The following is a 63044-nucleotide window of genomic DNA, read 5'->3' as shown; positions in this document are numbered from 1 at the left end:
TGTAGCCTCCAGTAAGGCACCATGGATGCTTGGTTAAGCCTTACTCTCGACCCCAGTATTTCCTACTGACTGACTACATGAAGGGCTCAGGGCAAGTGGTGACTTGTCACGCTCACAAACAAAGATACCTGGGACTCCCCTTCATTATTCAAGGAACCACTGTGCTTAATGGAGAATTACTTAAATCTTTATACATGATGGGAGCAATAAAGAGACCAGAAGAGGTTTATACTCTAAAGCCAAGTTTCACACAAATAGGAACAAAATCTGTAAACTATTTTAAACAGAGAAACTAAACTGATGATGTGAGATAACAGGAAAAAAAAATCCCTTTCTCAAGAGATTTTCATGCTGATATGATATGCAAAGCCTCTGGCAGACTTTGCCATTGCCTTTTTATTTATGCTGGATTTTGAAAGTGGATTACTTGAATCATCAGACAATACCAGATAATCTGCATCCCTGGACATCCAATGGAAAATAGTAGAAACCTTTCAAGATGAACCCAAGTTATGTACAAGAGTGTTATGAACATTTGGTGGGTCTGGAATTCTGGAGCTCCACATTCTTTTTTTTTTTTTAACAATGAAAACCCCACATGCAAGTGGCTTTCAAACCATCTAAGTATTCACAGCTTGTGTTCCAGACACAAGTTGCACCATTTTCTCGATAGTGCTATCCAAATGAATGAAAACTCCAGGACAATAAGTTCCTCATTTTCTATAAATTAGCTTCAGTGATACCAGTTTAGATTCTAGGGTTAGAATTCTTGTGACAAAATACCTTAATTTAAGTGCAAGCTTTGTGATCTAAGTAACCTGTGCTAGCCTTTATTTGAAGAGTCTAAAGTAACAATCTGAGATATGCCAGGGGAATCATGCCTACTTCCCTCCACTGAGTACAAAGGGAAAAGAGTTTAGCAATCTCATATGTAGCTAATTTTACTGTTGAGCATGAATGTTAGGTGAATTAGATTTGACTCTGTTGCTTTCCATAAGAACTGAGAAGAGCTTCTCATTGGCTTAGACATTTTTAAGAGCTCCATAAAGACAATGTAAATACAGGGACATCAGCATTATATTCTGACTTTTTACCACACTGTAAACAGGCTCTTAATCCAGAAAAGCGCATACAAAAGTAAAATTAATGTAGCTGCCCAATTTGAGATGCTTTAAGGGTCTTGATTTAAAAAGCAACACCCAGCATGTCAAAACCTGACCCCTGTGCTGTGCGTCAAGGTGGGAACCAAGCTTGAAACATTAGTCACTCCAGAGCCTGTGCAGAGAAAGAAGCTGAATACAGAACTCTACATGTGAACAGTGCTGAGTAATGTCTATTTTGGGGAAAGTCACAGAGACTTCTGTACTAGGCAGCTCCATGATCCAGTGCCTTAAATGGCTGCCTGTGTAGCCAGTCAAAGTGCTGACATCAAGAGGTCTTTGCTGGTGGATGTGTGGATGTCCATAAAAATTAGCATCTACCTGTGAGCAGGAATTTTAAGAACCTGCATTTGCATTCAGTTTAACAGCTACTTCCTTTGCCAGTCCAGCCCTAAGGACTTGCAACCTTTCCAGAAATGTGTGAAAACCTCTGCAAGTGCAGGAGAACCAGAGTCCAGAGGGCTTATGCATCCAACAGTATGCATCTGTAGTGTCTGCTTTTCAAGCCTCAGTGGTGTTGCCTTTGAAGTCAATGAGAATTTTGCTACAGACCTCAGCTGGAATGAGATCAACGAGAATAAGCCTTTAGGTAAATATGCCCAGACACATTCATCAAAGGTATGTTTGTTTCCTTAATGACTTTTTGGACCCAGCAGAAGAGAGGATTTCAGATTGTTTCAATAGAGTGAGGGCAGCTTTAGGAATGCACTTGAAAGACTTGAAACACAGACTTTAAAGATATTTTGTAATTGTCTAAGTAGCCTGTATGTGTGTCTTGAATTGTTTGCTTTGAATGCAAAGGTCACCCCAGAGACATGTGTAAATGTGTCTTGGATTTCTCTTTTGTACTTTTTTAGACTCCATTTCTGTGGTGTTCCAATTACCTTTCACTGCACTGTTGATGCTGACAAACTGATCCAGCTTTGTTTTGGCTGCAGGTATAAAACAATCTTAGTGATTTTTCTGACAGATTTTCTTCCATCTTTTTGCCAATCAAATATAAAATCTCTTGTTTTTTTATGTGCTATCAATCTAATTTGTACATGACAGTGTTGTCATGCTGAATGAGTGAACCAGGGATCAAATTTTTTTTAACTAATATCTTCTTAAGCTTCAATTAGACATTTTCACTTTTGAAAATTCCACTAAATTTTAATAACAAAAAGAGCCTCTGAGATGCTTTAATGATCTGCAATTTTATGGAGAATTTATACTTGACCTCAACAAAGCATTCATCACAAGGGCATATTACATGATACGGATTTTGCAACACAAGCACAGACCCATGCACGGATGTAGACTAGTACTGCAAATTTTTGATCCTTTATACCTGTCTTGGTGTCTGGAGAAATGTAATGACCTTGAGGGAGGAAGAAACAAAAATTAAACCATGCTGAAAAACTTTTATCATTTTATTATTGGTGCCTTTACATTAATACTGCTGTTTTGTGCTGAGAAACCCAATCTGTTACACGTAAGGTAACTGTAATATACAACATAGAAATGCAGTCTAAGTTAATTACAACAAGGAGCTACAAAAAAATCTCGTAGGAAAGAAGTCACCTAACATTGCAACTGTGCTTGCAACAAATCACTCCCTTACTGCAGGACTATACACATTGTGAACCATGGTTATTTACATGTCCCTTACGACCGTTAACAACAGAAGGGCTAAAATCAGTCTAAAAAGTTCCAGAACGTCACTATATACTGTACAATCCTCAAAAATAATTTATTACACTGTTTCTAAAAAAAGGTACTAGTTTTGTTTTGCTTCCTTTTGTTTTCTGATGTTTTCTGGATTGCACAACATGTGCAAAATTTTGCCTAACAGTCTAAAAACTCAAGAACTGAACTGCAAGTCACAATCACAGAGATGAAGTGGTGGAGTCCAGAACTTCCCTTCCGTTGCAGACGGTTGGTACGTACATACTTGCAGATGCTGGAAGAGAAAGAGAGGGGAACATCAGTTGACTTCAGGGTGGCAAAAGAAGTTACAACACACAGGATTAGAATTAGTTTTGCTCTGGACCATCTCATGCGATTTAACCAAGATGTCCAATGAAAAGTCACTGTACATGACTGTCAGTGGTAGAGTTGATGGAGATACTCTTACACCTTTACAAGACAATTCAGATTTGAGGCTGAAGCATTGGCTGGAGGAAACAGATGATCTTTGTTGATCATTGAGGGTGCTTGGGCTGACTAAGCTTCTCTAAGTGTCTGAATAAAATACATGAGTTTTTAGGGGGTGATTTTGCACCACTGGGTCTCACTTTATAGCACTTTTCATGGTAGTGTGAATTAATACAGCTAGAGTGGTACTAATATATCCCCTCAGAATAAAAAATGAACCTTTGCATTTTTCATGCGTTATTGGCAAGAAATGCTAAAATCTGGTCCTTTGAGCTTTCACATAATTGGAACAGATATTCCTGAAATAAAATATATGCATTTTTAAATACGGAAGAGAATCCACCTCTGCATATTAGAACTGCATGTTGATCTACTTTTTAATTAAAGAAAAATAATTTTAAGTACAGGTTGGATGGATGGAGTGAAGAAATTTTGAATCACTGAGTTTGAAAGCAAGTTTACTTCTCACCTAATCCCAGAATGTTTTCTGGCCATAATATCCTTCATTTCTAAGATGGATCAGGATTCAATATGCATCCAGAGGATGGGGACAGATTCCGATACCCTTGTCTACATTGCTTTTATACCTCGGGTTTTCATTGCTTCAGTGATAGAACAATAATATCTGAGTACCACAATCCTTTTCTAAATGTATTTGTATCTTAACTGTAGGATATATTATCAGTCTTGTGGATTTTTGTTTATAAACAAGGTGGTTTATCCACCTTTGTTAAAATTATCCATTGGTCATCAGGAATAAGTTTTCAGATGCTCTGTGACATCTCTGCTTATGGCACCATAAAGCTGTTTTTTGAAAGATACATTAGGTTAATGATAACAGTGACCCAGAGAAATGTGATGCCTTCATCAAAGAAAACACACGGCAAGCAATGGCTTAGTAAACTCAATCATCCGTTGTAAAAAGCAATTTATGCAGCTGACAAGGGCAAGCTCAATCTTCCAAAACTGGTTCTGGCTACACTCAGTTGCAGATTGATTCTTTAAAGATGCTCAGCATCATTTTTAGAACAAATCGTTCTTCCTTCAAATAAGCTGCTATTTCTAATTCTTTCATTGACTGAATAAATAGAAATGGAAAAGAGAACTGCTTTAACAAGAAAAATTCAGAGGAATCAACTGGACTAACTTACAATTAAGAGGGCAGGACACATTTCTGATAAACATGAGAGCCAAGAATGAGCCCCTGCTCTGAATTAGGTAGGTGGAGTTTGACCCCTCATAACCTGGATATGTGTTGTGAGTCACATATATGAAAACAGCTTTAAGTGAAAAGGCACAGGGCATCATGCCTATGATTTTGTAAAAATGAACTATCAGGTTTTGTATTCAGCTTTAAAGTGGGTATAACTGGAAATTTTTATTATTGTTATTATTTTAATTTCTACTGATAGTTGGCAAATAGAAAAATCAATACTGCTTGGGATACTTGATTCAAAACTCTATTCTACTGTCATATGACTAAAGATAAAAGTGTTTTGTTTCTGTGAGCACCAGTCACACACCCAGAACTTTTTCAACATAACACGTTGAAAGGCATGATTAGCTCAAATACTATGGTAATTGAGCTAGTAGGATGTCAAAGTTGGACTAGATGATCTCTAAAGGTCCCTTCCAACCCCTACCATTCTATGATTCTATGATTCTATGATTCTATGAAAGTTGGACATAGAAATATGGTGGCAGTAGGTGAGAAATGATTGGCCTTGCCTTTTGAGCTCCCAGGCTGCATTTATTTTTCTTGTAGTGCTGGGAGGCAGTTATTAAGTCTGCCAAGTGGAGTAAAGCATTCACTCTGAGTATCCAGATCTCTCTGAGGCTGAACAAAAGATCTTGCTTTCTTCTTACAGACCTCAGCAATGTTAATTGCTGGCCCTGCAGACTTCTGAGTTTCTCATCATGTCTTATAGCAGCAGCCAAGGGGTTTCCTGAAAAATGTTGCTGGATCTGCTAGAGATGATTCACTTCCATTTCACCTTGTGTTGAGGCCAAGTGAAAATGCGTGACATGACCAGAAGTCACGGTTTGGCTGCAATTCATGCTTTCTACCTCCTCTTTCCTGGCAGTCTCTCAAATTGTTTTGATAATCCAAGGCAAAGAAACACAAGCAAAATGTAAGACCCCAGCATTGCCACTGATATCTTGCAGCATGCCTACATAGTCAGGAATAGTCAGATTCAAACCTGCTTTCTGTCTACCACTTACTTTACATGTGCACACAGATGGACAACTGTGAGGCAACCATGTATAAAAGCCATATAACAGGGTTAGTTTGGAGCAAGGGCTGGGAAAATAAATTGTAAGAGAGAAAGTTTACCAACCTGACTATAAATGGTAGCTTCAATTCCTTTTCTACCCCTGTGGAGAACACCTGGAATAGCTCAAGTCTGTGTGCAACACTCTCCCTGGACATAACTTGGATGAGTGATGCCTTCTGGGTGTAAAAGCTCAGCCTGAATCATGTGGATGCTTAAATCAATCCTGAGCTCTCTGTGAAGTTTTATGGGTGAGGTCCTGCTACCTTACGGCAGCACCTCTGCCTAGCCCGTAAAACAGATCACAGGAAAACTGAGGACCATCCTGAAAGGGGAAACACTGCAGGGAAAACAGAACTTATGCAGCACTCTGCCAAATGTGAATTTTCAGATTCAAACAAACGTCTACGTATATATACATTTCAAATCATGTCATATACCAAGGTAAGCATTTATCTTTCATCTCTTAAACTTAAATTTGTATTCTTCTGTAGTCCAGACTTCAGCTGTCAAAATGATCAAAGCTTGATGCATCTAAACCAAGCTTTCCCACTTATCAGTCAAATATTCTTCTCTACTTGCTTTCTGCAGAGCATATGGCAGAGAAGAGGAGCTGTATTGAACTGACTACATGAAATACTTGGTTTAGCTCTCATGACTACCTTACCACATTGCAGCTTACATGGCTGAGCTTTGACTCAAGCCCTTCCTCCACCGCTCAGTTTAGGGATGTAATTGTGATACACATTTGGAGCTAACAGCATTACCCAAGAGCATCATGAGTGTCACTTTCCTTTTCTCGTAGTCTTTGACCAGCTTTCACTGTTCAAGGAACTGTGCTAAAAACTGTCTGTGAGTCACTTGCTGTTCATGACCCACTATGCTCATGGCATTAATGATTGATGGAGTGAATAGGTATTGGCAGCCCTGAGACAATGAAGGTGAGAATCCAAGGAGATAGAAAATAGTGCATTTGAGCAGCTAGGGTGCTCCTGTCCTCTGAAGCTCTGATAATGAACAGGAACTGGCTTCTGAGATGCTGTTACTAGAATGTCCTGGATCTAATTTTGTTCAGTCTCATATTAAGCAGTTTCAGACTGATGAAAACACCATCAAGACCAAAATAAGAAAAAACTGACAGCCCTGGGATGGATAAGAGTATTTTAGACACAGATCAGTTTGGATGAGAGCATTTTTGGAGGTTTATAAATGACTTAACAGTTAAGAAAAAAATATTTTAAATAATTTACAAATAATTATAAGTACAAGAAAATTTTCCTTCCTAAAAATACTGGTGCTGTGATAGTGAGTTCTCAGTCTTTCTGTCCCAAATAATTGTCCTTGATGAAAACTATAAGGCTTTTCCATTGTATATAGTGGACATTTTAATCTTACTTCCAGGTCTATGTTTTGCTGAGGTCCAAAAAAAACCAATAAAGATGAGCAGCCCTTGTCCAGCTAGCTGTAAGCAGTAAAAGTAAATGACTACAGGCACCTTTCTAAGCAACAAAGTAGCAAGAGATTATAAATCTGGATTTTTATTCTTTCCCTAATGTCTTAAAGCTATTTACAAACCTGAAAAAAATAGGATTTTAATGTAAAGATGTGCAGTCAGGATGGCTTTCAGTTATATTTTCATAAAATGAAAATACCAAATTCCAAAAAGCAATCCTGTACAAAAGTCTCCACGAATCAAAATGGCTTCTGACTAAGCTTATTCTGTCATATGAGAGATTTAAAAAAAACTCTGAAAGATAGCTTGCACAAAATTCATAAGGGATGAAAATAAACTCATGGGATTTACTATTTTGTCAAGGGATGAAACTTTCAGAAGTTATTGGGAACTGACTGATCTTTTGGGAGTGCTCAGCACTTTGGGCACTTAGGAACATCTCATGTATCTTGGTTTGAGGTTCCCAAAACTGCAAGGAGATTTTGGGTTCTGGTATCAAGGCTGGATGCAGTCCTGACTCTTTTGAAATGAGGGAAGTGTAGAGCCATGTGGCTGCTTTCTTGTTAAAGGATCCTTGGCATTCATGCACAGTATGGTTTGGGAGGGAAATGCCAGAGATGGCTGGGACCCCTTTGCCTCCTAATCCCTGTCAATGTGATACACCACAGTGTCTCAAGTCTCTCACATGTATTTATTTATTTTTTTTTTAAATAAAAAAAAAAATCTCTGAGCAACTCACCCAGAAGAGGAGTGACAGCCTCAAAACAAAATCACACACATGACTCTGCTTAGGATGACGAGACAGAAGATGAAGGAAAGGAAGGAGGCAGAGCTGAGGAGCTGTCCTTGCAACCACGTGCTGATTGCTTCTCCTGACTGCAGCTCTTACAAAGGGTACTGCTAACACTCTGCATACACATCCAGTTTATGGCATCCCATGTATGCATTTGCTGCAGACTTGGAGCCTTTCTTTACAGTGCAGGTGATAAGAGCCATTGAGAGCATGCTGCATCGTGGCCCAGGTCCTGTTGGCATGTCATTTTGACAGGAATACTCCAGGGCAATCTGTTCCTATCACTGCTGCGGAGGGGACAGCAAGTGACAGACTCTACTCACATTGTGCAGTGGGCTGGAGTCAGAGCCTGCAGAAAGCTTTCTGCTGAGTTCAGTTAGCTTCACAGCAGGCTCTGAGCTGGTTTCCATGTGAGGGGGATGACTGTTTCCAGACACAAGTGAAGTGATGCTTCCACAGGGTACACAGCCCAGCCTATGGAGGTCTTTTTGTTGCTGTTAAAAGACACTGTTTCGTCTTTACTCAAAAATACTGCAACCCCACATCCTTATAAAAAAGTGTCAGTTTTGTTACTTACACTGGGAGTAAGTGGTCCCGGTCCCACTGACGCTGAACCTGTTGAGGTGTAGTCTGTGAGTAACCACATTCTTCTGGGGCTGGAAGAGGATGATGTGCACCTTGGGTGCGAACAAGCAGCCCAGCACAACGAAGCCACTCAGACTCACAGAGATGCACATGGTGGTGGTTTGCACCTAGAGAGAGTGGGAGCAAAGCACTATGTTTCAGTATGGAAAGCTCTGAAATGCGGTGTTAGAAACATTATCATACAACAGCAGGAATCCCAGTCCTGGGGGTATGCCCTGGTACAGACTGCTTGAATATTTGTCACATTGTGATCTTCCAAAATCCTCGCATCATAAGAGTGAGGCATATGGTGATGATGGTGCTCTGTGTCTCCACATATCAGGGGAAGCTTGACTGACTCTTTTCTCCCACAGTTTAGCACAGCAAGGATGGTTCTGCTCTCCTTCTCTCATCCTCCATGCCCCTGGTTTCTACATTGATCAGGAAGCCCTCTGTAATGCCTCTCATGCAGCAGCTGGGCAAAGCTGGATGCAGTGGAAACCAACGTTCATGTACCACGCTTCATGTGGGTTCAGGCAAAACATCTAGTAACAAACCAGTTTAGCCTCCAGCCTCATTCCTAATTGGAGAACTTGAAAAATCCCTTTCAGGAACATAGGTGTGATTGGGAGTAAACATAAGAGCTGATAATGTTTACTAGACTGGGCCTGAAAGGTGCCCTGATTTTGAGACAGAAGTTTTTGGTTTGAGAAATGAACTGTTTGTAAGGCTTCAGGATTTTAGAGTAGTTGCCTTGGGTCACTTGTTAGTGCAACTTTACTGTCAGTATCTTTCTTCATTTTTGTTCAGTGGTATAACTAGATACCAGTTTACTGCCTCATTTTCAGTTTATATTCTTTTCTTCCAAGCAGATTCCTTAATTAAGATGTTGAATTAAACTGCTTTAAACACTACTGCTTAATTTGAATGATTATATATCCATGGTTCATTTTTCCTTAGTTACACTCCTGCATCCCTTGGAGATTAGCCTCCTTCCATGGAAATGCTTCTCATATCTCCCTGTCAGAAATAATTGCTACAAAATGAAAAATAGAGTTCTGAGTGGACTTTGTTGCTTTATATATATATACTGAGAACTAAGTGCTTTGTCAGCACTGAGTATAATTAATGTGATATAATGATCAATCTTTACCCAAGGGAAATGGGACAAGCACCATGGAAAAGTGTTCAGCTTTAATGGGGTGAATGAACATGGAAGACCTTACAGGAGCAACCTGAGAAATAAACACTTTAGAGTTACTGACTACACTTTATCCTCCTACACTTTCTACTTCTCTGCACTTCATTGACATGGCTCTGCAGTCATTTTGGGGTAGGTATTAAACCAGACACCGTACAGGCAAAACAAAACTGAGAGTTTTCTTACAAAACAAGAATAAACTAAGGTAGTAGTTTCAAGGTAAATTCCCTCCCCAGCCTGCTCTGAGAGGGTTTGTGTCTCCCAGAGCAGCTCAGCTTTGCTCACTATACATTCAATCAATGAAATGATTTGGGCTAAAATGAGCTCCATCCCACTGGGTTCCTTTTAACCCAGGTCACTTCAGTGGTTTGATATGTAGTCTGGTCTCATGAACATCAGTTTAGTGACAGAATGCAGACAATCCTTCTAGATCAGGCAGGAATGACTAGCAATAGGTTGAGCTACTGCCAGAATTATCCTCCGAAAAATGCAGGGAGAAACTGTTTAGACAGTAGGAACTTTTGCACTTCATTTAATTATGACCAATTGAGCACCCCAACTTTTCACTTTCTGTGTTGCTGATGCATTTCTTAAGCTTTTATCTAAGGTGATTAGCTTGAAAAATCCCTTAAATGTGTTAGATATTGGGGTTGCTATGTTTAGTAACATCAGGTCTTCCTGTATCTTTGATTCTGAAATAATTGTGGATCTTTGCATGAGATTCAATAGCATCAGAGAAATCTGTCTTTTCTAGGAGTTCTCCTTTACATTTTTGACAGTGCAGCTAACAGAGTCAGCCACTACAGAGCAGTTTGCAGAGGAGTTTGCATGTCTGCTTTGAGACCTTTTTGACCTTCTGGGAACAACTTCTGAGATCTTTGGAGGACTCTTGGGAACACCTCAAATAGAAGAGTGCTGGGAGAGGACTGTTGCAGGAGGCTGTGAGTTCTAGTAACCTTCATCAGATTCTTAGGAGCTCTATCAGCTGCCTGTTACTGGCTTGGAGCATTTATCTAAGCTGACTCTTGTTTAGGTAAATCAGGCTCTCTTGTTGCAGGTGCTGGGAAGAGCCCTGTGTAGGTGCTGAGCAGCTAGCAGGTTCATCAATGTGAAGAAATGGGCACAGAAGAGTGCTAGAAACTTTGCTGAAGTCTGTGTTTGTGTGAGAGCAAGGGCAACGTCTCAGGACATGATCCCCAGTGCCTGCAGGAGCAACTGTCCCTGACACATCAGGATTGACCAGACTGAGCTTCTGAAGGAGGATAGGGACTGGGGGAGTTTTACTCCATTTCTGCAGGAGATGTGGAGGATTTCTGTTGCCAAGTTAAGGAGCTACATGAGGAGATCAGCAGACTTTGCAGTATTAGATATGATGGACTACATCTTCTGTGACACTCTGCAGGTACAAGATTCTGGTCTGTACTAGGGAAAAACTAGGAAGCCTATGTTTATTTAATTGGGAAATGGAGACTCCCATGATGATGAAGGATGGAAGTCTGTGACTCATGACAGCAGACAGATGGCTTCCTGCTGTAATTGCTGACCTGCAATTACAGCATAGGTCAGTGACTTGGTAGCATGGTGTGGAGAAGGAGTTGCACTCTGTATGAGAGAACAATGGGGCTGAATGTGTCTTAAACCAGCTGATAGATTATGGATCAGAACCAGCAGACAGATCAAATTGTGTCTGAACATAAGAAAACTATGAAGATAGTAAAACACTGGTACAGGTTGCCCAAAGAGATTGTAGACTCTCTATCAAAACCTGACTGGACACAGCCCTGAGTGACATGCTGCAGGTCACCCTGCCTTTGAGCAGGGGAGGCTGGACAAGACAATCCCCAGAGGTCCTTTCCAACCTTGGTGATTATGTCAATATGTGTTGTGTGCAGAAAAATCCCACAGCTGACATCATGATTGAATCGCCAGCAGATCTTCTGTATACCCTTCCCCCAGAATTCCATTTGCTGTTAAATTTATCCACTTCAGTGAGAATATAAATACAAACAAGCTTAGAAAAAAAGCATGTGTATACTGGAGACAGCTATACCACAAAGTCTTCTCATAGCAGAGAAGATCATAACTAAATAGGGGGAGTATTTGATGGGTTAATCTGTAGGATACACAGTGACGTGCCATACCAGTATATCTAAGAGGCTGTCTGGCACCTGTCACATAGGGTTCATACCAGGACAGTTCTGCTTCAGTATTGATAGGGATGCATACTATACTGAACTACTTTTTTGTTCTTCAAAATGCTACTACAATGAGATCAACACCGAATCTCTGGATGAATTTCCAGGAGTTCTCCTTTCTATTTTTATTTTTTTTTTCAGAAGGGTGAGTCCTAAGTGATGTTTGTGCTTGATGATAAAACCTCAACACAGTCAATATCCATTTTTTTCATTACTACTATTATATTTCCAAGGTTGTTTACCACTGTTGCCACCAGTACTGGTCTACATTAGGGTGGCACAGGTTGATTCAGAGTTAGCATATTACACTGCATGGAAACTAAATATGGGCTTTCCAGTGGAATCCTAGAAGTGCAGATGTCTAGAGTGGGGTTATCAAAAAGATCCTGACATACCATAAAAATACCAAAATAATGTTAAAAGCATTTTCTGTCAATTTGACAGAACTTGAGTTGGCTTGTTTGGAACATTGTAATTAGATTAAATACCTACAGGTGGTTTTAAAAATCCCACTCAGGAGATAAAAGTGCTGCTTGAACAATCAAGTCATGTTCCTCTTTACCATTAGTGTCTGTGCTGCACACTCATGTGACTGTCTGCACTGATATTACTCCCCTTCCATGTCTATTTTCCTGATTACTTTAGGTGTCCAGACCTGTTCCCCAGTGCCTTCCTTAAACTTTTCCTTCATTAGCTTCAATCCATTACTTGCCATTCTAACTTCTCCTGAGACTGACTAATCCCTTTTCTCTCTCTTTGTTGCCTTGAAATAATTTATAGTCTGTGATCACGTCTCCCTGGCTTTACTCTTGTCTAGACTAAATATATTTAGCTCTTTCACTGTCACTCTGTGTATCTTACTGCGTTATTTGTTACCTAACCTTGTTTTCTTCATGCTTTCAGTACCTTTCCTACGATAGAGAAAAACAGTACTAATTATTCTGTTCCAGAGTAGTCACACCAAAAGCATGTTAGGTGACATTACTAGCTCTATAGTTTTAGGTGCTATTTCATGTACATACTGCTGATAATAAGACCACCCTAAGTTAACCTACCTTTCTTCGGGGTAAAAAGTTGAATTAATTCACCACAAACTGCTGTAAGAGTCAACTCCAATAGTCGCTTCTCACATCATAATAACTGAGATTTCCAGTGGAGCACAAAATCTGAATCTTTTCCTGAGACAATTACCTTCTGTCCAATAATATCATTTTTTTTTTGAACTTGAAGGTTTGGAACAATAGAAGACAATTTAAACAATATTATGTCTTTTAAGTTTGTAAGTGAAGGCTGACCAATATTTTCTGCTGAGTGAAGTATGTGTTTTATCCCCTACAAAGTAAAGAATGAATAAAAGTTCGTTATTCAGGCATAACATTTGTTGATTCATGGGGTTTTTTATAAACAATCCTGTTTCTTAGGAGTTTTTGAAATTTTTTCATTATCTTTTTTATTTGGAAGAGCATACCATGATTGAATGGCAGATTCCTTTGCAGAAGGAGACTAGGTAGTTCAGTTTTTAATTTAAGGTCCACCTCCACCAAATAACTCATTATGAGTCATTCTAGCTCATGATCTACTAGGTTTTCCTGTTAGGATTATAACTTCACATACTGATGCACAGTATCAATACTTCATCCATATGAAGTTGCAATCAAATTGATAGTACTGATACTTTCCACCTCTAACTGTATGTGCTCATTTTGAAATGAGACCATCTTTCTTAGAAATAAGTTAAAATGTGGTAATATGCTTAGTTGGACATTAACATTGGAACAGGGCTTGTTTGCAAGGGATCCAGGAGACAAAAGAAGTGAAAGAAGCTTTTACTGACTGCTAACATGTTCCTCTAATGTGAGGCGTGTAATTTATGGAAACAGATATCCAAAGACTTACTCTGTAGTCACTGGACGTCACATAAAATATGGGGAGAAAAGCCAGCCAAATGATGCACGTTGTGTACATTGTGAAACCGATAAACTTGGCTTCATTGAAGTTCTCTGGACATTTCCTTGTTTTGAAGGCATATACAGTGCATAAGACCACGAGGATTACATCATATGTTAAGGAGATTAACATACTGGAGTCCTTGACATTGCATTTCAATATGACAGTCTCTCTCTTCTCAGGAAGAGTGTACCGCCTGGTGCCAGGGGCCTCCAAGATAAGCCACACAGACACCACTACAATCTGTACCAAAATGAGACTCAGGCAGATGAAGACCTGAGAGCTGGGGCTGATGAACTTAGGCCTTTGTGCACCATTCTTTACACCATCAAATATTCTGGCTATGCAGTTTGTTTTTGTCAGAAGGGCAGAGTAGCAAACAGCAAAAGAACTTCCTAGTCCCAAACGACGCAAGGTGCAGATAGCTGGAGAAGGCTTGGCTATGAAGAAGAAAGTCATGCTGTAAGACAGGAAGACGCCAAAGAGCAAGATATAGCACAGTTCACGGCCAGAGGCTTTGACCAGGGGAGTGTTGTTGTGTTTGATAAACACTGCAATGACCATAAAAGTGCAAATAAAGCCCAGGCATGCAATGGTAACAGGACCTATTGCCCAAGCATCTTCCCACTTGATGTAGTCTTCTGGTAAGTCATAACAGCCAGTCAGGTCAGCTGTAGGCCATTTTCCAGGCCCACAGTCTGCACAAGTGAATTCATCAGCCAGGTACTCATAGGTTTCACAGGGAATACAAATCCAACAGCAGACATCTCCTGGTTGCATATTCTTCATCTCATTAGGAGCACAGGGGTCACTGCACTGGGAGACAGGGACAGAGCTCCTGGACCAGTGGATAGAGTCTACCTCAAGGGACAAGGTTTCTGCCCACTGACCGACCTTCACGTAGGAGTATCTGCCTCCAGTGTACTGGAAATTGAACACATTGTATCGTCCTATCCCATCTCCATAGGCATCAAATTTGACCATACTGTCAGCAGCATTAGGAGGGTTGAATGGAGCTGTAAAAAAACCAATAAAGAACAGAGAATGTTATTAGCAAAGCTGCAGATCAGATTTTTTTCATCCTTTTGGCAAGCACAATTCAGTTCAAGTGCCCACAGGTAAGTCAAGAGGTCTGTATCTGTCTCATTTTGAATCTTGAAGAATAGCTCAGGTAATAAAAACTTTTAGTTTTATTGCATGAGATATATTTGTAAATGTTAGAGTGCCAATGTCCTTACTTTTCTTTCCCCTGGGTACAAATAAACTCTCCAATTATTCCTCCAAGTATGCACCACTGCTACCTTTCACATTTTCTCTTGAAAGAAAGTGGTGTGCTTCTAACCGAGATTCAGCAGTATTAAATGAAATTCGTCTGTCATAAGGAAATGTAAATGGTCAGATCAATAGCCACCAGTTTAGAGGCCAACAGTCTGAAATGCTTTTGAACAGAAGATTCATTTTGAGGATGATGGAGAAGTAACTATAAAGTGAAATTCTGTGAAATCAGTATTGTAACATCTCCAAGTGTTAAACTCAGGAGAGTTTTTGTTTTTCCTCCAGCTGAGGCTCATGCAGGGAATGAAGAAATATTAAAACATAGGAAGAAATTGCATTTACCATGTGATTTATTGGTCATTTACTGTAGCATCAAAGGTGAATGACTTTATAGGCAGGAAGCAAAAGAGAGGGGGTTTTTTTGCCATTGATGAGCAATAAAGGTGATTTCATTCCCCAGTGTCTCTGGTTACAGAAGTAGTTCCACTGTCATTGCTAGAATAAATCTTTTTCCCTGTATCTGTGCCCATGCTGTGCTTGAGCATGAGCAATATTGTATAAGCATGTAATATCTTCTTCTGCTTGAACCTCCAGATACTTTGGATTTCTTGTAGTAGATTTATAAATATAAATCTCTAAATCACTCTTTAAATCATTGAGGCCAAATACTTTCACCTTTACTCCTGCAGAGCATCACCTTATTTTGCAGTACTCTTGCTAAGGTCAGTAAAAGGGACAGTGAGTTTTGGCACAAAAGCCTCATTTGGAGGGTTAATGCACCTCTCCAGGTCCTAGACTTGGAGTGCATTTCTTTCCCAACTTTCTTTTTATCTTAGAGTAAGGTTATAAAATAATTTATTCCCATCTGTAATCCCTTCTGGGTTCGAGACAAGTCTCTGCCCATTCTTATCACTGCCCTCTTCTGCACCTCACCACCTCAGCTGTGCCAACCGTAGTGGTGGACAGCCTTGGTTTGCAGGGTTACAGACTAGGTCAGGTTAACACAGGAACTCGTAAGAGTATTATTTTCTCTTTTTGTTCATTATTGGCATCCAGTTGTGCTGCTGTGTAGCTCAACAAGACTTCTGAGTGCATAAAAATTAAGGGCAGCATAATACTTCCCCAAATGGCCAGTCCTCCTGGAAATAACATGCTCTAAATTAAACAAGTAGCTAAATTCAAAATATAGGTCAACAAGAAGAGTATTAAGGAGCTTCCCCTCTCTCCCTCATCCTCTTCATGCACAGGCATGCAAACTCTCTCATCCAGGAGAGGTACTAAAATGAAATCATAATGCAACACTTAACAGCTCTTCAATAATGTGTTGTCATTACCAGTGTCTTATTTCATTATTCATAACACTTACACAGATTGTAGAAGCTATTAACACAGCAGCCCAGTTTTAAGAGCCAATTTGTTCACTTCAATGTTACACAGGCCAGTTCCTGAGGTGTGCTGAGAGCCCATGACTTTTACTGGCACCAGTGGAGCTGCAGGTAAGCAAGATAAACTGCAAACTTCTGTCAGGTGCATAACTTCCAAGTGCATGAGTATCCCAGTGCAAGTTATGTGAAGGGCAGAAATATCAGCACTTTTCCAGAAAGCATTCCCCCTGTGTAATGTGTTTAACAACTCCTTATTTCTCATAGAAAAGATATCATTTAAATAAAGTGTTTGCCTTGGACTTTGCAGGTAGGCCCAGAAGGCAAAGCAGGTAATCTCACATAGTTAGCTTGAAGCTCACATGCTCATTGTACTCCGTGGGGTTGTTCCCATGCTACAAATGTGAACAAAAGATTTTCTGTAGGACAATATGCCATAGCTTGTAGCTTGAAACAATCATTTTCAGTGGCTGTCAATATAGGAAAATAAATCACACTCCTTCAGATGGAGAGGATGAAATTGTTTAACCAACAATGATACATTAAGTTACAGCATGGTGAGCCAAAGCCTACAAATGAGCCCACTGGGTGGCAGCATTTAATATACCCACTGATTACACAGAACATCACTAAGGCATTTTAACTGGCATTTATCAACATCTTCTAGATTCAGTAGAACTGGTTCAAAAAAGTCATGTTTTCAGAAAATATGATGTACTAATAATCATAAAAATAAGAACGGTGTAGCATAAGAAAGCAAGACTTTCTGTTTTAGAGTCAAAAGATGATTTCCTAGAGATGATGCCCAGCCATGTCTTAAGTCACTCTGAGGATGTTTTTGCAGTTACATTTCATTGTGAGATTAAACCTACATCTTTGTAACAGATACTTCTGGTCTTTTGCAGAGTTGTAGCTGAGCTGTTTTGGATTTGTCCCTTTGAAGATGAGACACAAGACTCTGGGTCTACCTATGACATAAAAACTTTGTCTCCTTTGAGCGGTATCTTTGAATCTTCTCCTTCTCTCACACTTCTTGAAATGAATTACCTTTATACAAAACAGTTATCCAAGAGAAACTCTGTAGAAGAAATTATTAAGAAAAAGAATTAAAGATAATAAAGGAAAACCAGAGATGCTTTATGTTCCAGCTTTCAGCAATTCAGGAACGAAGCAGTGACATTTATGAAAACAAGAGAGGCACTCAAGTATACAGAGTGCAGAAGACAGAAACCTATGAAGCCACAGAGCAGGCAAACCACCTCCATCAGCTCACTGAAGAGATCCTGTGGGCAGAGAGGATGCCATTGTGTAAGTGAAGGACAAATTCCTTCAGCTTCAGGTAAGAGAGGAATGACTATGTAGTTTTAAGTCTGTTTTAGTAGCAGACATGGATAAGAACATCAAATAACATCATAGATTTTATACAGTCAATTGTTTCCATCTTCCTACATTGAGAATATCTTTTCCAATAATCACATAATTTGCAAGTATGTGCTTCTGTGAAGCGGGTGAGTTTCCTTCATTTGGAAATCTTTAGAATTCTTAGTGCTGGTGATGTTCTACTCTTAGTGACATGAAAGAATTTAGAAAGGAAGTTCTGGAGGGATGATTTATTTTCTTATTGGACAAACCCATTATTTTTAAGAGGAAGTATGAGGAAAATAAAATAGTTTTAATCCTAGTTAGGCACTGGGAAACTTTTAAGATACAGAGCAGCCTAGGAAAAGATGAGTGTAATCTTAACTGGCTTAGGATCAGACCAAGTCTTGTTTGCCAGCAACATCTTTGGACAGAGAAGGATATTTTGCATACAGAGACTTGCAAGTATCTGTCTGGCACAGAGCTGAGTGTATAGACATTATCTTATAGAAAATATCATCAGTAACACTTCCTGGGAGGAATGATGACAGATATGCCTACATCTGAGAACACAGAATCATAGATGATAGAGAATCACAGAATGGTAGGGGTTGGAAGGGACCTTTAGAGATCATCTAGTCCAAGCCCCCTGCAGAAGCAGGTTTACCTACATCAGGTTGCATAGGAACATGTCCAGGCAGGTCTTGAAGACCTCCAAGGAAGGAGACTCCACAACCCCTCTGGGCAGCCTGTGCCAGGGCTCCCTCACCCTCACAGTGAAATAGTTTTTACTTAGGTTTAAGTGGAACTTTTTGTGTTCCAGCTTCACCCCATTACCCCTTGTCCTGTTGCTAGATACAACAGAAAAAAGGGATGTCCCAACCTCCTGATACCCACCCTTTAGATATTTATAAAGATTAATAAGATCACCTCTCAATCTCCTCTTCTCCAGACTGAACAGCCCCAGTTCCCGCAGCCTTTCCTCATATGAACGATGTTCCAGTCCCCTGATCATCTTGATGGCCCTGCGCTGGACTCTCTCCAGCACTTCCCTGTCCCTCTTGAGCTGAGGAGCCCAGAACTGGACACAGGACTCCAGATGAGGCCTCACCAGGACAGAGGAGAGAAGGAGAAGAACCTCCCTTGAACTGCTGGCTACACTCTTCTTGATGCATCCCAGGATGCCATTGGTCGCCTTGGCCATGAGGGCACATTGCTGGCTCATATTTAGCTTATTACCAATCATGACTCCCAGGTCTCTCTCTGCAGAGCTGCTCTTCAGCAGTTCGACCCTCAGCCTGTGTTGGTGCATGGGGTTGTTCCTTCCCAGATGCAAGACTCTGCACTTGTCCTTGTTGAACCTCAGGAGGTTCCTCTCTGCCCAGTTCTCAAGCCGGTCGAGATCCTGCTGAATGACATCCTTCACATTCAAAAAACCATGCATCTATTCTTTGCTTGCAGAGTGTATTCTTTCAAAACAAGGTACAACTTGGAGGCACAGCTCACTAGCAAAGAGTCAGGTCATTAATAACATGATGAAAACTCTGCAAGTTTTTCAGCTCAGCAGTTTGCAAAGCTGTCAGATTTCATGTGGTTCAGAATGAAGAATAGAAAAGTATATTGTGTGCACCAAAGGTGCCTTCTTCAACAGCTCATTGGCTCCAAACACTTTCAGCCAATAGACTACAAGGAGATCGTGATTAAAAGGAAAGGAAGAAATGCAAATGTAAAGAGGGAACAGGCTGGAGTTTGTGAAAAGTTGAGTAAAACCTCTTTAGCCTCACTAGATGGTGCTGCAAAAACTCCAAACTTCTGATTTAAGACTGAAAAACAAGACATTTGTTTATGTAACAGAAAAAAACACAGCTTTTTAATGCCCCCTACTCCTTCCTGTTGCATATCTTGAGCAATGCCTTTTTAAAGCACTGTGAAGAAGAGCCTTGATAATAATATAACAGGATATGTTATTTGTTTAACAAACAGGCTCATCTGTGTGTGATGCCTTATCTTGAAAAGTATCACAAAGGATTCAGAAAATGCATATATCTTTTCATTTTCTTCTGTTTTTAGCTAGATATGGTTTGTTGAGGTCAAAGTGACTTATTTTTGCATGGCTGAACATTCGGACCAAGTAATGGAGACCTGATGCACTCACTCTTTGTTCTATCTCATCACAATATAGCTGATTTCACACATGATTGGCAGAAAGAATGTTGAAAATTGTCAATTTTAAAAGTTAGTGTTGAGAAAGCTCAAAGTGAAGCATCCCTAGATTGTAGCTTTCCATAACTGATGATAATGAGTAAGTTTAATATCAGTTTTCACAGAGACAAGGAATCACGTTCAACCTCTGCATCTTTTCTGGATATGTTTGGGTCATAGGCAACACTGCTTCTTCTCGTTCAAGAAATCAATGATACCAATCAGCCTTCTGCAAATGCAATTTTTGTTATCTATGTCTACAGATTTTCCATTAATTTTTGTGGTTTCTCTCTCAGGTGAGAAAGTTGTTTGCTGCAGGGGATTTTAACATGTCATAGACCCCACAGGTAGTCAGAGGCAGAAATGTTTCCATAGATCTGTTTCCAAAGACCTATCACACAGGTCTCTGCCTATGAGTTAGTCGTCCCAAGCTTCTGTCATATGAAAGAGAATATCTACCTTAGAATAGATATCTAGGATAGCTCAGCTGAAGTGTACTTGGTATTTTTCTGCTAACCATAGTAAGACTACTTAAAATACATCTACAATATGAGCATCTGAAATTAGGTGAGATGAGTATCACCAATATTTGGAATAGAAAGGCTCACAGCTGGAGTGTCAATGAAAGCACCTTGTCCAAGATCTCTGCAATGTACCTGCAAAGGGGTGTTTCTTGCAAGTTGTCTGCACAGGCTACTGTGAATGCTATGGAGGATACCGGGGAGAACAGTCCAGGAGAAAAGTAACGTGGATACTGGCAAAATAAACCAAGATGGGTCTGAAAGACTAGAAGAGTTCGTCTAGCTTGTCGTTATCCTCAACCTGGCCGAGCATAGGACTCCCTAGCTACCTTTCCTATGAAATGCTTGCCTCGGGCACAATGTTTTATATTTTCAGGGATGTGTTGTCCTCTTGTTTGAGTGGCCCTCAGGCACATGTGTGGTCTATAGGACTTGAGAGGAATGAACCAGATGTTGAGTTACAAACTTTTACCAGGGAAATGATGAAACTATTCATTTTTTTTTAAGGAAATGTAAAGAACTTAAAAGGGAATTTCTGATTTCTTAAAGGATTTTGTGACACGGAAGGCAGAAATCATGCAAATGTTTTGCAGTCATATTCATCCTTAAAAATACAAAACATATCCTCTAAAATTAAGAAATTTTCTTCAAGCTTTTTGATGAGATTTGCATTATCCCAACTTTAAAAATAAATCATACATTCATGGAAAAGCATCCAAGGTATTTTTCTTTTTTTTTTTTTTTTTTTGTAAATCTTCTATGTTGAAAATTGATAGGAATGGTTTGTGAGGTTCCAAGAAAAAATGCCTTCCCATTAATACCATTCTTTTAATTTAAGATTATCCACTTCAGGAAATGTCTTGCACGGCAGGCAAAATGCATGTAAGGTAATTTATACTAGCAATCAACTTGCAATTACAAAGGAAATTAAACCGTGACTTTAAACTGCCTAACTCCTCCCTCAGGCCAACTAGTTATTTTGTAAACATAAGCAAGGGGAACCCAATCCCATTATGAAGAGTTATGGCCACTGTTAGGGTGACAGGGCAGGAGCTCAGGAGCTCTGGGCTGGCCTTTGCTAGGTATCTCTTGAAATGTTTTGGTCTGAGTGAAAAGATGAATTGGCTAGTGAATTATCTGCCAGTTGCTGAACACTACCATTGCTTTCAAAGTCTGAGGGTTCGGTTGGGAGTTTCTATCAATCCCTGGGTTATGAGTTCTCTGTGTCTGATTTGAACTTCTGGGTGAGGGACATTCACATTTAGCCTCAGCACCAGGAACTGGTGTTGTGCCTCAGCCCTTTCTTCTCCATACATCCAAGGTGCAGCTGAAAGAGGTCGAAGCTTTGTTTTAATCTTATTAAAATGAACTTTTGGAATGAATGACTTGGTTCCATCACAGAGATATGAATCTTTCTCTTTTTGGACTCACTATTCAAATGTGTGTTAATTCCACTTCCATATTGCATGTAGTAGCTGATGGCTAAGGAAGTGTTGAAAGACTTGTAACATATTTTTGGCCTTTGTCAGCCTGAAGGAAATAAGACTAGATTCAGTTATTAAGTTATTAAAAGAAAATGGTTAAAACATTCTCTCCTCTATGGGGACTTGAGGATTACAGAGGTGTTTCCAGACAGTGTTCTGAATAATTTAGTTAGATAGTTTGCCCTTAGAGATCAAAACCAAATGAACCATGAAATAGACCCTTTGGCTGTTATTTCCTAATTGACTTGATATGAAGACACTCCCAATTCAGGTGGGGTGACATACATTTAATTACTTCTAATGCCATACTATTTTTTAGTAGTAGTAATACTGCAACAGTGGTGGTCTAAGACTCAAGCAATTTCAAGCCCATAAGAAAGGCAGTATTTTTTATTAGATGAGTCTATAGATGGAAGAAGTGCATAAGCTTTCAGGCACAAAGTGGCTTCATCAGGTCAGCAGAAAAATTGCTCAGTAAATTTGACCTTCAATTATTTTCAAGGAACAGTTCTACTTGGAGTTTGGTATATCAGGTTTTGATTTCCTCCTAGAGACACAATTTAACTTTGCAAAAAGCCTCATTACTATTCATTTGCAGAGTATTTGCTTAGAGCTTTTTATTCACATCTTAAAAAGTATATCATTTAGAAACACAAGGTCTGCTCAAGATGCAAGACAAGAGACACGGTAAAATGATGTTATGCCAAAAGCTTCTCTATTTTTTCCATATATGTGGGTAGTCAAAGGTACTGCCTCTTAACATAAATCTTACGAGTCTATGCTATTACTTTTTGTTAAGAAACTACTGAAAACTCTTAGCAATCACCCTACAAATTTCTAATAATAAGGTAATTGGAAAAATTAAATTATATTTCCAGTAGGAAAATAAATCCTTAAGTAGCGGTTTCAAAGGAGAACATTCTTTACAATAACCCAACCTCAAAGCTATTGAGCGTTTTGTGGAAAAAAAAGGAGCTACAGGATGCTTCATAGGTGGAATAAAGAAACACTGCTGTGATGAAACACACTGACTCTTCATGCTCAGACATATTATGCAGCTCAGCATTTGCCACATGTTTGGAAATTTAAATGTTTCATATACCTGATGGTAGAAGATTCTGGAATGGATCAGTTTTCAAAATATAATATATGCATGAAAAAAATACATGGTATTCCTTTAAACATAATTAGAGGATCTATATTTGGAATTCACTTTTCTTACAGACAATTCCAAAGGTGGGCTCTGGCTAAACAGTTGCCATCAGGAAGGCAGATAATTTCCTTCAATAGATCTCTAGTTATTAGACTACAAAGTGGGTTGTGTCAAAGAAACTATGAAAGCTAGCTGGTTTGAATTTTGACTATTGATGAAGAAATCATCAAGCTAATGTTTTCAGTAAGCCCCACCACACACATTAAATGTGACTTCTCTTGCTCTGTAAGGATTTGAGTCTGTATTTTTTCACTCATTCACATATGATAATGTGATGGCTAGATCTGCTGAAACAACAGCTTAAATCTGTATCTTGTGTATGATCAAATCTAATGTATATCCAACCAAGAAATGCAGGAGGGCTACACAAATTGATGAATTTCAGTAAAAAGATAGTAAGATAAAGAATAAGAACTCCTGGCTTTTAAGGTTATTCGTGGAAATCGCATACCAACTGCAAAGGTAGGATGTCACCTCTCCCAGCATCTTCAGTGTTTGTTGATTGGCATGCATTATCCTACAACATGCAAGCTGTATGTCCTATTAATACTTGCAAATTCTTCTGCTCTCAGGAAGAAAAGATAAAGCTGAAAGCACAGAATCATTTTTTTGCTAATGTTTTGCTTCACTGAATCAGTTCAGCAACAGCAACCACTGGACCTCAGGGGGAAATGTAAAGAAAGAAAATGTTGATTTATTTGCCTGTTTAATGGTGGAAGCAGAGACACGTTGATAGGCTTAGACTGATAAAGTGTTTCAGAGATCTAGAAAGGACATTAACAGCACTGCCTCAAACCTTTATCTCGCTTGAGATATTTTCTTCTCTAAAGAGCTTTTAAAGATGGGCTTTTAATTCTTTCAGTTACTGGACCATTAACTAGCCGTTAGCTTTTTATTCAAATAGAAGTGCAAATGAAACAGAGGAAGTTCAACAAACTTTTTCAACCTCTTTTTTTCAGTTCCCAATAGCAGCTTCATACACTGTCTCATGTGCCACTTTCTGGTAGAGATCTGTCCTGGCACAGCAGACCAATCTCTCCTACCAAGGTGGCATCAGGATCTTGGAGGAGTGGCCAGCTGTTCCATCCATTAGTGCCATATTAGGGCCATACTTTTGGAGAAATTATAGATAAAAATTATTCATAGAGGCCAATGATTTATAATTATTTATATCAAGGGAATAGACTTGGAAGGGACCTCAAGAACACAACCATCTGCTGTTATGGGCAAGTATGTGATTGCTGCTTAGACTAGGAGAGTCCATCAAACTCATCCCATACACTTCTGCATATGATCAAGCATTTTCTGGTATTTCGTAGAAAATTTAAGACCTGTTGTAAAGGATAAAAAGCCACAGAGAAAATGTTCCCAAAGAGCAGGTGAGTTCTGTAGCAGATACTCAGGAAGACTGTAGCACTCTGCCGAGAGAAGAGATACAAGCTGGAGTCATGCGTCTTTGGAGTTATTGACCATGGAGTTACTGACCACCCTGACTGTGCTGTGGGGAGATAAGGAAATTTCTGAGGTAGTGGACTGTGAAATAGTCTTTGCTGAGATAACAGTTTTCCTAGAAACTACATGTCTCTGCTAGCTCTGCTGAGATGTAAATTCAGTAACAAGTTATTGACAGTCAACCACTTTATTCTATAAAAGCCCAGTCTTACTGCTGTGGGGTAGGGGATTCCTATGTACTCTTTCTTAGAGTGTGTCTGGAAATCTCTCCCTTGAGCAGGGATGCCCCTCAAGGTTACCCTCCAGTGCTGAGAGAATCACCTGTCATCATTGATATGGGTAAGTAACATCATTCTCTATGAAACAAATAATAATTGTCAGCTTTAAACTGTGTATATGTGTAGTAAATATTCCTCTAACCCATTGCCTTAAACCAAAGAGCCTATTAAACCAGAAAACCTGTATTTTTATCCTGATTTTATTGTATATAACTTGTATTTCTAATTACAATCATATCATTATTGTGTAAAAATAAAATTCTATTTTGATATATTTTCTTAGTTTGCCATCATTACTCTGTGAGTGGGGGATAAAGGTGCTTGTGGCAACAAGGTAGGATTTGGTTTCAAGCATATTATCAATGGAAAATAGCACATCCACATAGCATATACAAAACTTCCTTTGTATAGTGAAAAGGTAAAAGAGATGACAAGAAGTTAAAGGACACTAATAGCCTCTGTAAGAAAAGGAATAAAAAGGAAAATTGAAGTAGGAATCACTTTTGGACTGCTACCTGGTTATGGATGCTGCAATTCATCAATGGTGCTACTCAAACACCAGGAGATCCTCCCACCTCTTTAGTAGAAAAAGATCATAGTTTTTTGATCTGCTGTTCACATTTTGACAATGCAAACTCAACAATCATTCATCAAGTATTTTCTCTTACTGTAGAATTGGGTTAAGCAAACCCAAATCATAAAGAATGGTGAGTGCCCTTGTGAGTGTGTGTGCACGTGTGTCCATGCCTCTGTGTGTTTTCTGATCCAAACGTCCCATATGACAGTGCAGAATGATGTTGAGTCATGGACTCACAGTAATGTCAGATGCAGACATGAAGAATCACAGTCTACCCTGAAAGTTCATGTTCATGGGATTTCTGTGATGCATTTATTCTGTGTGAAAACTTTGCTCAAAGCTCACACTAATAGTTTCCCTCTTTCCACTGAGCATGGTGTGATACTTTCCCTGGCTAAAACTACGGTGTTTTCTTAGCTGAGCTTCATATTTCAGACACAGAACTGGTAAATACTTCACAAGTACAAAGGAATTGCTGCATTAGCTTATTCTGTCGTCCATCAAATTGTCTGGAATCTGTGTATAGCAGCAAATAGAAAAATGTGCTGCATAAAACCATATCGAATGGAAGAACAATTGCACATACACATTTCGAAAGTGAGTATCTCTCAGCCTTAGAAGTGCTTTTGAATTTCTTCTGTGGGAAAAGTGCTAGATATATCTGTGCCATTAGTAGAGAACAGATGATTCACATACTGGCAAGTAGAAAGATGAGCTTGTAACATTAAAACTAAAACTGTAGGAGATGAAAACTGGGTGCAAGACTGATGGGGCAGAAGGCTTCAGAGTGTGAGGCACGTTAACCTCTGCCTTCTATATATTGAGTGTTTCCAACCACCATTCAGATCACCACCATTTTTGGCTCTGTGCTGTTCTTCCCATGCCCTAAGGAGAGAGTAAGTACTGATGTGAAGATCCTACAAGCCAACTAAATTATCTTGACAATTATTTTGTTATTTATATGACTCAAGTTTAAGGACTTTTATTTGGTGACAATGTCATTTCAGGCTTAGTACTGAAACCCTATGCATCCCAAGAATGAGCTGATGAGGTGATCTTGACTTATTGCTCCATGGCTGGAGCAAGAAGTGAGAAAGCAAACCAAAGGATCACTCCTGTGTCTGACTCATGCTACAGTTAGGATTTTGTGGACATTTTTGTTAGAAGTGTCTCTACTTCTCATGTCCATGAATATGTTTGTTGTTTTGCCTGCATGAAGAATTTCAGTATTCGTTGTATTCACTTGTTATATCCTCAGATGAAATACACTTTCAGAGCAGGAAGAAGGAAACAAAAGGAAATGACTCACTCAGGTAACAGCAATGAATTATCTTTTTACATTATTTTTCTGTATCTGCTAACAAAATAGCCAGAAATATCGCAGTGATGCCAAAGCAGACATTCTCTGAGGCGCTTTCAGAAGTGTTTAGAAATGTGTCTGTAATGGATGTAACAGGTGAGGAAGTCAAAGAAAATGACCCTTAAAGACATTTGAGTCGCAGGTCCATCTAGTTTTCAGATGACAGGAGATGTGTAGAAGGTCAGTTTGTGAAGAGAACTTGTACATGAAATGAGTTTCTTCTCCATGAAAGTGCAGAGCTGATTGCTTTTTGAATTCTCCTTTACAAGGTAGGTGAGATTAAAAAAATTGCCTGAGTAATTTTTTTAAAGTAAAAGTCCTGACACTTGCATGAATAAAAAAGATAAATTTATGGCAAGAAATCCTTCAATTATTCCTCTGAAACTTCAAGCCTAAGTACTCCTTTTGATTCATAACATTTACAGAACAGGAAATACTTTGAACATTTGGGAAAAATATGTGTTATTGCAAAAATTTGCACAAAAGATGTTTTGAGGTTGGGTTGAGTTTTTTTTTCACTTTTAGATAGAGAAGTGTGACTATCACTGAGCTGGTTTTTTTCTGCATTGGGAGTAGAAATGGGCAAGACAAGCTTGAAGGGAATAGTTTAGGCTTTACAGAAAGCTGAAACAGATTCACATGCTCATGTGGGCTTAACAAGTACAAGTACAGGAGTCGGCTTGTGACAGGTTTCCCTGGAAATATGTTACATGAATGTGATGCAGGATTCAGACCAAGACCTGTGTCTAGGTTGCAGCACCAGGCTGGGCTGAATGTTGGTGTCACGTTAATGCAACTGTACTGGTTTGGTACCAGTTCCTGTTCAGTCAGTGTTAACCTGGGAATATCTTTACACTGTGCTCTACTGAATGAAGCAAATTTGTTTTCTGGGAATGTGGTGAAGTTGAAGTTATTTCAGGAGAAAAGAGAGTTTTCTACAGATTATGCAGAGTTTTGGTAAAAATAACAGAACCTTTAGTTATCTTTGGGATTAGATATCTTGCTTTGTGACTTTAAGTAGTCTTCATCACCTTTCTAAAAGTCCAATTTTCTCAGGGTCTCACTGGAAGTCCAGGACACACCTGGATTACTCAAAACAGTAATTCAATTTCCCAGTGTGTCACATTGTCCCAGTGTGTCCTTGTGCAATCTCCTCCTCATGTTCTTGCCCTCATCCTGATTAACACTGCTGTGCTCTTGTTCTGAGGACCTTTGTCAGCCTCTACGGTAGCACCTCAGCATTCAAGTGAGACTAACTGAGATTATTTCTTGAAGTGCTGAAGAGTTCTTCCATAGCAGGTAACAGAGAAGAATTTAGTTCTCCCATTGACTTTTAAGAGCCAAGTTAAATGCTAAAATGTAAAGGGTAGGAATCCTGAACCAAACTCTTTTCTCTTTCAAGTCACAAGGATAATAAAATAAACTTGACATTTTTTCATCTATGTATGGATGTCTTCCACAGGTAAATTTGCAGGAATAATAACACTAGTACAATGCCATGGAATGTTCTGAGTTGTCACTCTGTTGCAGAGACCAGTGTGACTGGAAAAGTGAGTGTTCACAGTTTGGGGATGGAAAGAAAGGCTGTAGAGTCTCCCTGCTCCTCTGAGCACTTTGACTGTGCAGACCCTCTGTTTGGGATTCACATGACATTTACCAGTGAAACAAAGGATGAAATAATGATTATAAAACAAGCAGCAGGGAAACACAGAAATCTGTGATTTAGAGAGCTTAGGTTACTGGGCCTTCTGTCTCTTAAATATGTGATCTGAAGGAAAATAATTGCTCAGTTTTTCAATCATGTGTGCCATGCACACCCACATGGGCACTGCACATTGCAGGGATTTATAAAATGCCCCTAAACCACATTATTAATATTACAAAAACAACTGACTATAAGTTACAAATGAAGCCCAGACTCTATAAATTTGCATTCCGTTTTTCACAGTTCAGCTTAAATGGTGGATTTTCTAAATACTCAAGTAAAGGAAACTGAGATGGAGAGCTATTTGCTGTTTTAGGGATGTCAAAGAACTTTCACCTCAATAGTCTGCTGCAACAAGCTTGGGGCCATCTCTGGTGTGTTTCCTTAGACTTTCCAGGGATGGCACCTATCTGAGTAAAGGCCAAAGGCAACATACTTCCAGGGTCTTCCTGAGGACTATGAAGAAAAGTTGCTGCAGCTCTGTGTATTGCTAATTTGCATTTCTCATCTCTTTGCTTATGGGACCTCAGCACTCAGGTCAGATGGGAGAGTGGTGACAGCAGGCAGTGGTGGCAATAGTTACAGTGGTGGTAATAGTGAACACATCTTATGAGAAGTGTCTGAAGGAATTGTGGTTGTTTAGTCAGGAGAAGAGAAGGCTGAGGGGAGACATGATCACTCTGCAGCTCCCTGAAAGGAGGTTGTAGCAAGGTGGAGATTGATCTCCCAAGTAACAAGTGATAGGACAAGAGAAAATGGCCTGTAGTTGCCCCAGAAGAGGTTTAGATTGGAGATTAGGAAAAACTTTTTCAGTGAGAGGATTGTTAGGTACCGGCACAGGCTTCCCAGGGAGATGGTGGAGTCACCATGTAGCTGAAGTGTTGAGGGATGTGGTGGGTTTGGCAGTGTGAGGTTAGTGGTTGGACTTGATGATCTTAAAGGACTTTTCCAACCAAAAATATTCTATAGTGTCAGTGGTGCCAGCAGGTAGAAGTGTGTTGCTCACAAGTGAGATGGGAAGCAATGGTCCAGCACACCTTGGCCTCTGCTGCTGGACCTTATCTCAAGAGACAAGAACACAAGTTAATCTCTGCTCCTGCTCTCTCAGGCCAATTACTGTTAATTAGTACTAAATGAGAGCAAGGGAAAGTCAGCATTTTATGAGAGTCTCTGGCTAGATAACAGACATCATTAACAGGTAGGTCACTGACCTGCCATCATGGCAAGAGAAATTTTAATGAAAATTATATATGGAAGCTGTGCTGTCGAGACGGCAACATCTGTGTCCAGCTGCCGGTCCCAGTATCCTGATTACATGATGCAGTGTGTGAAACACAATATATCCTGGGTGCAACTTGAATTGTTTGCCATTGTCATACTTCAAGCCTAAACTAGAGGATGAAAAGGTTCCATACTATACATTTCAACCAGTTTACATCTACAAAGCCCTGAGCAACTTGGTCTGATCTTGCAACTGACCCTGATTTCAGCAGGGGGTTGGACTAGAGACCTCCTGAGGGCCCTTGCAACCTGATTTTAACTTTAAGATTCTATATCCTATGAATATATATTATAGACATATTTTTAATATATGTGTGAAAATATGCATGTATATAAAAAAGTACATAGATACATACTGAAAACTTCAGAGGTAAGCAGAGATTTCTGCCTAGGAGCCTCTTGGATTGGTAAATTTGCCCAAAGGAAGGGAACTGTAGATTCCCATCAGCAGCTGGGTCTGCAGAGACGCAGACGGAGTAAGAAGAAAGTACAGGGGGTCATCAGGAAAATCAGTCTGTTAAAATCGCGCTGCAGGTCTATGAGTGTAACTCCTATATAGAGAAGTATAGGAAAACACTGCAGGTTCAACTGTTTCTCTGCTTTGAAGTAGCAAGTCCCAATTGTGCTTTTAGAAACTGTCCTTTTGTTGCCTTCGGGGTTTTAAATGCTATGAGACATTTGTGCCCCCATGAAAAAGGCAGTAATTTTTCCTATAAATCCTACACACCTTTTTTGGGTATATTTTTAATGAAAATCTTGGGAAACTCACTCTGTGTTTTCTTTAGCTTCATTGGGCACAAATCCATCATGAATTACACTGTTAAAACTCTTATGATTAACAAGTTACTAGATGCCTTCTACCCATTAAAGTTTTACTTTCAGTTGAACGCAATGTTCTGGTTTACTTTACAAGTAAACATCACAAGGAAGGTGAGCAGGACCTTACAGTTGACTCTATGTGCTGGAGGTGAAGGGGATCTGACCTGATGAGCTATAGATTGTGACAGTAGATGAAAAATTTTGTGGTCTGTACTTCCTACAAGTTTGGTGGGACACTGAAGTTCAAAGTGAACTTTTGACGGGTGATACTGTTGTGCTCAGAAGAGAGGTGACATCTGCCTGTTGCAGACCCTGACTTTTAAGGTCGTTTGAGCTTGAGTGAAACAATGGTCTGTGAAAGTACATTCTCATCACAGAACTCACCATCACAAAGTGTTCAAGACCAAATGAGAAGGTGAGTTTGTGTTTATGCTTCATATTATATGACTGCTGACCAAGGCAGAGTGGGGAGGGAAAAAAGAAAGAAAATAGACCACACAGAAACTTAGGACTGGGCAGGAATAAAAATTTTGTCATCAAGTCCAAAGGACAAAAGGGAACAAATGAGATCTGACTTACAATTCTTTTCTCATTTTGAGTAGTCATTCTGCTTAGCCACAGGGGAGAATTATGTCCAGTATAAATTAGGTTTGATGATATAGGCTTTGTGATAGAAGAGCTGGGTTTCTGAACATAAAACAGGGAGGGACATTACAGTGACTCTTGTAGCTATGGAGGAAGAAAGGGATAGGAAAACACAAAGTGCTATAAAATTCTGTATTCCCTAAAATTTGTAATGATCTATTTTCCAGAGTTACTACCTTAGCCATACAGCTTCTGCCATTTGCTGTGGAGGTTCAGGAAGCTGCAGAGACAGGTGGACATGCATACACTCCTAAACCTAAACCCCCTCTGCCCATATGCTCCCATACCAGACTCACAGCAGTGTTAGTGCTGCAGTGCTATTATCCCTCTAACTGTACAGCTGGAAAAGCTGGATCCCAGTCCCACGCTCTGGGATGAGAAGGCTTTCATCCTGCACAGCCAGCTCAGCACCCCTGGGCCAGATGGAGCTAACTCTGGTCCTTGAATGTCATTACTGTCCTTCCTTACTTGTGGCCAACCTGAAACCGAACACCCTGGAAAAGCAGCTATACCACATAGCAACATGTGGGGCACAGCTGTGGAGGACTCTTTATCCCGAAGGATGGACACCCCTTTCACACTTCCCATGCCAATGTTCACTGTCTTGGAATATGGCAAGTGTTGTGAGGCTTGCAATAGCTCTGTGGGCAGTGATAACACTGCTTTTCTGTCTCATCCTGGTGACTCCAAGGAGCTAAACCAATTAGCAGAACTGCTTGCTGCACTAGCCCCTCTGATCCTCTGAGGGAAGGAGGCTCCTGGATACATGGAATTCTGACTCATGTTGGGATTCATCCCTGGATTAATAGCGCTCCCAAGAGTTCCCTCCACATGCTGTCTTACATCAAGCAATGGCTAGATGCTAGTTTACCCTGTCCTGTCTCCCATGGAGTTCTTTACTTTTGTTCAGTAGTTCTTTGTTCTTCTGGTAATACAAACTAACAGCCTCTTGAACCAGCATCTCTTTATCAGCAGAAGAGCATCATGATTCAGAACATCAAGTGCTGCCCTTGTGCACCGAGGAGGAAACAGAGAGTATGGGAAGATCAAGAAAATGAACCAGCCTATATCTCTTTGAAAAACCAGATAAGCACTGAGATGGAGTGAGTGCTTTTATCTAGAGGCTGGGGTTTGCATTCTCAGATCCTGCTGCTGGAAGAGGAATCAGGCATAGGTGTCTCTTTTCTCCCTTACTGAAAAGACTCAGAATATCACGACATTTGTCATACACATCTTACTGACTTGCAGGAAAATTATGTGCTCAGGATATCTCACAGACAATAAGGAATGAAATCTCATCCTGCCTTAGTGCCACACTGCAGTTCTATGGAGTTATTTCAATTCAATGAAATAGGAGAAATAAGTAGAGCTACAGAGATGTTAATGCAGTACTCATCCCACAGCTTGTCAGCAGCAGTGGCAGCACTAGAGTTCACAAATTCTGGCCAGTCCTGTGCTCCAACCCTGCTGTTAGCTGATCCCTGTGTATTTCCATACAGAACCGATGATTGCTGTGCCTGAGAGTCTCATTTCAGGCCTTCACCTAAACGACAAGTGAAAATCTTAGTTGCTCTATGCTCCACCTGTAGTCAATAACAAGAGATGTAGGTGCAAATTATATCACATGTGGGCTGAACAGAGTTCCATAAGTGCCGATCTCCTTCATTAACTGTAATCAGAGACGAATCAAAACTAATTCAAGTGTGTGAGATAAATGTCTAAAATTGCACAGTCCCACATTAGTCTTACAAATGCAACTGAGACTGGTGTGTTTGAAATGCACCATGGGCTGTTCCTAGAAACTGGGAAGATACATTCAGCGTGATTTGTCAGATTTCTTCCATAACAAGCTGCAGGTTTATGCATGCAGGGCTCATCTATTTGTACCTCTGCCTTTTGGTAGAGGAGATGCTACTTAAATGTAGCACATAGCTGTTTGCATATGTGTATATATGGTTATCACCATTGTTCTGTTTCTTGCCTGCATCCTTTGGGTGAGTGTGGATCACTACCTCGACTAAAGAAGAGAGAAAATTCACAACCTTAGTTGCAGTGTATCTGATGGGCCGGTAGCTTCCATAGTATGAGAGCATCATGGATCAACTCTAACATGCAGCAGGGTCCTGACATTGTATTAACAACACACACAGAGACTTTCTTCAACCAGAAAAGAGCAAAGGTGAATTCCTGGTCGTACAGAAATGACAAGACTTGTATATATTAAAATTTCACACCTTTCTGAAGGGAAGAAGGCATAGGAGATTAGCTGATTCTCTCACTACATAAAAATCACTCATCCCTTTCAAAATCACTAACGTTAAAACACGGATTCACATCACAATGGAAGAACTGATAATAAAGAAAGAGAAGATGAGCAAATCATGCTGGAAGTTAATAACAACTTCTAAGGCACAAAGCCAGTGGAAAAGAACTTCACAGGTTTTAAACTGGAAATGAAAATTAACTGAAGCTAAAGCTCTTCAGTGTTTCAAAGGTTTCCACATTGATTTTAAAACAAAGTAATTAGGTGCAAAAAAGAACTTTCTGTTTTAAAATTTCAAAATAACAGGCTTTTTTTTTTTTCCAGCTTGAACAGAGTACAAAAGATATTTCAGTCAAAACAAAAATGCATTTTTCTGGATGTATGTAGATGAAAAGTTTCCTGGAGTTTTGATCAAAGAAAATTGTGGTTATTTTGATTTTATGTCTAAATACTGAGAGTGAAAATGCTTGGGTGCTTAAAAAATCTCTGCATGACAGAAAAATGATTAGGAATAATGTACTGGAACCAAGATTGTTTAATGACAGACTAAATCTTGACTCTATTAAGAGTATTTGCATTTAAGCCCATAAAAATACCTGGAGTGTCAGAAAATATTTCAAGATAATTGAAGCCTAAGTTATTGAAGTGCCCATTCATTTTGGTAGGTTGATACTGTCTTCGAGTGTCTCCATAGCAGGGGCAGAAGCACACTGTACACCACTGCCATCTATTTTGGTCAGTATGCCTGGATGCAGATTTTGTGCAGTGCTGTGCACCTAAAACCGTTTGATGTAAACTGTTTGAAGGCATTCAAGTGTCTCAGAATAAGCATAAGCAAAGGAGAAAACAGTTTCTAAGTATTAAATGCAGTGTGGAAAGAGAGCAGAAATTATGGTGCTTATTTTCCATAGTCTAAAGACTAAAAAGTTGTTTCATTCTGTCTTGTGATGTTTATGAAATTAGTAAATAAATGGAATGCAATTACAGCACAAGATATGATGTGTATACATTGCCTTTGTGTCTCTATAGGTCATGATATGGCAAGATCTGACGTAGCAGTATTTAGTAATTTGAAGCATCTCAACTTCCAGCTGTTCTCGCACTATTTTTATTTGTGATCAAATCTATATTACCAGAGCATATCCAAGATCCTGAGTCCTCCTGAATCCTCTCTGTTGCACAGACTGTCCCCATGAAGCTTGCTCATATGGCTGCCAGATCATCCGCTTCCTCTCCATGAGTCTCCTCTAAGTGTTTAGTCTTGCTTTTTATACTTTACCATGAGGCATAACGTGCTATAATGGCTAATGGCACTACTTCACATATTTAAATGTTTTATACTGATCTTGTTCTATGACAGGAATTATTGCTTTACTATTGCAAGGACACTGGCCATTGACCATGGTCTGGCTGTTATGTAAATTCGTAACAAAATGAGGAGGAGAAGGCCAAGTCTTGGCATAGGCATAGCAGGCAGTTGCCTAGTGTAGCAGGTGGTGAAATGACCATTGGCCTCCAGACATGTCCAGCTAAAGCCAAACTGGCAGCAAATGAAATGGAAGTTGATGTGTGGAAGTTTAAAGGATGGAGGGTAACATTTCCAAGACTAACTGTTGCCACCTCCACCTCTTCCTTCTGCTGGAAACAGGAAGAGCACCGAGTTGTTTTTTTTTAGGGCTCTCACCAAGCTCTCTGTCCTTTTTCTTTCTCCCTTCTTCTCACAGGAGTGGCCTTGCCTGGGTACCACTTTAGTCTGAACTGTGATAATAGGTGCTACTGGGAATTCAGCTAGCTTTTACCTGAGTGGTGAACACTTCATTAATTCCAATGACATTCTATATGTACCAAAAGAGAAGTTATTACCTGTAAAGTTTACTTTCAGGAGGTAATCTTTGTATAGCTTCCTGCCGTCCAAATGCTTCATGGCATCACAGAGTTTGGTGGTGTTTGGACACAGAGTCCTCTGCATTTTATGCAAGGCATGGGCCATTGCATACACAGCATTGACGACAAACATGATCTTGGATTCTTGCTCATAGTTGGAACTATTGATGGTGAAGTGCTTGTCACAAGCCTTTTTATGTGGTTTTCGGTTCTGGAGATTACACTGGAATTTTTGCTCCCAGAAGTCCTTAAACCAGGGGTTACGTCTGTTATTGTAAGGGCTGAGGCTTTGGAAATACTTGTCAAACTCTTTAACTGGATGGGAAGCAAGTTCCAAGGTTATCGCTCCAGAAGCTATGTGCTCATTGCCCTTGACGATACTCTCTTGTGCTCCCCATCCATCACTAGCAATCCAGGTAAAGGAAACGTTGAAGCGGTTGGCAGCTGCAATGAGCTCCCGAGAGTCATCACCTCGCATGAAGAGCACCACGACTCTGGCGTTGGGTTTCTGCAGCAGCTCCCTGATCACCCCGTCGTAGGACTTCCTGATGTTGGACCGGCCCACTTTCTCAGAGGTGGCGATGCAGATGTTGCGGAGGCGAGCTTCCTGCTCAAAGGCTTCGATCCCCGTCTCCCCGTAGTCTCCTTCCGAAGCCACCGTTGACACGTAAGTCCAGTTGAAGTACCGTAGGATTTCAGCCATGGCTTTTGCTTGGTAGAAGTCAGGGGGCACCGTCCGTGCAAAATAGTCGTAGCGGGATTTGTCGCTCAGCTTGGCGCTGGTGGAGGCGTAGCTGATCTGGGGGATCTGGAAGAGTCTGAGCAAATTTGCCACCTAGACAGAAGGGGAACAACACATTTTTAAAGCATGGTATTTATAAAGCTGAACAGACAAATCTAGGGAACAGATAAACAGTGTTTCTTAATGAGGTGTTCTGATGACCTCAGATTACGGATGTTGACAGAGGACCTTGATGACACACTGGTGAGAGAAGAGCACTGTGCATCTGCAGAACAGCTGCTCTACCAATCAGTTAATTCCCAGGGTCTTACTGGGACTGTAATGGACCTATTATTTCTGTCAAACTGAGTCTGTTTAAACCAATATAGAATTTGACTGAAATGAACAATATGTATCAGTCTCCTTACTGGGATCTGGGGATTTGCATGCCTGTCCTGTTTCGAGTGTGATTCATCTTCTCCAAGACTCAATGTATTTGATAACCAAAGGTACTAATAAGACATACATTTCTCTTTCATGCAAATATCAGAGATATACATGTTTGAACCTTTGACAGAACTCTCTGACCTCACTTATTCAAGCTCTGAGTCCCCACCTCTTCTACTTTTTATTCCTTTAGATCCTTTCTTTTCCAACCTGTTCTGGCTGTAGTCCTCCTGAGACATCATATTTGTTGCATGTTAGTACTTCTTAAGTGCTACACAACATCATGTAGACCTACAGCTTTCACAAATAATAAAAGCTTTTAATAATCTTTAATTGCTCTTCTGGTGTGATTTAGGTGGGCCAAACTCTCTTGGCTTGTTGTTTTTTTGTTGTTTTTTTGGGTTTTTTTTCATGTGTTGCTAATATTGCCACATCTACTCTGTTGCTCTCATAGAATTGTAGCTCCTGGCTATATGTGGAAAGAAATGATAAAAAAGTTATGGCATATTTTCCTATGATTGCTTCTGAAATGACAAAGGGAAGACTTTGGAGTTCTGCTCTTGGTGAGTGGAAGTTGTGTCCAGTGAATTCAATTTAAAGCTGATATTGGAGTACAGCCTAAGAAAACCACTTCAAAAGTAATAGTGTACTTGAGATTCCCAAGGGAAACTCATTAAAAATTGCCCAATCAATTAATTTTTCACATTTTCCCTAGATGTTTCTCTGACCACAGATTACGTCTGTGAGATTTCAAAGGGAAAGGGCTGTTTTGAAAAAAAATGTTGTGGAACAAGACAAATTTTAAAGGCTCAGATGTCAATAGCAAAATTGTCTCTGAAAAATACTGCTCCTCCCAAAAATTGCTTTTCAGCAACCTATAACTCTTGGGGTTTTATAGATTTTGATTCTGTCTTTTCCATAATGTAGACTCTGGACCAGTGTCTCTCTGTGGCTCAGAACCATTGTATGCTGCTGTAACCTCTTGTCCAGGCCAGACTACTGCCTAACCATAGATCCACAGTGCCTTTCACAACCACCTGGGCTATCTGAAATGGGGGATTTGAAGAGTTCATATCCTATTGTACTTGGGCACCTGTGAAATGCAGGTGGGATGTCATAGCATCTCAGGTCTCTAGGTGTCTCTATTGGGGAGATACGGCATGTCTTCATAAAATAAAAGACTCACTGTAGTTCATTTTAGTTTAAATCAAAATAAAGCGTCTTCTACACTGCTAATGCCCTGAGGTTTTTGCCTAATGCCCTGAGATTTTACCTGTGAGTATAGGCACATGGCTGGGATGGGCTTTGGCTGAACAAGTTGCTGCCCCTTGGGAAACAACTGACACATCCTTAAACACCTTGCTAGGTGGTAACAAGCACTAAACTGAAAATGTGGGATTCATACTGGAAATGTGGGATTTTATTTCCCTTGTGGTAATTTAAACAAATACCTTCAAAGCAACAGGGTGGGCTGAGAGGCTTGTTTTGTCACCAAGGTGCAGTGGATGCTTTGAGCATTATGAAGCCTCTGGGGCTTTGTAACTTTTGATGCCATGCCCACGTAACCCACATAGTTTGGTTCAAATGTTCTCACTCAAAAAGAGCACTTGGATTTAGTAATAAGAATGTCCTCTGTGTAGCTATTCCAGAACATTTCCTGCAGAACCGTGTGGGCTGTAATTGCTATTCTTGCCTCAGTTTATTCTAGCAGGAATTACTTTACTTGAGCTAAACCATAATAAGGATATGCATACACATCAATCTGGATTTTTCCCCTCGAGTTGGCTTAAAAAGAAGCCCATTTCCTAGCTAAAGCAACACCTTTCTGCATGTAGCCAAGCCTTTAGCTCATAGAAAGATACTCCTTAAGAAGTTCAGTAGCTTTTCTATTGTTTTTTATTTCTTTTAGTCTACTCAGCAAAAGTATCCGTATGCAGGGAAACAGAACTACACATGCATTTCACAGGGAGGCCCTGAGACCTGGAGGTCACAACACTTCTTAGGATCCCTGCAAACTGTCTGCAATTCTGCTTCCTGAGCTATGAGGAGAAAAATGCTTTTCTGTGGCAATGCTGATTGCTGTGAAGATGTCCAGATGGTAGGCCTTTCATAGACCAAAATTAAAAAAATATAAGAAAGACTGGTTAATCATAGAGGATAGTGACCCAATTATCCCTGAGAACTGTGACAGATTATAGAGCCCAGAGAAGTTTTATCTGTTATTAACTCTAATTAGGACACTCTTCTAGAAGATGGGGATTTTCTGTAACTTTTTACTATCTTGATTTTAGGGACTAGTTTTTCAAAAGGACTCAGGTCTCACACATTTAGCTGCTGCAGGCAGTTACAGTACAGTCCCTTTTTCCAGCTATTTCCATACCAACTGAAATACCTGATTCTGAAAATTAGATCCTGATTAAACAAGCAACAAGATAAGGGCATAGGTAACAGTTTCTGGAGAGGAGCTGATATTTAAGTCTATGGCTACTCTGCAGTGCCCCAGTGTAGTGCAGGACAGTGCAATGTGAACCAGAGTTGCGTCCACTGAGATTGAGCTACCCAAAGCATACCTACACTGTAGCTTCATGCTGCCTTGAGATGTGTGCTACAGATTCAAAACTGCAGTGTAGATCCAGCTTTTGCTAAGCAAAATAATCTGTTTTGGCAAAGCTCCAGGCAGCAGTTTACACAAGCCATGGTGCATGCAATTAGAGCCTGCAATCTGTCTGTTGGCACTTAAGAAGCAGTAGTAGCTTGTTTGGCCCTTTTTTTTTGCTATCAAAACCAGTGGGTTTTGCAGATACACAGCACCTTTGAAAATAGTCTGGGAGTTCTGTATCTGCAACCTAAGGCAGCTACTTTGCACAGCTTGCTGTGAACAAAGTGAGAGCGTGTCAATCCAGTCAGATTCTGATGTGATGGGAAACTTCTATTTGTCCTCATGCTGCTGGGTTTATTAGTGTAGTCACTGTCCTGTGCTAAGGTGTCCACTTCCCTAAAAACTTGTCTCTCACCCAGACGCCAGGACAAACAGTGGTTCTTAATGAGCTGTCCAGCATGAGCACGGCAGAAGGTCCAGTGTGAGCTATGTTCCTCTATAGGGAAAGACTGCACTAGTAAATCCTCCAAATTAAGTGACCAGGGCAGTGCCAGAGGAGACTGATGTCCCTCTCACGACATTGGAGCCATATCTGTCACTTCTGCTTCTCTGTGCATCAGGGACAGTACAAATACTTGAGGGAAATTGGCAATCTAGTTTATAACACCAAAAGTGGCTTCCTAATACCTTTCTACAAGGAGCAGTGAATTAGATACAGCTATCAAACATGTGAATCTGGCTTCTGAGTAAATTTCAGGCCATTCAAGACTCGTGGTGATAGATGGGGTCAGATAAGTAACACCTATATATCTCAGAAACTCATATATGGATTTACTGAATCCCATCGAGCATTTTGCTTGTCCTCTGTAGGGCTTTCTTTTCTGGCAGCAGGATTTATTCTGATGTTTTTGATTAAAATTTCCCTTCTTCACAGCCCAGAGGCTGTTACATGGGTTGTTTGAATGTGTACAGGTCTGGGGAGCACAGGAAACACTTTGGGGAAAAAAATAATCTGAAAAGTGTTAGAACACATAGGGTTTCTTCAACACAACACACAAGTGTGTATCACACATTTGTTGGACAGAAGAGGACCCCTGTTAGATGACACTGCTCTCTGCACTTCTATAATTTTACATGAGAATCTCATGGCACTTAATATGGTTTAATAAATTTGATTTCACAGAGCTCCTTTAAGACAGGCAAGAGCTCCTGTGGTGGTTTTGAACAGACAATAAATTAGGCTGCTGAACAGAATGGGATTGAGGTAAAGGAGGTTTGGCTCTATTGAGGAAGTGGAGAAATCCCTGTCTGTGAACTGCAATCTGTCCTAACAAAAAATCAGTAGCTGCCTTTGATAACCTGAAAAAGTGTTCCTATTCATGAGGATAAGTTGTTTGCCTAGATTCTCACAGTAAGACGATGGCAAAGCCATGTTCTAAGGGTTTTCTCATGTCTGGACCATTGCTATAACACAAGACCTGAGCTTTTGCTTTGAAGAAAGGTGTGCTGCTGCCAGTGTTTGTTGTATCTGGTTTCTAAATGATGGTAATCTACAGTATGGGCTTTTTCTTGTCATATAAGCAGTTGTAAGTCAAATTGCAGCTAAAGCATTTGCTCCAATACTTTTTTTTCTTACTTGACTTTTTTTTTCTTAAATCCAAAAATATTTTAACCAAATTGTAGCTGCAAGTGTAATTTTAGAAAATCAGGAAAGAAGCATTGGTTCTGAATGGGCTGAGGTGAGGGTATGTGATCAGTGGTGGACATAAAGCTAATGTAAAGAATAAATCAAGCACACGTTTCTGGTCAGCTGCCTACATTGACCTGTACATCTTTTCCATGCTTCCAGCTCCTGGCTTGCAAGATTTACGTCAACTTAGAATATTCCTTCATTCAAGTTATAACTGTTTTATAACTTCCATCCTCTTGTCATACATCTTGGTAAAGACACTAGCTTTGTCTTCTTCAGAAGCAACTCATAGATACTGAAAAGCTGATATAGTTTCCCATCGAACCTTCTCTTCTCCAGGCTAAACACACCCAGGTCTTTCCATCTCTTCTTGTAAGGCATGTGCTCCAGACTCCTCCCCACAATCATCTCTGTATTAACTAAATGTTTCTTTTATTGGGTAATACAAAGCTGGACATAGTTTTCCAGATGTGCTCCAGTTACAACAGAATAAATACAAGTAATAATTTCAATTTATCACAGTTTATTATGTTATAGTAGTGTTCCTCAACAAAATTCCTTCCAAAAGATAACTCAGGAAAAAAGCAATTAATTATCAAACAAATAAAAATGTCTGGTTTTTGTGGGGTTTTTTTTGAGGGTGTGGAGAGAAGACAACATTGTTTTTTGCCTTGCTCTTCTGAAAATTTTGCCAATGAAGCTGGGAAAAATACAGCTAAATATTTGCAACAGTCATATCCAGAGAAGTGGTGTTTGAACAGTGAAATAATTGCATCTGTGAAATGAACATCAAAAATAGGGAATTCTGTCAGAATAACATCTAGAATTTCTGCATAGGACTTTGGAAATTCTTCTCATATGCATGCCCTATGTAATCAAAAATAAGCCAAGAAGAACATGCAGAGAAACATTGTACTCTGAGAGCTTTGGAAACCTCTTTTTTCTTTTTATTCTTCCTGCAGGGGATGACACAGTGAGCTGTTGCATATGTACTCTTCCTCTATACTGCATTAACTGTTGAAGTGAAGGTAGCTGAGCACTAAGCTGGCTCAGTGAGAAGTGATCTGTGAAGAACTTGCTCTGCATGGGAACTGCAACTCTTCTCTGAGACTAGGTAAACCCAACTGTGAGCGAGTCATGTCACATTTACACATGATGAGAAAAGAGTCTAAAGCTGAGGTTGATGGCTCTAAAAGCATGAAATGGCTTCTGAAGTTAAAAGAGCTATCTGATAAATATGGTTATTTAAGGCTCATTAACTGACGCATAAGTTCTAGTCAGAAGGGGCAGAACAAATGTAGGTGATGTCAAGCTGTCCCTAATTAGTTCCTATTTTTTGCCACTTTCTCTTGTAGTTCTCTTCTTTACCACTTGTAATATGTACGGTAGGGCGTCTTCCTTCTTACCTGTGATCTCATGGGTTACTTACTTATCTCTGTAAAATGGTATCATTTCCCCTTGGCAAAAGTAGAAAATGCTCACAGCAAAGGAAAAAAAAAATCCTAAATGTAAATCAAACAGAGTGCAAAGGAATCAGGTACCTTGGGATTGTCAAACAAGCCAGCCAGAGGGAGGTACTCACGTTCCTTTGAAATCTCTAGGAAAGACATGTCCAGTGCCTTTTGGGCATTTTGGAAACCTCAGCCCAGTGGCTGTTCAGTTTCTGAATGTGAAATAGAGGAACAAACAGCAAGGATTTGTCTGAGAGGTAGCAGAGGGAGAAGAAGAACAGAGATAAAAGAGGGAAAGAGTTTAAAGGAGCCATCAGGAAGTCAGAAAGTGCATGTGTACCTGAAATGCTAGTGGAAAGTGGCCAGTCGCACAGAATAGATCTTTTAATAAGGATCTGGTTTAGTTTTACAAGCACAAAATCACCAGAGGCTGTTGCTATACAGTTGAATCCAAAGCACCTCTATAAGCATGGCACAAATGACATATGGGGTCTGTGGTCCCTGGTGAACCCCTGCAGCTCCCTACACATTTCTCCTTCTTATACCTCTGTTAGGTCCATGCACAGGGGCACACAGACCGAATGTTATGGGGGATATATTTTGCATGTAGTTCTAAGGAACTTGCACTTTTTTTCAGTGGTTATGTAACTCACAAGTTATTTTTTGGAAGATGCTTTATCCTTGAAAGAAGGAAATGGAGGTGATTAGCTTTCAGGCTCCGTGAGCCCTTGGCAGACTTGTGTGGCTAAGGAGAAATGACAGCCAGGAAAACATTGCCAGTAAAAGAGTACATATTCTGAATGTAATGCCAGATGGTCACTCAGAAGAGAGGCCTCAGCTTTTGTGAGAACAGTAACACACCTTTAAACCTTCTCCAGTGGTTTTGCTACAGTTTATTTGAGACATAGCAAGGAATTCAATAGAAGACAGATGGATACTTCTTTCTACTCTGCCACTTTTTCTCGATGAGGCTCTCTAATTTGGGAATGACTTTCATGACCTTGATCTGGAGGTCTTGTGGAGTGATGAAACTTTAAGGAAACTTTATGGAGGGCTAAAGCTCCACATCAACAACAGTACAGTGGATATGTAAATGCAAAGCCCAGCCCACCTGACAGAATGTCTTATGTTTCTAAGAGTTGATTGTGGGAAATGGACCTTAGTCTTCGTTTTCAGAAGATGGGTCCAATTTTCAGATGCAGAGAAGAAAATATCCAATTCTTGAAGAATAGTATTGCTGCTTACACACGCATACTCCTGACAGAGCTGACCTAAGCATGGCTTTTGGATTAGCTGTGCAGGTGCTCCTGACAGTGCTTTTTTCTTATCCTTTTTACAATGTCATTGAACATCTCCAAGGAAAATATGTTTGAAATTTCTGTTGTAAACTAGTAGAGTGTGGGTAATGTGGCTTGAATGAAAAGCCATGAACCCAAAATAAAATCTCCAGACTCTGGAGATGTTACCTCTTGATCCTAGATTCAGCTCAGGTCAGAATTTCATTTCATGAAAACAGCTTTTTCTTGCATGAGCTGTTCCATTGACTTAGAATTCTGGCTTGAGTTTTGAGGGATCAAATGCTGTGCAGATTGGGCTCACTGCTAATTTAAACACAACATCTGAAAGCTAATTATCCAGATCATCATTAACGATAATAGCCTAGTCTGACCAGAAATAATTAAGCATTCTGCATTCTCTTGTTGTTTTTAGTCTCTGCAAAAAGTGCCTATCGTGCATACTGACTCAGTGGGGAAGGTGTTCATTGCTGATTTACCAGCAAATTCTTTTTTCCTTGGTGGAAGGATAATGAAAGAAGCAGGGTTCTCACAGCAGGAGCATCATGAAGTGATTTGGCAGACAGCTGTCCAGACAAAAATCTGGAGAGGGAGGGGAAGAAAAAGTATGAAATACAAAGGCAGATTCATGGGAGGGAAAAAAAAGGCAGAAATCATTATTATCTGAATAGCTCAGTGTGGTTTATTTTAAGACTAAGAAACTGTGCTGTGGACTTTATGATGTTTATAGCTCTCAAGCAAAATACAAATGCTTGACAGGCCTGCATCTGGAAGCATTCAGCAATCTGAGTGTTGTTTGAAAGCAGAGGGAATGGAAATGCTCAGCCTTGCTCACGTGCCTGCTGAAGCGATTTGATGTTCAGCAATGGTGTGATCCCTCTTGCTACTGGAGCTACTCTCTGAGAGTGATTGTGTCTGAAATTTTTGAGGCACAGCCTCAAAATGCATGGTTTTAAAGCTTTGAAGTCTTTCAGTCTTCAGGCTTGAGTTTGCAAGGTAAATTATTCTTGATAAGGATTTTCTTTTGAAATAGAAGTTATGACTACTTATCTTAATCAGATGAACAGAAGGAGAGGTAGTGTGAAAAGAAAAGCTAGAAAAGAGAGACTGAAGGAAGGCTAATCTAACCTGTGTCAAGAGAAAGTAATAAACAATATTTATTTTCTAGCTGGAAAACGCTCCATGACACATTGAATGTTTTGTTAACCTATTCCTTTTTTTTTTCCTTAAAAGCTGTGTAAAAAAGTTCTTTACATTTGAACAACTATTGCAGCTATAAGGAAGCTGTGTAGATCATAGAACAATATCAGACATAACTGTTGTTTCACCATCCCTCATAAGTTTTAAAAGCAGGCGAAGATAGAGACATACAGACAGCCACACTGCCATTTTTCACATGTACTGAATGAGGAAGTCTCTTATTAGGACTTCAAATTTCTATCTGACAGCTCTTCCAAACACAAGATTTGGAATGTGAAGCATCTGCATATATTATGTATATTCAATATGCACTGTATCCAATGTGCTGCTTCAGATAGAGATTTAGTCTTATGTCAGTCATCACCACTGACTGGCTTCAGTGGGACAGATTGACAGATGTTGTGCAAGAGGCCTGAGGCCATTTTAGGAGTGTGGCATGGCTGTCTTGGGGTTTCTGGGAGGGAAGGAAATATCTGTACAATTTCCTCAGTTGTAACTACTTTTATGGATATGCCTTTTAGGCTACTTCATGTTTTCATGTCTTTTGGACACGCTTGAATTTAGAAACACACTTGAAATTAGAAACATATTTGAATTTAGGATGGACTGAGAAAGAGATTGACCACAAACACCCAAAGGTACAGCAAAACCACTGCCACCTCTCCACCAGTGGGACAGGGCAAGAATAAGATGTTTCCAAATGTTTTGCTAGCCTTGAGATACTTGCAGCTCTGGGAGTTACTGAGCCAGAGGTGATATCTGTACAGAATATCCTAATTTGTGCTAATCATTTCTTGCACTAACTTTGTTTTTAGCACCCACAACAACCTGTAATTTACCTATTCCATTAAACACACTCTTTGTCTGACTGGAAGATACAATAGATAATAATTTCCTTAACAGTCTGTATTGTCCAAGCTTTGTAGCTATCATTTATTCTCTTCAGATGTCTCTTTTACAGCCCTGGAACTTATTCTTTGTGCTCCAAGTTATCGAAAGTCACGTCCCTGCTGTGCTAGCTGATCTGCAGTGGGACAAAACCACTCCTAGTTTGTGAGATGGCTAGGGTTCCGTCATGCAGATACTATTCTCTTGTGGTATGGATAACTATTTGCCTGTGTATACCCTACTATGAATACACAGACAAGCCACGTACTGAAATACAAAAGGGAATAACATGTAATTTGTTGAAATGCTGCTTCTGTGATCATGCATGCCTCATAGAAACTGGCTGTGCTCCGAAGCTGATGGCATTTAATGGCTTGATGAGAGCAGTAGCCAATTCCCCAATGTACTTCTGACTGAAATGAGCTTTGGATGAACTCAGCCTGCTCATGAAACAGGTAAATGAAATCGAGCTTTCTCTCACTGCTGGGATGGTCTGTAGTACAGAAGAATATTTTTCTCTTTTGACCTTGAGGCAGTAATTAGGGCCTATATTCTGTATGGGAAAACATATTGCTCATAGTGGTCCAGCCCTTGTCAAGGTTGGAAAGTGGTCCAAGCCCTCATAGTGGTCCAAGCCCTTGGAAACCTACAGCTGACCATTAGGAAATAGATGCAGAGTTTTAGCATACCTGAATCCTGATTTAAGACACCAGTCATTTACTGTTGAGGATAATGTGGACTGGTTTATCTAATTTTACCCAAAATAGCTAGACATACATAGATTTTGCAGCTTCAGTGAAGCTAGGATGTAGTTTTGCTTGTGGCACTCTCATTGAGCTAGCTCTTGATCCACCTCACTGTCCTCTCATCCAATCAACACTGTCTGAGCATTCTGATGAGGATATTATGAGAGACAATGTCAAAAGCCTTGCGGAAGTCAAGGTAGATGACATCTGTTGTTCTCCTTTCATCTAGTCAGCCAGTTACGCCCTCACAGAAGGATAGTTGGAAGGATACATGGAGCATTTAACCTACCTGCAAGTTTACAACATTGCAAGCTATACATTACTCTCCAACACCCTATTGAGACTCTAGTTGGGATCAATATTGTAAAATCAAATGTTGCATTTACAATGTGCCAGAAGGAAGGAGCAAGATATGCTGAAGGTTTGTCTTCCATGCTGGACTGCTGACAGTGCTTACATTGTACTTTGCCAAGCATTTCCTGGCAAAAACTCAGTATGAACTATATATGGAAACAGAAGGAAACACAGCAAATTTAGAATTGATTCAGAAACTGTACGAACTGCGTGGGGTAATTGAGACTTCGTTCACTGAGATCAGTAGAATAATTTTCATTGGCTTTGGTTTGCTTAATTAGACACTAAAAACTCGCAATCCTTTGGGTCCGATGTAATTCAAGTTTCTGGCTAGTATGCCATTTTTATTTTATTTCAGCCTGGAAGTAAAAGAAGAGTTGTTATTTATTTTTTTTCCCATTTCATCTCTGTTGTTTAAATGACAAGTATTATGTACATGCAGCATGGCAGGCATATATATACTCAGGAATACAGGTGGTATAATTTGCTATTGATGTGAAAGCAAAGATCTGAACTTAGAGTTGTAAAAATCTTCTGCAATGCAAAGTTCAAAATGAATTCTAAGAACTTTGGAAACTTCAGATGCCCTCGGGATACACAATAGCTAGAGGTTTAAACTACAGCAAGTGTTTTTTAAAGAGTGATTCAAACTAATATAAATTCAGTAAAAATTACATGCTAGATTGATTCCTAAGGTAAAGTGACTGAGCTGATTGACAATTGCTTAATTGACAAACTCGTGTAAGCAGTGGTTGTCTCATGGAAATTGCAGACAAATGATTCTCACCTGATAGGGCTCCTGTGACTTACCTGTATGGAGACACTGCTATAGGAGCCACCTATGACCCCTGCAATGAGTAACGGTAAATTCTCTTGAATGGCATATGAGCCATCAGGGCACATATATTCTGTTTCATCCACCTTCGTCAAAGATGCCCTGACGAACTCCAAAGACTGTTCTAAGGCATATGTATCCCTGGAACATGTGTCCAAGATGTGAACTCCAAGCTTTATTCCTGGCAGCAAGTAGTTGTCTCTGTTGATTTCATCAATGGCAAACAACATGGCCTCCAAGCGCTGGATGCCTCGGTCTTCATTGATTCTCCCACATTCTTCTATCCCGGTGCCTTTTTCGTTGATTGGGAATAAGCCACCTAAGACCAAGTCTCCTTCTATCTTAATTTCCTTCCTTACAAAGCTGTGGTCACTTAGGGAAAGGAAAACTCCTTTGGAAAACAAAGCTAGCGCAAGGACTTGGAGTCTGGTGAACATCTTCATTGATCCTGTTTTAGCAGCTCTAAGAAACATTGATGGGAGCAAAAGCTCTTCAGTCCTTCTGACCCATTGCCAAGTTTGAAGTGCTGTCCCACAAGCCAGTGAAGAGCAAACCAGTGAGTCTTTCTGCTGGACCTCTAAAGAAGAGATAGAAGGAATTAGAAAGGGCAAAAGGAGAAATGAGATGTTACAAAACTTTTATCAGTAAAACATTAAAGAGCAGCCTTAAGAGATTGCTGGGTAGTATGGAAGGTAAGAAATAAATTTATCTCGTGTTCTTATTGAGTATCTTATTTCATTTGTTTCATAACTGGCTACAGGCTGAACATCTACCTTGACAGCTATGCACAAAGGCTGTAGACACATGGGATGATAGATCCAATGTTGACCATTGCTCAACAGTAAAACATTTTCCAAGGACAGAGACCACTTCTGACATTATTCTCATATCATTCTCTTATTCCATCCTCTCTCTTCTGGACTCGGAGTCTTATGTATTCAAATTCACTGTATCTCCAGCTGCTTCCAGCCTTACCTTAATTTTTTTTATGGGTTTTTATTTTTATTTTGTTTTTGGTTGCACAAACACAGCATTGTCTCCTTGCTGTTATTTTCTGCTGAATTCAGTATTTGATCTTTACCTGACTGTTCCTACCATGATTACCTGGCAATGAGAGGATGAGAGAAAGCTCTTGGTGCTTTACCTCTATTTTCGGTCTGTTTGAAACTCAGGAGAAGCCCTGTTTGGCCAGGGGGAAACTGAAGGCTATGTCTGTAATAGCAATGCAATAAAGTCCATGTCATAACATTTAACTGTTAACATGCACCCTAGGATGATTTTGACTCAGGTAAACTAGTGTTTTTCTACATGGTACCTGGGCATGCTTCATGGACAAGCAGAGACCAGATACCATTCCCAATAAACAGTTTCAGTGTGTCCACAGTATTTTGGCCATTTCATGCTGGTTGGCATCGCCAACAGAGGATGGTCTGTAGTCCATTTAGATATTAGTACTGCACATTTGGATATTAGCAAGTCACTTTACTAAGTGACCCACCAAGGGTACCTGTTGTGTGGAAGGCCTGGAAATGGAACCTGACTCTCTATCAAATGCCTAATCACAAAACCATTCTTCCTTAAGGCACAAAAGTTTCTTTTGCAGGTAAATTTAGGTGAAAAACAAAAAGAAGAGACAAGGAGGAATCGTGTATTTGGTGCTTGCTTAGGACATGAAAATGCTTACAGCTGCACTTGCTCTCTTTAATGTTAATCACAGTTCAATGCTCACATGAAAGAGAGAACAAAACAGTGATGTGTGTATTTAGGCTATAGTTTTACTCTTACTTAGGTCAAGACAGCTTGCCAATGACCTTAAAAGGAGAAAAATTAAACCTTAGAGTTGTAACAATTTTAAAACTAAACACACATACACAAAATCTATTTATGCAACATAGATGAATGATTTGTCTGTAGACTCCTTGTCAATATCTGTTCAAATATGACAAAATGGCTGCCTTGATCCCCAGATACTCAGATAAGTCAAGTATGTTCACATTTAAATAGATCACTTTAATAATTAATAATTTAGAAAGACTTAACTCAAACTGAAATAAACAATAATTAAGATCTGACACTGAATGATGGATAAGAATGTTTATTGCCAGGCAATGCAATTTCAGTGTTGCTGTACCAAATTCTGTAAAAGGATAGATTTTTATTCATTTTTAGTCTGACATTGTTCTCTCATAGATCAGTAATATGTCAGGTGCACTGTTAAAGGTCTTTCTCTGCCATCCTAGTAACGTGTGTAGTCAGAGCTGCAGGCTGTCTCAGCAGAATTTTCCATTCAGAGATAAATGGTATGCCAATAGAAAACAAGCTCCATCATCCCTCAGTAATCTGTAATTAAACTAGTTTGCTGATGACTTGTGGTTTATTAACCAGGTCCTGAAAATATATTGTCTGGTAACAGGAGGAATAACGAGGTGACAGTATTCAACAGCATTTTCTGTGTCAGATCTAGTACTATAATTTAACAGATGTTATTCAAGTGTACAAAGGGCGTATAAAATGGTGACACTATCCCACTGGAAATAATTATCAGACAAAAAGGGGACATTTATTAAATAAATGATTGTGTGGTTAATGATCTGGTTCAATCTATTTCCATTGTTCTCATCACTAAATCACCATTTGGATAAAAATAAGGTTTGACTTTTTTAACGTAATATCTATTGCATTCACTTCTGTAGCCTCTCAGCAAATATTCATACATTTATCCATACAGTATTGGTAAAACATTTATTTTCCCTGTTTTACACTTGGGGAAATAGAGGCACTCAGAATGAGATTCTCAGAAGAGTCTCAGTTCAGGTTTTGATTTGGCAATCACAATCCCTATCAAACTTTGGAAAGGTCTCTCTTCCCTTTAGGGACTGAAGAACATGCTTTCAACTGTGCCCTGAACTCCTTGGTTCCAACTGAGGCACTTCCTGAGAAAGCTGGTCTCTCTTCCAGCCTATTGCTGAATGATTTACCTAAGGTCATCAACACAGCTAAGAATCAAACTTTGATCTTTTCCAGTGCTCTTCTGATATCTTAACAATAAACCTCCCTTGTTTCCCATCAGTCCTTCTGGCTTTTATGTGAGTCTTTTATAAGGTCATGGTAAAAGCAGCCTGAGTTAGAGCAAAGTTAGAGCAACTAACTTTGCTGAAGGAAAGACTTGTAAATTAGCTCCTCTATAATGCTTTCTAAAACCCACCTGGGACATATCTGGAGTTACAGTGGGTTTACCCTGGACAGCAAGGAGGCTGTTCTCATCCTCCTGACTCCTTCATAGGTGCTATTTTCTGTAAATGGCATCACCCTCCACCTTGCATTACATCTGTGTCTCAGGGATCTCTGTCTCTGATCCGTCAGCAATAATTGCTAGAAAGGTACCAAGAATTATTTCAACATTGCATGTAAAAATTGTATATGGAAAAAGAATGATGCTATGGAGAGAACTGGTTTTCCCTGCAAAGAATGCAAAGGATTTCTAAGTTTTGTCACTTAAGCTTGGTACAATGTTTCTGCTGAGGGAAACCAAAATCAGTCATGGCACAGCAGAGGATCAGTCCCAGTAGAAGTCAAGGAGTAATTGGGGAAGGTGAGGATCTGGAAGAGGCATGACCATCTCTCTGTTTCTTCCTTGCTGTTTTGTTTTGAGAGTAATGGTCTGAAGGTGTCCAGCAATATGAAGGGAGGTGGTGGTGGGACCCCCATCTGTGTTGGAGAACACAGACGACTCAGCCCTATGGTTCCCCTCTGCCTGTGTGCACACTGCTTGGTAAGGGATGCCCACTGGTAGGGGCACCCACCTGCAGCACTCCTTACTTGGCTGCTCCTATGAAGCTCTGAGGTTTTCACAGAGGCTTTGAAACTGTAAAGAGACACCACACACGCAGAGTCCTGCTTTCAGGAAAACATGATCTGCCTATTTTATGTGTTCAGATCCTTAGTGTCTATAAACAGGAGATGGTTACCAAAAACCACAGCTTTGAGTATCAAATCTGCTTTTCACCTTCTGCAGACTCAGTAGGCTGTGCACTGCTGCCCATGTCCTGCTGCCCATGTTCTACTGAGAAACAAGGATGCTGTGTGCTGGTTGGTGTGTGGTGGCACTAGCACCAAGACTGATTTTTCAGGAGACGTTTCCTCTTTGGGCTGTGAGGGAGGGATGCTTCCAGGAGCAACAGCTTCGTGGTGGCGGGACTCCTGAGGTAAGCTGCGAGGCAGATTTGGGTGGCCAGTGAGCAGCGTCACTATGGTGACACTGAACAGACAGCTCGGTGTGAAGGAGGGAGGTTATTTTAAAGCAGCTTGGAAAGATGGGCTAGCAACTCAGCTTCTCTCCTGTTCTCTCTGGCGTGCACCTCCCACATGCTTTCTCTACAGCTTGCATAACTTATGACTATATACACAAATATTTTGTCCCTATTCCAGACTGATACAGTCCATATTCCTCCCCTTAACTGTGGTGAAGGACATGTCCTACCAGAAGTGATTTCACTGCACTGACCACACCAATTTTGCTTTATAGCATCCTCTTCTACTAAAAGCAAGTTTCTGTGACATTTCAAGAAGAAGCCTCTGTTGATCAAACTGCAATAATTTCATTTTCCTTTTGTATTTAATGTTTTAACTCCAGATACAGGCAGGGTTGTATTGTTCTAAGTGTTTTATTGATATTAAAAATATGTACAGTCCAGCCTAGGCTTTGGATCCCTGGTAGAAATAGATGTAGAGCCTAGGTGTAGAAGCAATATACATGTTGAAATGAAGACTGAAAAGAAATAGGCAGAAGAAGAAAGATTTTCATGTGTGTATCAGAAGATTAACTTCCCTAAGTGACCTTTACACTCAGCTTGTGAAACACTTTCCTTCTCTTTCCACCAGCAAAGGTTCACAGAGGAGAGCAACAGCAGCTCTTAGACCACACTGTCATTTTTTTCCTCAGTAAAAGCAACTCACTTGTGTTAAGTGACAGTTGCGCTGCTCTTGTTGAAAATACCCTGACCTCTTAGAATCACAGAATCATAGAATCATTTCAGCAGGAAGAGACCTTTAAGATCATCGAGTCCAGTCTTTGTCCCAGCCCTATCAACTACTAGACCATTTCCCTAAGTGCAACATCCACTTGTCTCTTAAACACCTCCAGGGATGGTGACTCCAGCACCTCCCTGGGCAGCCCATTCCAATGCCTGGCAACCCTTTCAGTAAAGACATTCCCTCTCATATCCAGCCTAAACCTCCCCTGGTGCAACTTGAGGCCATTTCCTCTTGTTCTATTGCTTGTTACTAGGGAGAACAGACCAATCCCTGCCCCGCTACAACTTCCTGTCAGGTAGTTGTAGAGTAATAAGGTTTCCTGAGCCTTCTTTTCTCCAGGCTAAACGGCCCCAGATCCCTCAGCTGTTCCTCATATGAAATGTGCTCCAAATCCTTTTCTAGCTCGGTAGCCTGCCTCTGGATCCTCTCCAGTCCCTCAATGTCCTTCTTGTAGAGAGGGGCCCAAAACTGGACACAGTATTTGATGTGTGGCCTCACCAAAACCAAGTACAGGGCAATGATCACGTCCCTACCCCTGCTGACAACACTGTTCCTGTTCCAGGCCAGGATGCCCTTGGCCTTCTTGACCACCTGGGCACTCTGCTGGCTCATGTTCAGCCACTGTCTATCAACACTCCCAGGTCCCTCTCTGCCTGTCAGCTTTCCAGCCACTCCCCCCCAAGCCTGTAGCTCTGCTGGGGGTTGTTGTGGCCCAAGTGCAGGACCTGGAATTTGGCCTTATTGAAATTCATGGCATTGGCCTTGGCCCAGCCATCCAGTCTATCTAGATCTTGTTGTAAAGGTTCCCTACCCTCAAGCAGATCGACACTTGTTTCAATAATCAATTTTGGCAGACTACTTCTGTGCTTGTAAAAAGTTGATTGCACAAATCCAGTATTTCCTTGTGCAAGTTTGCTTATTTACTAAGGATATGCACATTCTTGTTTCTGTGAAAGCAACTAAAATGAGAAAGAGGATGTCTGAGTTTTCCACATTAAGTATCCCACTGATACAATCTCCAAAACTAAATTTGTCTTTCATGGCTTTCTTCCAGGGCTATATTCACCTGACAACTGTGGTCTTCTTCAGGCTTTCTGTTTGCAGCTCACAGAGCAACTCCACCTGTGCTATCAGTTTAGGGGTGAATTCTTATTAAGTGAAGCATCTTCAGTCTATCCAACAGCTCTAGACTTTCCAATTTTCCACTTATAAGGATAGAATGAGAAACTTTGCTGATCTGAGGTGTATCAGCTCCCATATCCATTAACTAGCAAATGGGACAATCTACACGACAAGACTAAAATCCTGGAGTGTTTTCCTCTCATTCTTACCATGTGTTATACACTAAATTCCTCCACATTTGTTCCCCTTTGCAGTATTTTGAAGGGTTCATCTCTTTACCAGCTTCCTGAGAAAGAATGCAACAGGAGTTGACGTGGGTGTTGGAGAAGTTTATGTTTAGCTTCATTGTGGGTGGCTCCCTCTTGACAGTTGTGGATTTTTACTGCATTATTCAGGACTACAATGTGATGTTGTGGTGTCTGGAGCCATATGTCAACTTGGTATCATCTACCACCCTTCCTAGACTTTCTTTGGAGGAAGACTGTGGTCAGTGGAAGGTCACAGAGAATGTTCCCCACACCAGTGTTCTTGTGGCATATTATGACACTGAAGTTCATAGTTTCATCAATATATCTGTCTCCAAGGACACCCTGCCAGAGAGGTATCTTATCCTGAGCCCTTACTGTGCCCTACAAATCTTGTTCTAAGGAAACAGATTTCTAAAACAATTCTAATTCTGTCTCTAAATTCTGGCACGTCTTTCAAGACTGACACAAGCTAAATGCCATGATTTCCTTCTCAGAGATCCTGGATAACTTACAGAGTGACATTGCTCATCCAACACATTTGGCACATTTATGTGTGTCCTGCCAGAACTTGACCTTAATGTTTGATGAGAACTGCACTGAAAGATGTCTTACTTTGTCATAAAAAAGTGATGGACAAGCTTTAATCTCCTTACTAATTATAACTAGAGATGCCATCACCTCTGGAAGAGAAATAGCTATAAAGGAACCAAAGTCTCACAGTGACAGATATGTGCCAGGAACAAAATTGCTCTCACATCCTGATTCTGTTGGCTGAAATCTCTTGTCTTAAATTGGGAAGTAAAACAAAACAACCCCCCTCCCCAAAAAAAAAAAAAAAAAAAGAAGAAAAAGTTGCAGAAAACATTGTGAAGTAGAGAAAACAAGTACATTTCTTCCAGGAAAACAGAGAATTTCTTTCATGAAATGGTAATCAGGTGCTGAAACATAAATTTGCTGAATATAAATCAAAGTGCTTTAAATTTCAGTTGCTGACTGTTGCATCTCAGAATTGTGAAAAATGTGAAAAATGACAAAAATGACTTTACAGCTAGGTCATTTTGTGCCTTTCATTTCATCTTGGAAATCCATACAGGAAAAAATATTAATTGATACAATTGTGGCCACCAGCAGTACAAGAATACAAGCCATATAAGCTCAATCTATGCCTATCATATTGCAGAAGAGTTCATAAAACCTTAAAAATGTAAGGGCAATTTCAATATAAAGAATTACACATGAAGTAAGAGATAATATGTCCGTGTAGAAGGAGAACACAAAAAGTTCCACTTAAAGAAAAACTATTTTACTGTAAGGATGACAAAACACTGGAACAGGGAGAACGTGGAGTCTCCTTCTCTGGAGATTTTCAAATCCACCAGGATATGTATCTGTGTGACCTGATCTAGCTGAACCTGCTTTAGCAGGGGAGCTGTACTGAATGATCTCTAGAGGTCCCTTCCATCCCCTACCATTCTGTGACTCTGATTCCTCTTACATCTCCATTCTTTTACTTTAGATTAAGAAGAAAAAAAAAAATCAGAACATCACATTACTGTTTGCACTGTGTTAGCATCAACAAGCGATGCTTTATGTTTTCTACAATGTCAACATACAACAGATGCCCAGCCCTTTCCTCAGAGATCTCTGATGTGTTCATCCTGTTTCAAAAAGTGAATTTAAAATATTAGTCACACAGGAAAACAGATGTCTCTGACGTGATTCGCTTGAAGTTTCTAGACGTTAAAGGACTGTGTAGATTAGAACAAGACCTATTAATTTAACCTGATGAAGAGCAAGTAGACCCTGGAGATTACTGGACATTAATGTGATGTGGAAACATGGGTCTTTGCTACTTGTTCAATTACATGAGTGCATTTGGCACTGGCTGAGTCCCTCTAAAGTGAGTTTGGTTTCAGAGGATGAGCTGCAATGAGCAGACCACCAGAGACAGAGATCTGGGTCATGCGGTGTGGTCTTCTAACTCGTTAGAGTTTCTTCCATACTATGACAATAAGTATATTCAAGTGTATTGAGAAGTCCAGCCATGAGCCCTAGGCTTTGTACCATCTGGACAATTTGTGGTGTAATGGTCTTGATGTAATGCAGGGTTAGACCTTTGAAAGTCCTACCATCTTCCCGTCTGTCTTTTTGTGGATTGAGCCGAATCCTACTGCTTTTTATCCATCTGCTTATTTCTTCCAGGCATTGGCGACAGCTGAAAGCACACCAGCAGAGACAGCAACCAACAGACAAGCGCTGTCTGCTTATTGATTGCATGATACTCGACTTTATTCTCATTCTCCCTGTGTGGTCCCAGAAAGACATGGAAGAGGAAAAGTGGGACTTTGGGGACAAAGGAGCAGTTGGCTTCCGTGACCTGTGAATGTCACAGCAATTACTCCTGCCAGGTGGTGCAGGGATGCTGTTACCATGGTGAGGTCAGCAACGTCAAAGCCTGGGTCAGAGGCATAAATGTGGGTCAATGGCACAAATGTGGAGTAGCCCTGCACAAAGTGAACTATGATGCTTCCAGCATCATATCCTGGGATGAAACTTCTAGGTAAGAGGAGCTTTAACACTTGTGATTATTGCAAGTGAAGCTTAGCTAAGTGAAGATAACACAGATCTAATTATATCCCCTCAAGGAGTATCTGGGTGTTTAGTCTTTGGACAAGTATTAAGACCTTCCTTCTGCCTTTATTTTTAAATATCTGTTTTTTTTTAATGCCCTCACAGAGCCAATTTCTGTCTTGCTCTCATAATCACTTTTCAGCTCTCTGCAACGTCTGTTTTTCTTGTGCCCAAATCTCTCTGTAAGATTCTGCCCATGCTCTAGACAAGGTGCTCTGCCTGTGCATTCTTGGCTCTCTCTGAATGCCCTTAGTGAGAACTGCCAGATTTCAGTCTCATCACTCTTCTGCCAAGACATTTCCTTTACATTGTGGCAACACGGCCAGAATATGGCTGGGCCTTTGCATATGTGGAGGGCAGAGAGCCCTTTCATACTATTGCTTCTATTGAAATTCTCTCTAGCTGCCAGCACAGCCAGCCAGCCTTAGTGTCATAAAGGCCTTGCAAAGCAGTTAAGTTTGCACCCTGTCTCTTCTCCATCTCAGCTATATGTGAGATAACTTCTGCTGCCACCCAATCTGCGCTGATGAGAACAAATCCTGGCCTGGCCTCTTAGCTAGTGGCAGTCAAACATGACCTAGTGCCATCCACATCACTGGTCAGGGTAGGAGAACCTGGACTAGCAAAGATGATGGCCAGCAGTAGGCAAAGACCCCTCTATGGCTCCTTCTCACCCCTCTATGACTTGGTCATAAGTAAAAGAAAAGCCTTCCCAGATTGGTGCTCCAATCCTTGTCTGGTCTGAACTTTATCTCCCAGTTTGCCACAGCAGTACCAATCACGGCTGGGAGTTTTCCAAGTTAACAGGGCTCTTCTAATTTGTCAAACAAGGCAATATTTTTCCCTCTGACGTATGCTGTTGCCTTGCCCATAGCTGTTCAATGCTGAACTCTTGTGTCATCACTATCAACCATTTACAGATGAGATTTAATCTGCCTAACTTGCATTCTTAATGTATGGCAACATTTTGGGCACCTTTGGTCTCCTCCAGGAAGATCTCTTGCCTGTACTGACTTAAGGTGTCTCTGGACGCTCCCAAAGGCACAAACATCTTTCTAATGAAGTCTTAGGGACTTGTTCGAGATGGACTAGTTCACTTACAATCTACGATATGACATCAAAGTAGATGCTTGATTACATAAACAAGTTCATATGTTTTGTTGTGTTCTCGATAAAAACACAAAGCAATAAAAAAATATCTGGTCAACAGGGAAAGGTTTTTAAAGAAAGGAAAGAATTGTTCAGCAGTGGATTGTAGCTTTTTGCTACTGAGTTGTTTGAGTTTTTTTTAACATAAAAGGATAAAAAAATTAACAACAGTAGCCTCTCGAAATGTTCCTTTCCCCCTCACCAGAGCCCAGACTGATAACTCTTCCATCGCATGAATGTTACCTCGAGGCTATAGCGTTCAGCAGAGTGTGAAATCACAATTAACATAGCAAGTGTTTTGTAAGTGAGCAGAGCCGGCTGCAAATTACATCCTGCTATTAGCTGATTTTAGAACAACGCTGTTGAACAGCTTCATGATTACTGGGCTGTGGCGTGTATTAAAACAACATTAATAAAACATAATTGATTGTGAATTGTGCTTACTGCCTTTATAGTTTTAATCACAAATGTCACATAAGTTCACTAGAAACAAAAGCTGCCCTCAGCAATCTAGGGAAACTGTATTGTTCTAAAAATTTTACTGAACTTGATTTGCAGCTGACTTAGAGATTCTCTTTGTGTTTTCTCACAAAGAAAGGTGTGAGACTGTCTTGCTTCCTCCAGAAGGCACTGGAAGCTTGGTGGAAAGAATGTCCTCAGTTTCTCAGACCTGCCATTCACTCAGGTTACCCTTAGAAATATATAGAATTGCTGCTTAGAGTCATTATGATTGGACCTTTAAGACCATCGAATCCAACCACTAGCCTAACACTGCCAAGCCCATCAGTCAGATGATGTCACTCATAGGGAACAAGAGCAGAGCTGACTGTTGTTATTTGCTGAGAAACAAGCAATAATTAAAACTGTACATAGAAAATACATTTATTACTCTTGTTTGGGCTCAAAATTATTTTCAAGCCTTAAATTGTGTGTTCTTACAAGAACCCAGTGATGTTTCACTGTGATCCATGAACCTGTCTGGGCTCCTGGATGGACAAAGTATGCCACAGTTTATGTCTACATTTCAAACTTGAATGCCCTGTAATGAGTTTATGGCCTTTAAAAAGGCCATTTACAGTCTATCTTATTTGGGACTTGGACAGAATTTGAGACCCAGTCAGTAATGCCAACTGCCTGCTCTTCTGCATTAGTTGGTGCTACTGGGACCTAAAACTCATTCTCAGGTTGAAAATTCTCAACATACTTCAGGCACTGCCTGTATTTGTTGATCAAGGTGACACTTAACTACGCTTATTAGCCAAATTTGTTAGAGGAAGACTAAACTCTGCTAAAATACCCAGAGAAATACACTCAGGTATGTGGGCACAATCTTGCCCTAGCTCTAAGTATTTAAATTCACACAGTTTTCTCACCTCATGGAGAGATGGCAGTGACATAAAGCGAGGAATAAAACTCAGGAGTTCTGAATTTGTCTTTCTGTGACCCCCAGAAATGTTCATGTTAGGAGTGCAGAAAAATGTTATAATTGGACCTAAAATGATGTAATACAATATGTGTACTATTTTTTGACTTTTTAGCAGCCTGTGCCTTGGCAAACAAACTAGCATAAACACTGGGAGCAGATTGCTGAAAAGCAGTTCCTTCTAAAGAGTTAACAGTAAGAGGTTTGGGTTGTTGTTTTTTTGAGTTTTTTTAAAAAATAAAAATAAGCCAGTGAAAGCTGACTTTTGCTGTTCCTGCAAAGTTGTCTCTCACAAAAGCAGAAGCAAATATGCCTCATCCTGAACAAGGGAGTGACTTCTGGTATGAAACCAAATAAACTCATTCATAGTTTGGACCCAGCTATTTGTAGGTGAAGGTGCATCCTGGAATGAACTGACCTGCAGTAAGCCTCTCATTTTTCTGTACCCTCTGTATGTCCCTCAGATCTGGTGTAAGCTGCTTGCTTTGCACCTTTCTTGCAGCTCCACTTTGTACATGTATATATATTTCCATGTGAAGAACCAGAACCTCACATCTCCAACATGCTTGCTGCCTTCTCTTTGTCTAAATGGCCATTGCTATGGCAACAACTGCTTAAGTCAGAATTTAGAGAAGCACTTAGCACAAATTATGAAAGAAGAGGTGTGACAGCACTCCTCACAAAGCCACTGTTTGATGGGCCATCAATCACAAATTGCTCCAGAACACCCTGGAGACCTTTCCACCCATGGTCTGGCACCTTCTGCTCAGTGCTGTACAGGAAGCAGATTTGTCTAACACTGTCTGTGTCTTTATTCTTCTCTGTGCTGACAGTAAATGGCATTTCAGTCATCTGATCAGACACAAAACTGAATCTACATTCTGCCCAACCTGGTCCTCAAAACCTCTGACAGAATACTTGATGATCTGATAGTGTGAGGGGGGAATTCCCTGTTAATGAAGGCAAGGAAAGACACTGGCCCTGTTTAGAATCTCTTGAAGAACACCAGTGTTCTGCATCAGCGTGCCTGGTGGCAGACAAAGAATCCAACTGAGTTGAGGGACAAAGCACACTGCATGTCTGTGACACTTCTCCTTCCAAGGAGTTGTTCTGTGGTGCCAAATCTCAGATATGATGGTAAAGTAGAGGAAGGGACAACATGAATAATCTTAACAATTCCTAATGAATTCAAGAGATTCATGTCTTTCTAAACCTGAGCAAACTTTGTCCTCTGTTCTTACATATGGCCACTCTTGTTTAAGGCAAGGTGAAAGTATCACCTATTCATTCTTTGCTTTGGATGAAGCACACTGATTGGTAAATGTCTAATGTCTAATTACTAAATGTCTGCTTAGGCACAGGGTTACTGGAAAAGCTCATGGGGGAGAAATCCACCATGGATTAGTAAGTGAGAAGCCCATGTGTCTTCCCAAAGTTTGATCTATCCTTATGGACTGCTGCAAGATATGGGACAGCAATTTAAGCTCTCCATGTCTACACTGTCTACAAAGTACAGGGCTGTGAAACTGATGAATTAAGATTTACTTTACAGTTTATAGGAACTAGCGTCTCTTGATTGGATTCAATGTCAAGACATGAGCAAAGTAACAGGGAGAATTCAGACCTAAATTTGCAAAGGAATTGTGAAGAGATTTCTCCTGTGCATTTCCTCTTTGAACCCATGAAACTGTTAGCATCCACCAAATGATCCTCAGAGCTTCGAAATGGGATTCTGCAGCTCAGCTTGGAAAGCCACATTTTCATAATAAAAACATACCTTCTTGTTTGACCCTACCACCTTTCATCTTTGTCTGATATTGCCTCATTCTTATCCTGGAAAGGTAATATGCCTCAATTGAAATTAGGAGAGAGATAAGGCAACTTCCAAAGTTTTCCACTAAAAACAAATGTTCATATTTCCTTTTAGGCTTCTAAAGAGAGCTTCTATGCATGGTTTCTTTTACAATGGGTGGATGATGATAGGAACATCCACATGACAATTCCTGCCCTGGGTGGGGTGAAATATCCTCCACAGGTGCTGTCCCTGCTGTGTGAGCTTCGGGTGAAAACAACCCTAACTTCACAGCCTCAAAAGCCTAAAGATAAGCAGGATGAATCTGAGTGTTAATTGTGTTCCTTTAATTCTTCACTGGAAGCAGACAGAAATATTTGGACAAGAAGGAGTTCAAACTGTTTTGCATGGCTGTTTATATAGAGGCTTATTATTTCTTGAAAGGTAAAGCCCATATTAGGGATGTACTCTCTCACTCCAGGAGTTAGGTCTCATTTATTTTGAGAGGGCTGAATATTCTTTCTGTGTGGCCTGTATGCCTTGTAACAACAATCTTTCTTGTTATTACAGTTCTCATTGCAACTTAAGATTAATACTTGCATCCTAAATTTCACTGAGGCCAGCATGAATGAATAATAATCCCATTAAAGAATTCAGGAAATGGCCAAGAGTCACTTATTTTATTTGTTAAGAAAACTGAACCAGAGGTGAGGATTTCATAGCTTTGCTTGCACTTTCTGGCTTTGATCAGGAAGAAACTCCACATCTGCCAACATTTCTGTTGACCACAGGAATACCAGAAGAACCATTCACGTGGCAGCAAGTATGCAATGGATGTTATTCTGTAATAATTGCCTCAAATTCTTCTGTCAAACATGATTGAAAAATGTGAGCTGAGAAACCACAAGACCAGGTGCAAATGAAGAAAGTAGGTTAGGAACTACATGCCAGATTGTAGTCCAGGCTGCTTTCCCCTCAAGGGCATATTCTTCTAGATCCACAGCTTGTTTCACAGGGCAGGAATGTGATAGAGAAGAGCAATCTTTGCAGCTCATCTGTTCTCCTCATTGTGCAGATGTGTGGGGAGCAAATGGGTGGGGGCTCAGGCTGTGCTGTTACGACCCTTCCCCCACCCTGCCCACACCAGAGAATCATACAGAGTCTTAAGGGTTGGAAGGGACTTAGAAAGATCATCTAGTCCAACCCCCCTGCCACAGCAGGACCACCTAGAGTAAGTCACACAGGAACTCGTCCAGGTGGGTTTGGAATGTCTCCAGAGAAGGAGACTCCACAGTCCATCTGGGCAGCCTGTTCCAGAGCTCCTTCACACTGACAGGGAAAAAATTCTTCCTATGTTTCTTTGGAACTTCTTATGTTCCATCTTGTACCCGTTGTCCCTTGTCCTATCATTGGAAATCATTGAGAACAGCCTAGCTCCATCCTCCTGACACCCACTCTTTACATATTTGTAAATAGATGATGAACTGCAGAGGTGTCTTTGAGCAAGGAGAAAAATCGGGAAGCAAACAGCAGCCCTAAAAGTGGCTCTGCTCCAGGAGCAGGTCAGGTTGTTGCTGAGCCTGGGGACAAATTCTGGGGGTCTCACTCTCAGTGCCTGGGTGAAGGAGAATTACAGAAGGAGAACAAGCATGGAAATATGAAGGAATTCTGGGGAAAAATTTCAAAATTCATTTTCCAGGACAGAGTGGTAGCTTTGACTAGATCCTGAAATTTTAAGCTACTTTACAATTTACAGGGGATAAGAACTGCAACCCACAGAGCTTTACATTAAATGACCTTACATGCTTTAAGATCATCACGTTCAGTTTGGCAACAAGCAGTCAAATATTCTTTCAGGGCTGAGGCCCAGTTGCCTGGCTATAGAAGATGCCATCACAATTTTTGTTAGCAAAGCAAAACCATTGTGGTCAAATTTC

At 40.3% G+C, this 63044-nt stretch overlaps 1 protein-coding gene across 2 annotated transcripts; it reads right to left on the bottom strand.

Annotated features, from left to right (window-relative positions):
- Nucleotides 1-2928: 2928 nt before the first annotated feature.
- On the bottom strand, nt 2929-48181 carry GRM3 (glutamate metabotropic receptor 3). Of its 2 annotated transcripts, XM_061989234.1 has the most exons (5): nt 47684-48181; nt 35462-36317; nt 13732-14798; nt 8393-8567; nt 3022-3102 (listed from the first exon to the last, which is right to left on the bottom strand). In XM_061989234.1, the coding sequence occupies exons 1-5, from the start codon at nt 48179-48181 to the stop codon at nt 3029-3031; spliced, it is 2670 nt and encodes an 889-aa protein (XP_061845218.1). In that variant the 3' UTR covers nt 3022-3028. The 2 variants fall into 2 exon arrangements, with proteins under 2 accessions (XP_061845226.1, XP_061845218.1); XM_061989242.1 differs by lacking the exon at nt 13732-14798 and having other exon boundaries at nt 2929-3102; nt 47684-48151.
- Nucleotides 48182-63044: the final 14863 nt, after the last annotated feature.

This window comes from Colius striatus, chromosome 1, assembly GCF_028858725.1.
Source record: "Colius striatus isolate bColStr4 chromosome 1, bColStr4.1.hap1, whole genome shotgun sequence".
NCBI classification, from domain to species: domain Eukaryota; kingdom Metazoa; phylum Chordata; class Aves; order Coliiformes; family Coliidae; genus Colius; species Colius striatus.
The sequence above is the reverse complement of the archived record's forward strand: the minus strand, read 5'-3'. Positions and strand labels throughout refer to the sequence as shown.

Coding starts and splice junctions, on each gene's coding strand:
- GRM3 (XM_061989234.1), bottom strand. CDS start 48,181: ATGTTTCTTAGAGCTGCTAAAACAGGATCAATGAAGATGTTCACCAGA. Junction 36,318..47,683: donor ATAGCAGTGTCTCCATACAG/GTAAGTCACAGG, acceptor CCTTCTGTCTAG/GTGGCAAATTTGCTCAGACT. Junction 3,103..8,392: donor CGGGACCACTTACTCCCAGT/GTAAGTAACAAA, acceptor TTTCTCTTCCAG/CATCTGCAAGTATGTACGTA.